The sequence below is a fragment of the Sinocyclocheilus grahami genome, unplaced genomic scaffold (genome assembly GCF_001515645.1).
Source record: "Sinocyclocheilus grahami isolate Dianchi unplaced genomic scaffold, SAMN03320097.WGS_v1.1 scaffold59.1, whole genome shotgun sequence".
In the NCBI taxonomy this organism is placed as follows: Eukaryota; Metazoa; Chordata; class Actinopteri; order Cypriniformes; family Cyprinidae; genus Sinocyclocheilus; species Sinocyclocheilus grahami.
In genome coordinates, this window is record NW_015505238.1 from 490,511 (window position 1) to 553,668 (window position 63,158).

The 63,158-nt window shown below is 37.6% G+C and overlaps 2 protein-coding genes across 3 annotated transcripts; both read right to left on the minus strand.

Annotated features, from left to right (window-relative positions):
* Positions 1-8,969: 8,969 nt before the first annotated feature.
* LOC107584374 (BMP and activin membrane-bound inhibitor homolog) lies at positions 8,970-13,750 on the minus strand. Its single transcript, XM_016270960.1, has 3 exons — positions 13,327-13,750; positions 11,202-11,483; positions 8,970-10,301 (listed from the first exon to the last, which is right to left on the minus strand). Exons 1-3 carry the CDS (start codon positions 13,400-13,402, stop codon positions 9,874-9,876), a joined length of 786 nt encoding a protein of 261 aa, XP_016126446.1. The 5' UTR covers positions 13,403-13,750; the 3' UTR covers positions 8,970-9,873.
* A 4,193-nt stretch (positions 13,751-17,943) lies between these two features.
* On the minus strand, positions 17,944-60,413 carry LOC107584375 (WW domain-containing adapter protein with coiled-coil). 2 transcript variants are annotated; one of them, XM_016270961.1, is made up of 13 exons: positions 60,176-60,413; positions 59,960-59,993; positions 58,975-59,161; positions 47,064-47,155; positions 40,938-41,053; positions 39,208-39,323; positions 32,905-33,156; positions 25,328-25,450; positions 22,920-23,071; positions 22,725-22,840; positions 21,446-21,680; positions 19,519-19,646; positions 17,944-19,418 (listed from the first exon to the last, which is right to left on the minus strand). In XM_016270961.1, exons 1-13 carry the CDS (start codon positions 60,214-60,216, stop codon positions 19,349-19,351), a joined length of 1,662 nt encoding a protein of 553 aa, XP_016126447.1. In that variant the 5' UTR covers positions 60,217-60,413; the 3' UTR covers positions 17,944-19,348. The 2 variants fall into 2 exon arrangements, with proteins under 2 accessions (XP_016126447.1, XP_016126448.1); XM_016270962.1 differs by having other exon boundaries at positions 22,920-23,068; positions 60,176-60,412.
* Positions 60,414-63,158: the final 2,745 nt, after the last annotated feature.

Here is a 63,158-nt window from a genome sequence, read left to right on the forward strand (position 1 = left end):
ATATAAATGATGCCAGCTCCCTGCTGCTGAGTGTGTAATTGGGTAGCAAGTGTAAATCCCTTACCATACTTCAGTAATAAGGCATGTGAAGACACAATCTATCAATGTGGGGTTTGGTTGGAATGATAGAACAAGGTGCTAAGTGAAATTTTGCTTATGGCTTTAAACAGGTTTTTTTCTTTGTGAAGCATTTTCTAATCAACATGGCTCTCAATCAATTAATTTCACTTCCACACCAATCTCATCCAACCAGGTATTTATGGACTTTGCTCAGTGCACTGGTGCACAGTCATTCTGGAATAGCAAGTCATGTTCTATGACTTTACACGGCCTTCTGCTGTAGTCACTGCTGTTCCTAAACGCTTCCTCATTCCAATAACACCACATACAGTTGACCTGGAAAATCTAACAGAAATTATATTTTACAAACGGACTCAAAATTCACTTCAGAGTTCTTCAGAACGACTAATTGTTTTTTACCGAATAATCCAAATAATTTAAGGTGGAACATGGGTTACAACATGAAAGGCAAGTAAGCAGCACAGGAACACAGGGAAAGAATGAAACCTTAAAGAAGAATAGACAGGAAAAGGATTAATTTTTTTACGAGTGTTCTCCCTTGGCTGCAACATGATAGTATAATAAGCTGGGTCATGCGAGCTGAGTCTGTTTCAAACACACACAACATAAGCTGTTTGATATCTGTTGTATTAATGACATTTGTCCTCACAATAAAAAAAAACAGTTTGGCCAAAATAGTAGTTATGAATAAATAAAACCATTTGTTTTGAATAAAAGTTAGCTAATGCAAGGAAATGCAAACAGATTTGTGTTTTTTGTTTCTTTGTGATTTCTTTGTGCAATACATTCAAAGGATTTTAAACTTTTCGTACCCTTTGGCAAACAGACCCTTTATAATTTATTTTATTAATAAAGCTGTCAGAATAAGCTTGTGTCCGATGTGGTCTCACCTCTAGCACCAAGTGTCATAGAGTGATATTTCATCATCTCCCATCAGCCTTTGTCTATAAAAGCCACTTTGAGCTCAGATACTGTGCTGAGATATATAGAGAGAGTGAGAGTGAGAGATATATATTTTTTACTTTCTTTATTAGATTATACTGTCTCTGTATGTTCACCCCTTAATGTAAAAATTTCATTTGGATTGTCTAGTAATGCTACATAATTGAAAAAAAATTTATCAACTATGGACAAAATTAACCATATTTACAAATACAGCGTTTACTAATAATATTAATAATAATACATACATGTATGTGTGTATTATTGAATTTATTGAATTTATTTTTTTGAAATTATTTTACAGCAGCAACTGAATCATTATTAAAATAATCTGAAAGAAATCAATGACAAAATATATCTGAAATATTTGGGGAAATTGTAATAATTTTATTTTGTACTTTATTTATCTTTATTAGACTCTAAACTTTCTATCTTTAGTATATGTTTTAAATATATGTTCATTGACCCCCAGTATGTTTATGGACCCCTAGCTGGTGTTTAGAACAATATAATACATCATATGATTAATTTTGTCTCCTAAATTATCATTTTGTGTGCTTTTTATGATAAACATATTTTTAAAACATAATTTTAATGTCAGCATGCAATAAAACATGTATGTACATGCACAATTTCATGTACATGTACACACACACACACACACACACACTGGAGAAAGTCTAATGTTCAGCAGACATTTGTAACGTTCCTTTAAATCACCCCAACAAAGACACATAGGTAAAAAATGTAGGAAAAATTAATCCTCTTCAAAAGCCCTTGTGCAGCAGTCTTTAAACTGTGTATGTGTGTGTGTGTGTGGTAGGGAGAAGGTGAAGTTATAAGTTTAACAGCAATAGCTGCACGAAGAGAACTCGTAAACATGTCACTAGGACCTTGACCTTGCAGTAAACAGCTCCACTCCCCATGGTACCTTTCTTTCAGTTCCTATCTCACTTCCTCTGCCTTTTTGGACTTACCTCACCCTATCCTTCTCCTTTTGAACCTCTGGCCCAAATTTGTCATCAGTATTTAAATGTTAGCAATTCTACATCACTGTGTTGTAAGCACAATAGAGCCGGAAGTTAAATGAATTACATTGTCTTGTTGTATTGTTGTGTGTCTGTCTGTGCTACATCATTTAGTTCAATTACTCATTCTCTTCCAGGGCATCTGCTCTGCTCCTCTTGAGCCCGACTCTGCTTTCAAACAATCTCTGTCATTTAACATTAGCCAGAGAACTGCCATAAAACATTTCAAAAGAATAATCACCAAGCATTTAACCCTTGAGTTTTGGACCGACTGTCATAATTCACTTCCCTCTCAGCAGATGATGCTCAACACGTGGTGGGAATGATGTCGTTTGCCAAAATAAACAAACAGATGAATTCATTTTGTCAGTCAGATTTATGACAAGATGAGATTTAGTGCTTAGTTGCTTAGTGATTCTTCTACCATGCACAATCTTATGTATTATATATATATATATATATATATATATATATACAATATTTCACCTTTATAATGCATTTAAAATAATAATAAAAAAAAACATGATTTTTAAGAAAAATAAATATTGCTCTATGAAACTGAAATTTCAACACCTGGTGAAAGGTGGAAAGAGTGATATGTTATTTTCTCTGATGACCAGATGACCACTTTTGATCATTTTATTGCATCCTTGCTGAACAAAAGTTTTCTTCTTTTTTTTCTTCCAAAAACACCAGTCATACTGACCGCAAACGTTTGAATGGTCATGTGTGTTTCATTTTTAATATTAGGTTTCTATGTGCTGTTTGAAGCTGAATTTTCAGTCTGAATACTCAAACACCTGGCGAAGGTGTTACGCTATCAATTTATTTTCAAAGCAGAGCTGAACACAATGATGTCCTTCTCAAAAGACATAATACTTCAGCAAACATGTCTCTCAGAAGTGGAGCTGTTGCCAGCAGACTCATTGTCATATAGGGCGCTCTGTAACCACACCCTTTAAATAATTGCTCAGGAGGTGTGGTTACAGGTGTGGCCCATGGCATTCTTCAGTTATCACCAGCCTGACTAAGAGATAATTGCCTTTACAACCTGTAATATACAGTTCTGGCAGAGTGCTTGGATAAGACGCACATGAAAGGTCACGTCCACGGGAACATGGGCTTTCATCTTGATCAAAACCAAGAGCTGGCACAGAATAAAATGCAGATACATACTCAGCTGCTGATGGAAGCCCTTTTTAGTTAAACCATTACATCTTACACTACTACCATTCAAACGTTTGTGGTTGGTAAGATTTTTGTAATGTTTCGAAAGAAGTCTCTTATGCTCACCAAGGCAACATTTATTCAATGAAAAATATAGTAAAAACTGTAATTTTGTGAATAATTTTTATATCTGTTTTCTAATCTAATGTATTTCAATATGTAATTTAGGTCACACTTTATTTTAAGGTCCAATTCTTGCCATTAACAAACCATTAACTATGACTTTTGTCTCAATAAACCCTTAATTTGCTGCTTATTGATAGTTAGTAAGGTAGTTGTTAAGTTTAGGTATTGGTTTAGATTAGGGATGTAGAATATGGTCATGCAGGATATGTGCTTTATAAGCACTAATAATCAGCCAATATGTTGCTAATAAGCAACTAGTTCATTGTGAGAATTGGTCCCTAAACTAAAGTGCTACCGTAATTTATTCCTGTGATGGCAAAGCTGAATTTTCAGCACATGATTTAATTTGCTGGTTTGGTTCTCAAGAAACACTTCTTATAAATGATCAGTGTTGAATCAGCACTGTTATGCTGCTTGAAGGGACAGTTCATCTAAAACTGAAAATTTGTCATAATTTACTCATCCTCATGTTGGTAAAAACCCTTTATTCTGTTCAACACAAAAAATATAAATATATACTTTATATTTTAAATAATGTTGGTAACCATTGACTTTCATGGCAATTTTCCCTATACTATGGAAGTCAATGGCTACCGGCAATTGTTTGGTTCCAAACATTTTTAAGAAGAAAGAAACTCTTACAGGTTCGGAACAACCTGAGGGTAAATGATAACTGAATTTTCATTTTTGCGTGAACTCTCCCTTTAAATATTTGTGGAAAACGTGATGATTTTTTTCAGGATTCTTTGATTAATATAAAGTTTAAAAGAATAGAATTGGACTAAAAATGTTTTGTATGAATGTCTTTGCTGTCTTGTTCGACCACATTAATGCACCCTTGCTATAATGATCAATAATACAAAAATATATTAATGGTTAACAAGCCTAGTCAATAGGCTTAGTCAATTTTCATGTTATTAACCTCTTGAAAAATGTGAAATCTGAAAGGCCAAAAGGAAGCGCTGGGGTGCATCAATGTCGGCGCTTTTCAGTGGCAGCGTAGCAAAGACACAAGACTGAGAGACACAGACTGCTCTTCTTTCAGTGCTGTAATCCAGGGCTCTGCACTCACAATACGCACATATTATATCTCTGCAGGCGGCCTCAGGCTACGGCTGCCAAATCAGGGTGTGTGTCACAGTTTAAAAAGAAGAGAAGAAAAAAAAAGATAAGAGGCTTTTCGGGCCAGGAGCCAATTCTGTCTGTGAAATCCATTATTAGTCTCGAGCATGCACGCAACCTTTAGCTTTTTTTTTTTTGGAACTCTTTCTTCCATTTTCACCTTTGTTTTGATGATTTTCCTTCCTCCCTCCCACTCAAATTCATTAGAGGACATTTCAACCATTTTGGCAGTGTGTCTACATCTATAAAGACACGACACACAGTATTGCCAAATCTTTACAACAGCCTGATTGAAGAAAACATCCTGACTTAAAATCCAGGTGAGGTCAGATCTTTGTGTTCAGAGTTAAACTAGAGCAAGGTGTTAGTTTCATTTACCCTCACAACGTGAGTGAAGATCATACGAGAAAGTTAAATTTGTGCAATCTCATCTATAGGGATTTCTGAAGCTTTTTCAAATGAAACAAAATAAGGATGAATGGTTGCTAACTACCAGCAACAAATCCACTCCCATCTGCTCCTGCTTCCACAAGCCAAAATCTCCCCCTTAAGCTTGACTGAGATAAACCTGGGTTCATTAGTCCAAAGACGCTGAGTGGGGTCACTGCCATCTTTGGAAGTCCTTTTGTAAAAAAAAAAAAAAAAAAAGTATAGGGATAGATAGAAAGATAGATAGATAGATAGATAGATAGAGATAAACATCTGCATTATTATTTTTAGATGTAAACCTAATCTTGACATTTGTGTAAATGTTTAGAGTTGAGAGGTAGATGAGGACATCGTTCCGGTTTGTGTTTTGTGAACTTCAAAGCGTGTCTCTCGGCTCTTTGCGTTGTTCAAATATTTAGGTTCTGTGTCCAGTACATGACTGTCACTTGACTTTCCATGATAACTGGTTTCTTCCAAGTTCTGCTTGCGTAAATAAGCAATGTGGGATGACATGTTGTGTTTGTTTGTTGGGAGTGGCCTGGTTTATTTCATTGGTAGAACTAATAAATAATCAAGCGAGGCAAGGAGAAGATCTTCGGTTGGATTTTTTTTTTATTTTTTAAAAAGCCAAACAATTCCAAAGACAAATAAAATGCATGCGTTTGACGGATGTACTTGATGTAATCAGATGAGCTATTAACTTGATTGGCTAATGACATACAGTAACTATCAGATTGTTTCTAACAATGGCTCGAGGCCACAAAATGATTTACATTTTAAAATCGAATATTATCTATGTAAAGGAACTATGTCCAGAGGCTACATGGGGAGGGGGCCTCAATAAAGCTGCACTGCTGAATAGGAAGAAAGCAATGGCAGTTTGAAGTCAATTCAAAACAAATTAAGCTTGTAAAGGAGACTCAGCCGGTGCCCTTGTTAAATTTGCATGTCAATACAAACAGCCAGACTGACTACTGCCACGGCAATGAGTGATGCAAACACATCTCATGCTGCTTTTATGTTTTTTTTGTTTTTTGACAAACTGTGTTACAGCATCTCATTCAAAACAACCTGTATTCACTGATTCTTCATTTAATAAAATGTAAATACAGCCAGATAACTGCAATTACTGAGAATAAATAAAGTTTTTAAAAAAATCAATAAGTGAGTAACATTTAAGTAAATTATTTGGGGACACATTTAAGTAAAGCACATTTCATCGCAGAAGCAGGTGATTGGCCAGAGTGAAGCTGAGAACACAATGCGATCATTAGCTCGTCCAAACTCTCAGGCTTTTGTTATCATTAACTGAGCACTAATAGTCCAGGGGGAGGCTAAGCTCACTAATGCTAGCGCCTGTTAAGTGGTCCGCCAGCTAATGGCATCTTCCTGGGGTCCTGATATACAGCAAGGTCAGCTAAGACACATGGGAGAGAGAAAGAGAGAGAACAGACGTGAGGGAAAGCTGCAGACAGGACAACACGCTTTAGTCAGAGACAGGATAATACTGGAAACACTTAAATTAATTAAGTTCAATGTATTATATTATCATGTCTTTATGGCTTTGTTATAGAGCTTTTTGAAGGAATGTGTTTTCAATCCTTTGTTTAAACTTGTTAATACTACAGTATTGCTTTCTTTTATAATGTAGCTTTCTGTAATGTTTTGAACTCATGTATTGTATAAACACTACAAATAAACTTGATTTGATATTTTTTAAACATTATTAATCTAGATCTTCAAAATCAAGGAAATATACTGAATTAAACTCAAGTTCTGTGATTCAGCAAATTAATTTTCAACCCACACATTTGGAACTGTTCATATACTGTGACCTCAAATTTTTTTTCTTAGAACTAAGTTCACTTTTCAAAGTCAATATTGCAATGCCTTTTAACTAAAATATTTCCAAGTGTTTCCAGGTGTCATTTTTCACATTAACTATGCACATGTGCCACTAATGTTTTACAACCAGAAAGGGTCACAATTTATTTGTCTTAATTTTTGAACATCATTTCGATTGTTGTACTTCTAACTTAAATTTCTTTTTGTGAAATGTTTTGCTTAAAACAGTGCTTGTACTTTGTTTCTTTCAAATACAGTTTATATTTTGTTATCTAATGCATTCAGACATTAAGTGTGTCTTAAGTCTCAAATCCAAAGAGATATTCTTTATAAAGGTTAAGAGTCAGCCACACCTACCTAAAACGGCTCGTTCTAACATGTCCCCACATATCTACGTCACGATGTGGGAAGATTTGCATTACGCCGCCCAAATGTTCACGCAAAGAAAGAAGGCGTAACTTTTATTCTCGCTGTAGTTTTGTTGCTGCTGCCGCCGTCGCCATGTCGTGAAGGCGCTGTGTGTTTCGTTGTGAAAGCGAAACTACTTTGTTTGGCCTTCCAAAAGAGGACAAGATCTGCTTCGTCATGCCTGGAGCTGATCCGTACTGGTCGCTGAGGAAATGCATCAACTTCGCGCTGTGGATAGCCGGATCGGCTTTCACCGTGGATGAAGCGGAGTCCAGCCCGGGGTCGTCACATGTGGTTGCCGCAAGCCCTTCAGCCGGCGCTCACTCAAGCCCGCCGTGTGTAATGCTGTTTTTTCATTGTGAAAGAAAAACTACTTTGTTTGACCTTCCAAAAGAGGACACGACTAGAAATCAGTGGTTAAGTTGTATTTACAACACTGCTCCAGAACAGTTCAACCCAAATATTCAGATGTGTGCAGTGCATTTTATGGAGGACTGTTTCCTGATCCTGGTAGAGTAGACTACAATGCCGTCTGTTCTGACTCACAGACTGTAAGTACGTTTTTTTATATATTTTAATATTTATATTTAAATTTGCCACTTATGATTCAAATGCGAGTTTTGAGCAGTGTAGAGTAGCACTTGTTGTTTGTCATTTCTCTGATCACAAATGCAGACATGGTTTTATGTTTACGCAGCGCGATGCAACGCAACGCGTAAAAAGACAGTATAAGTCATTATAATCTGTAATTATGTCCCCACTGGATGCAACAAATGCCTCGTTTATAATGGGTTTTAATGTTTTTATCTCGTTGCTTTGGCCGGACAGGGCATCATCACAATATGGTAAGGGGCGTAACATTTCCGTCACACGCTTGAGGTATTCGGCCAATCACAATGCACTGGATAGCTGGCCAATCACAGCACACCTCACTTTAAACCTTAACCTCAACCTTAAACCGCATAAACACATTTCATTACACCAAATACACAAAATAATGTTATTTTTAGCAACATCATATGACCCCTTTAACTACTCTCTGTGGCCACTATATATAAACCTACAGCACTTTTTGCCTTTGACAAATTAATTTTATGACATACAGAACTTTTAACCCTTATGCTGTGTTTTGTGGTCATTTTGACCTAGAGAAGATTTAATATTCCAAAAATGCTAATGCATTGGAACAAACCTAATGACATTGCTCACATATGGTATAACAACTTCCCCCCGAAAAGTATAATTTTTGACTGATAATTTATAATTGATTGATCACAGGCCTTGCTGATCTAGGTTTATGCATGTCGGTTTTTTAGTAAACATTGCCCACAAATAAAGCTTTTTTCACTCAAAACTGAAGTGCATAAGCTCATATCAATGAGGCCTACGATCAGTCAGTTCCAAAAATTATACAAAACCTGAGCTAACTGAAAGAAAATAAGTTGACAAAGAAACTGAATCCAAGATTTGGTGATAATATATCATAAGGATATTAACAAGCAATTTTTAAAAAGCCCAGAGCACCGTATTAGGTAAAGCATTTTCAGCACAAGGGTTAAAATATTTTCAGTACGTTATTTGTTTCTTATCCATCTTGAGGAGTCGATTTGACCAACAATCCTCTGAATAAGAGAGGGAGCTGTCAAATGGAGCCTATGCTGTACACGTCCACTGCAATGAACAATATCACAGAGGAATGTTAGCAATTGCTGCTTGTCTTAAGGACACTTTAGTGTGTAAAGCTGCAAGAATATTTTCAAAGTAGGTCAAAAAAGTTTCACAGTTCTCAAATCTGCCTGTGATTTGTGGATTGTAAAGTCAAGCCAGAGTGCATACAAGCGAATTACTGTGTTCAGCGAGTGCAGGCGAAGGACTCTGAACTCACAGCTTACCGACATTCCCTCACTTACTAAATAAATACTCGCTCTACCTCCAGTATTAATCCCAAGAGAGCAGCCGAGAGAGCCAGAGCGATGTAATGTGTCCCTTTTGGAGGGGTTTCAGAGATGACGCAGTCAGATGAAGGGCACTACTTTAGAACAAGGCCCCTGTGTCAGTTTCCCTGCTACTGACTGACCTTCCTTACTCAAACACACACACACACACAGAGAGAGAGAGCTTAATAGAGGTAAAAACACAATTACACAAACGTGTTTGATTAATGAAATCATAAGCAGAGGCATGTGATTTGTTACAGTCAAGATTGGTTCCTTTATTCATACAATTTGACTACAACCAATCTTATTTGTACCCTGGTGTCAGTGTAAAATTCTTCAAAAAAGCTGCTTCGAATGCAACTTTCCAACCATTCCACAGTCATCTAGTCCGTTTTATACAAATGTGCAAAATAAGACCGTCTTTACGAATCCTTCAGTCTTCAGTGTCATTCCAGGATCCACAGGACACGGCTCGGTGGGGAAAGGGTGGGGCTTGCAGTCCTTAGCTCCGCCCCTTTCATATTCACCACAGCCCCACAGTGACCGGCCGGCCAATCTAATTCAAGTAAAGTGCTCTTTTGAGAAAACACAAAGATTTGCGTCCTTGAAATTTCTTCGCTCTCCATGGAGACAATAAAATAACACGCCGAACGGGACGATAATAAAATTACGACAGCAAACTACACAGTTACCCTTTTGTGCCCTAACAAGGAAGCTCCGAGTACGAGTCATACGAACTCCAGCTTGCCATGTCCTGTGTACATCCCCCAGTGCACAAGAGATAGGAGACGTTCGCCTCCGCTTCCTCCTCCCGTGCACAACTCTGTCTGCCGCAGCTTATCGCAGCCCAGACAGCAGTTCTCATGTCCCGTTACCGGCACCATGCACTCCAAGTCCAACTTGGCCACATGGCCTTTCTTGGCGTGGTGGTGTCCATGAAAACTGTAATGCAGGCGAGACAGCATCTGTTGGCGCTGGGCCTGGAGACTCTTGTTTTCACTACGAAGCATTCGCAACGCCAGCATAATCAGCAGAACCAGGATAAGCCCACCCGCGATGGGAACCGCTATCACTGCCGCCCGAAACCACACCTCTTTAGCGGATGCTAACTCTTGCACCCTTGTGATCAGGTTCTGATTGGAGCTGTAGTATCGGTCTAGATAGAGAGAGAGAGCATGGTGAGAACAAAGTGAGATTTGGAGCTTAGGGAATGAAAAAACAGCAGGAGGTTGTTCCACTCTTTTTTAATATCTCAACGCACCTTTTTCATTAAACAGGATTATATTTATGTGCTTTGAGTTGTCTGTCAAAGGACGCTGTGAGAAGCACATTCCAGCACAGTGGGAACGTTTCATGATCCACGTGCAATAAAAAGTATGTGATCTGAATCCAAGTGCTAAAAGGTAAACTGCCAGTTACCCGCAAACTCGCGCTGCACTGGAAACCATTAAATATCAGCCTGCAGTTTGGAGCCGTGAGAACAGTAAAAGACAATGTGTGTGCACATGTATGTCTGATACTGAAGTATGTGTCACAAGGGTCCATGTTTGCACAGGATTGACGTCAGACATCAGTAAAGATAGTAACCTACTTCGATTAGATAAAAAAAAATATCAACGCATAAAAGGAATCACTGTGTCCTGTTCAATCCCAGACAGTCTGTACTAAAATAGGTTTATAAAACCTTTATAAAACTTATAAAGGTTAACAGGACAATTTACCCAAAAATGAAAATTTTGTGATCATTTATTTAATCATTTATTCACTCTCGTGTCGTTCCAACTGTCTTCTGTAGAACAAAAAGAAAATATTTTGAAGAAGGTTTCAACTGCTTTTGCCTATACAATGAAAAGACTCCACTGACTTTCATTGTAAGGACCAAAAAAATATATTTAAAAAAATATGTTTATGTTCCACAGAAGAAAGTCAGAATGGAATGACAAGTAAAATTTTTATTTTTGGGTGATCTATCTCTTTAAAACGTAAAACAAACAGCTAGCATACAATACAATCTACTCATACAGCTTTTGCTTTTAGTCAGATTTGTGTATCTTACCTGTCGAATCACCTCGAGGGTGCGTGAGGTCATGCAAACCTCTGTAGTTACACATATCATCATGACAACACTCTACAGGAGAGGAGCTTCCGCTAGAAACATCCACGTTTTTGCTGGAGCACACATCTGCTGAGTTTAATAGCGAATCTACACAGCCATGTGTTAGAGGTGAGTTCGTGTTTAGTGGGTCCAGGACCTTGGTGAAGCAAGCGTTGAGCTCCGATTTACACATGTATCCAGTGGCAACACAGTGCGGTGCATCACAGTAGCACCTGATCTCTCCTGCAAAACAGAAAAGTCAGAAAAGATCAAATATGTAATTAATTGATATCATTGACATTAATGCACCATCTCGGATATATTAAATCATAAAACAACTGTCCTGATGTGCTTCCAGGAAACTCTAAACTTTCCAAGGATTCATGACACTGATTCTGTTAACATTTTAAACCAGCACCAACAACTGCAACTGAAAATGTGCCTGGTGTTGCGTGGGAACGCTGAAATTCCCAACACATCCATTCCAACAGAAATTGAGCATTTTATTAGAGAATTAAACTGTGTTGTATTTTTAACGTTACTAAGATTTCAAGTACTGCGACTTAGTTAACTTTTTATTACCAGGATAGCATTCTTCACTTCACCAAAGAGGATGTTAGTGAAAATAAGCAACAAAAACTAAACTACTTAAATGTTATGCTAGAGGAAGGCAAAAAGAGAGGACTAGCAGCGCTGTGACTAGTGTTTGTGTCAGAACACTAATATGTGGCAATTTCTGTTCAACACTGTAACTGTGTCATGGCTTTTCATGCAAGGGATCCTTTTAGTCTGTCTTATAAAACAGGAACCGTGTAGCTTATAGTTAGTGGTTTGTTTGCCAAAGTCAATTTCTTTCAACTCAAATGGAAACTTGTAAAGGGGGCTGAGAGCAGGACTCCATCTTCAGTTAGCACGCAAACTCACTTGTGGTCAAACCTGGCATTAAGTCGGAGGGTAACTTTTAAAGGGACAGTTCACCCAAAAATGAAAATTCTTTAATTTACTCGCACTCCTGTTGTTTTGTAACTGTATGACGTTCTTTTATCTGAAGGAGACGTTGAGGACCGACAGCATCAGTCACGCTTCATTTTTATTGCATCTTTTATTAACACAATGAAGGCGAATGGTGACTGAAACTGTCACTCTAATTTTGTGCGCCAAAGAAAGTCATTCAGATTAAAAATGTGAAAGACGACACAAAGTATTGATAGTTTAACATTTCGCGCTTGTGTATTACGGTTATATTGTATTTCAGTGGTCAGTCAGTTCATCATTATTACCTACCGCCAAAGCTACCACTGCGCGTGGATGTGAAACAGAACACTAAACACACTCGACGACACGAACACAAATAAACACGGCCTTTGTGTTGTTGTAAGCTGCTTGTGTACACTGTCCAAATCTGGAGGTACATGCCATCTCATTAGTGTAAGAAATCGCTTGAGGTCTTCTTATCAGTTAGGCTAAATCGGTTTATTATGTATTATTTGATCTCTGATGGTGGTGCTTATTTAATAATGCATAGAAACGAACCATAGCACTCTGTTCTTGGCGAGTGTTGCAAATCAAAGTTTAACAAATGCCCAGAAAATTATATAGCGGTGTTTTGGAGCATAATAGCTGGTTTATAAAGCATTATTAAACGACCTTAGAACAGCCAAAATAGATTAAGCTGGTTTTTGGAACATGTTAGCGGGTCAATCAGACTTTAGCAACACATTTTAAACGGGAGCAGGCTTTAGATCATAAATAGATGTATGAAACGCTGGATTTGAAAATGGACGACTGAAGTCAAATGCAGATAAAGTTATAAAGGTCGTTAGTGCACAGTTGTAAGAATAAAATGAACATTTTTATAATGAATTGTTTACATATTAACAAGTTTACTTGTAACATTAATTACAATTGTAGCCACGCGTTGAGACGTTTTTTTCTTCCGCAAACAAGGCCAGCAAGTTAGTTGAGAAATGTATATATATATATATATATATATAAGGACTTTTTGTGTTTGAGCGCTGCAGTTTAATATGCTCTCAGTGTTAAGTATTGAGCGCTTTTAGAAACGACTACATAATCTCAGTCTTACCTTTCGTGAGAAGAACAGCCATCGCACAAAGTTCCAGCTGAAACCAGAGAGAAACAAGGCTAGAATGGCGATCCATTTACAACTGCTTTTCCTTGTCTTGATACCCCGTGGCAAGACCCTCCGAATGGTTTGAGGACTTGTTACATATGTCCTACATTGATTACTGCATTCCCAGGGATCCGTGAACTGCGCTGTATCCGAAAACAAACGGGCACAGAAAGGCTGTCTTGTTCCATCAGAGACCAACGCCGAGCTACAAAAACATTCCTTGTGCGTAACCAAACCAATCCGTCATACGTAAGAAACACGAATATAAACACAAATAAAACGGATTCGTGAAATAATACAAAGAAAAAATCCAAAAGAAATGAGATTTGGACAACTCTCGTCGATCGGAGCAGCGGCTCACTGGCCGGGGAAGTTTCACTGGATCACTTTTGGGAGCCGTGTGGCCACGCCCACATGAACGTTCATTGGTCTGCTTTGTTGGTTCATTTGCATACACTGTCCTATTGGCATTGGTATTGGCTCACACAGCGGTCATACAATTTGTCTTTCCGCCTACAGATGCTGGGACAGAATCGCGCGACGAGGCAGGTAGCAAGAAAAAAATAATAACATAATGGTTATTAAAATGGGAGCTGGTGTGGCTGATTACGAAACAGAAACCTAATATATTGTATACTCGAGAATAAATGATCCCTAACAAAATCTTAATGTTTGTCCCTGAGGATAGAATTAATAATGGATTTCCAAAAGTGATCCAGTGAAACTTCCCCGGCCGGTGAGCCGCTGCTCCGTGATCGAGGATAGCTGTCCAAATCTCAATTCTTTTGGATTTCTTTCTTTCTTTCTTTGTTTTGAGAAACGCGTTAAGCTATGTTTCAGTGCTTTGTCAGCCATATGACAGTGTTCCCCAGGCTGCTGGAGGTGGACACTGCAGGCCTGCACTAGAGAGTGGATGTAGGCGGGTCGGTTGGAGAAATTAGCAATCCAAAGAGGCACATGGCGCCAGCGAGACGACACAGACAGACAGTGACACTCAATTACCCCCCAGACAATCCCATGCAAAACACACAGAGCACAACGATCGATATCTCAACTGCCCTACCCGCCCTAATGTGTTGAGCACTTTGGTCAGGGCATGTGCTTCACAATTTAAGGCATTTTGGGCAACCTTGAACCATAAATAAACAAATATAATGTTCTACAAATATAACCAAGTCTATAGTGATGCAGTAGGCTATTTAGATAGAAATTTAGACCCACCCATCAAACAGTAGGCTATAATAAATAAAATTAAAATACTTTTTGCTGAAAAAATATCATATGTTGTTGATTTGAAAAGTCTGCGAGGTTACAGGCTAATACGGTTTATTTACCTAGGCTACATAACTTTTGTGCATTTAACTATTTTGTTGTGCAAATATTTTGTGTATCTCTCTCTCCCTATTTATTTATTTGAAAAGTGAAAAGGTTAAATAGTTAATCGACTTGAGTTTAAAAAAAAAAAAAATCATTTAGATGTCACCATTTTTGAGTTACAATTTGTGCCCTACGCCCTTTTCTTTGAATTCAAACTTTTTCTTTTAATTTCTCCTAATCATTCAAAACTGGGCGTTTACGGGTTTTAATCTATCAGCTTCACAACAGCGTTCATTTCAAAAATCGCCAGATCCCTTTGTTGGAAAGTTAAGATGTAATATGCTTTTATTTATTTCATTCATCATTTATTGAGGCAAGTTTAATGGATATAATAGGCTGGTTAACTAAATCAAAACAGATTTTGTACACACAAACATAGATAGATAGATAGATAGATAGATAGATAGATAGATAGATAGATAGATAGATAGATAGATAGATAGATAGATAGATAGATAGATAGATAGTGTGGTTTATTATAGCTAAAGGTAGTGACACCGGGAAGTGTCTGATGATGAGAGACAGACTGGGAGACGCTCACATCTGATAGACGGCCATCGATTCAGTGTCAAAGGCTAAAGACAAGCCATTCCGCTTCAGGGGACACATTCAGAGACCCACAGAAATGACCGGATTGACAGCAATTATCCTAATTGTTGGTAATTTCACAGAGGCGCCTGTTCAAACCCAGTCCTCCCTTCAAATGGCGAGATTCACACCTCAGCAGTAATTCACTCTAAAGACCAGTTTATTCTCCTAATTATGAGGAATCACAAGATGATGTGGAATAGAGTAATCATGATTTTCATAATAAGCCTATCAGTCTAAATGTTCTCAAGCACATTACAATTAATTTAGCAAATGGGACGTTTTTCGTAGAGTAGTTAAATCGGCCACCAACTTTTTTTTTTTAATTTTTACTTCTTTTAGGCAAACATGTTTATCCAACCTTGTGTCAAATAACAACTGATCATTAACATTTGAAACAACTGCATAGACGTCTTTCTGTTTGAATGATCAGGTGCTGCCCTCTTGTGTCCAATTGTGAAAATGTCCACTTTTTATGTCCATGTTCAGGGTTCCAAAGCAATCACTTACCAAAACATTAAAGATAATTGGTGAAGATTCTGTACTGACATTTGCTAGAACATGAAAGGATCATTTATGCATGATTACAGGGGCCACTTTATGCCAATTTGGCTCAGCTGATCTAGCAATTATCCTAATTGTTGGTAATTTCACAGAGGCGCCTGTTCAAACCCAGTCCTCCCTTCAAATGGCGAGATTCACACCTCAGCAGTAATTCACTCTAAAGACCAGTTTATTCTCCTAATTATGAGGAATCACAAGATGATGTGGAATACAGTAATCATGATTTTCATAATAAGCCTATCAGTCTAAATGTTCTCAAGCACATTACAATTAATTTAGCAAATGGGACGTTTTTCGTAGAGTAGTTAAATCGGCCACCAACTTTTTTTTTTTAATTTTTACTTCTTTTAGGCAAACATGTTTATCCAACCTTGTGTCAAATAACAACTGATCATTAACATTTGAAACAACTGCATAGACGTCTTTCTGTTTGAATGATCAGGTGCTGCCCTCTTGTGTCCAATTGTGAAAATGTCCACTTTTTATGTCCATGTTCAGGGTTCCAAAGCAATCACTTACCAAAACATTAAAGATAATTGGTGAAGATTCTGTACTGACATTTGCTAGAACATGAAAGGATCATTTATGCATGATTACAGGGGCCACTTTATGCCAATTTGGCTCAGCTGATCAACTCTGATAGGAATAGCCCAAGCCCTTAAACTATACAATTTGAAATAGCTCTACACTACACCGATAAAAAGAAATAAATGCCATTTGTGTTTTTCTCCCTTTACAGTTAAATTAAGTTTATTAGCACATGCTATTCTGCTTTTGTTCTTGAATGCCAGTAGAATAGCTAACAAACTACCGTCAGCGTATTTTTAGACGTTCACCAACCTTGTCATGCTTTAAAGAAGAGTTATAAATGTTTCTTAAATCATAAAACATTTGATGTTGAGTGACTCCGCATGCTAGCATAACATACTCTTCACATCTCAAGACCTCAAGCTGAGGCACAGCTTTGAACTGCTCTTAAATGATGGCACACATCATGCGGTTGACGTGCGATAGTCGAGAGGCATTTAAAGGCCATATCTGTTTCAACTCCTCATTTCTCTTTGACCAGTCCACTTCACAAAAAGCAGTATGACTTTTTTTTTTTAAGTAAATTTTCTGTTTTTGTATTCTGAAGTATATTGTCATTTTTTTTAATCCACGGGTAGACCTTTAGATGAAATATCTGGACAGACGTAGAACACAGGACAGGTAACTTCTGTCCAGATCTGATGTAGTTTAGAATGGAAAACCGAAGAAAATGGGTTTTATCGGGACAAAAAGACAGCAAATATTCACAAACCTGTAATCTGCAAACACTGCCCGCCCCCCAAAAGTATATATTAAAATCTTATACGTTTTATTTATATTTACTCTTTTATCTAGATAAATTAACAACTTAAAAAAAATTAATGTTAAATGCCACAAGCGAAGTGAGGCATCATAACATAATTGAGAGTATAAGTGTTATTCCTGTATTATTTATGTACTATTATAATATTAATATTTAGAATTACCTTTTTTATTTTACATTTTTAGTTCATTTTAATTTAGTTACAGGCTTGTTATATTTACTTGTGTTCTTAATATTTCTATTTAGCCTCGATTTATTTACATGTCAGTTTTAGTCATTTTAATATTTAAGTTTGTGCCTAGCAGCATTGCCAATTTTTGCAAGTCTTTCATATATTTTATTTCAATTAAACCATTTTTAAGTTTTAGTTGTCACTGTATGAACAATAAATATTCCTTTTGAGATCTGCTTTTAAAGTGCTATTAAATTATTTTTAAAGATGACATTTTAATAAGTCGTAGATGACAGAAAAAGTAATCTAAATGTGAAAATAGGGGTAAAGTACATGAACATTTAAAATATCCAATATCAACTGACAATCAACTGGTATACTTAATGTCCTCCAAATAGTGGACAACCTAGGTTTTATGCTAATTTTTGCCTAATTTAAATGTTTTGTAGTAAACTCAACATAGAAGAAACTAAGACATACTGACAGAATACTAACCAAAAAAAAAAGTACAACAAAATTTTAGTTTAGCATGTTTATTACAATACATACATTTCACATTTGACCTTCTGACCCCAGGTGACCCTGCCCTCACCAGGGTTGGTGATGTCCAGTCCTTGGCTCACCCTTGGTTTTCCAGTAGCACTACCCCCCCCCCCCCCCCCCCCCCCCATCAGGGTGCAAAGGAAAATGTGTGGTAATAATTTATGAATACAACATATCTGATAGACTAGTAATCACTGCAACTTTAATAAAACTTTAACTTCATTATTACTTAGCAACTGTACATAGGAATGAACTCTGGTTTTTAACACAAGTTGCCACAGCAACTTGTTCATTTTTTCCTTTTTCTTTTTTTAAAGTACAGTTTTCTTTTTTTAAAACAAAACAAGGGTACAGAAAAGAAATAAAAAGAAAAAAATAACCTGGAAAGATTAAGAGAAAAGAAAAAGGGGATTCTGGGTGATAACCAGTCTTCATCTCCTGCTAAAGGAGGTGAGGGAGGGGAACGACATGGGTTGAGCTGCAGGAATGATTCTCTTTCTCTCCTTTCATTCTTGCTCACATTCACTCCATCACGTAAGCAGGCACTGGTGTTGACCGTGGACATATCGCTGGGCCATTAGGGGCAGGTAGAAGACCACTGAACCATTGTGGACAAACATGATGTAAACCCCCTCAAAAGGCTTGGGGTGAGGGAATGAAACCATTATAGTGCAACCAGAGAAAGAAATAGGTAAACTAACCAATAAACCATGTAGCATTACTACAACTTTTCATATGTAGCGAGAGAAAAATGAACCGGTGGATACGTGTGCACAGTTGTGAGAAGAAAAAGAGTTGTGTACGTCATCGTCCTTGTTAAATGTCCCGGTCGACTATGTCCACCTTTTCCATGCAGGTCTGGTACATGCTCAAGGCAATGGTTCACAGATCGTATATCTGAAGAGCATTTGTTTTCTTTTTTTGTTGTTGTTGTTGTTGTTTTTTAATCATATCATTTAAAAATCTGCAGTCAAGTTTTCTACATATGGTGGCAATGAGGGCACTTGAGATCCCAGTCTGCCTTGGTGCTGATTAGTTTAACGTTTGGATGTCAAAAGCTTTGATAGGCATGGCTTCCCATGGCTTCATCTACAAAATATATTCACAACATGGAAATAACATCTACAAATAATCTACATGTACAGGGACGGGGCGAGGGCAACTCCTCCGAAAACCTCTCCGCCCCCCTCTCCCCTCCCACCCTCGGTCCAAAGCAAGACCTCGCTGCAGCTCGTTTAATTTAAGACTGGGCCCAGAGCAGAACGCAACAGAACTTTGGTTCTCCAGGGTTCCGCACGCACAAAATGGGTTTTGCCCACTCATTCACCTACCCCTCTTCTCCTCCTGTTTCAAGACCAACATCGCAAACCCACAGTTCCTCAAACCATGAAGGAATTTTGATTCTTCAACTTCTCAAGTTCTTTAATTTGTTGTCTCAAAAACAGTATCCTGTGGAGAAAAACAAAGGGAGAGTCAAGTTAGTATATTTGCGTGATAATGGGATTCACATGCACATGCTCTGGTATATGAGAAAGTGAAATGCGTTGACCTCTGCTCACGCAACGTGGCCTGGATCTCACACACTCGCACCAGTGAGCGCAGGTTCTTCAGCTCTGTGCAGTTCTCTGACATGTAGATGCTGCCCATGGTGTGAGCCTCTTCACGTAACCTTGAGGCCTGGAAGGGAGAGTGGTATGTGTATTGTTAGCAATGCAACAAAAACATCTGTATTTCGGGTAGCAGACAGGTGTATCCCAATTATTTGTGTTCAGCAGCCCAGTGCTTAATGAATACAGTCCAATGCTGTGTGTTGAGGCTGTATATGGTGCCAACTAGTGTTAATTTCGTTAATGAAAACTATGACGAAAAATGTTTTTTTGCTGATGAGCTTTTTTCCCATGACTAAGACAGGACAAAGACAAGATAAATCAGTATTTATATATGCCTATAATAAATCAGTACACTAGATGAGGTAAAATAAACCATGTACAAGTCCACATTCTATTGATTTGTGCTTGCTGGTGAAAGTGCAATACCTGAAATGCAAAAGTAAATTTCTCAAATGACAACAATCATTACTATTATAATTTTGAGCAAAAATTATTTGTATCAGTTTAACCACAATACAGCATGATGAAAATGTGACAATGATAAGATTTCATTGACTAAAATCTGACTAAAAAGCTCATACATTTTGTTGACTTAAACGTGACTAAACAAAATTAGGACAAGGTTGACTAAATATGATAACTAAAATGTACATTTGAGTAAGACTATGACCAAATTAAAAATGGCTGCCAAAATTAATACTGCTGTATGGTTTTCATTAACTAAAACTAGACTAAAATACTTCAGATTTTCTTTGACTAAAACTAGACTAAAATGTCGAGACTTAGTCAACTAAAACTTGACAAACTAAATAGGATAAGGTTGACTAAATATGATAACAACTAACAAGGACATTTAACACGGGACTAAGACTAAAATTGAAAATAGCTGACAAAATTAACACAAGTGCTAACCTTTTCCTGAAATGTCTTCTGAGACCCTATTAAGAGCCATTGAGTTATCAAATGGTCAGTACTAAGAGAACTAGAAACTCTTTTTAACTTTTTGAGCCATAAACGATAATAGTCGGTAATTTATTATAATTAATTTTTTTGGTTTTTGAAGTCTCTTATAGCCATCAAAGTAGCATTTATTTGATTAAAAATACAGTAAAACAAATATTACATATTAATACATATAAATATTACAATTTGATATTCTTTTTTTATATTTTAAAATGTCACTTATTCCTGTGACAGCAAAGCTGACTTTTCAACAGCCATTATTTCAGATCCTACAGAAATGATTCTAATATGCTGATTTGCTGCTCAAGAAAAAATATATATTTTTATCATCAATATTGAAAACAATGTTGCAGCTTCATATTTGTCAAACCTGTAATACTTTTTTGGTCCCACTTTATATTAAGTGGCCTTAACTACTATGTACTTACATAAAATAAGTACAATGTACTTATTGTGTTCATATTGTATTGCAAAACACTTCTGCATCTCCTTTTGCTTTTGCACTTTTGCTGGTGGGATACGGGTAAGGTTAGGGACAGGTTTGGTGGTAAGGGTAGGTTTAAGGGTGGGTTACGGTGTAAGGAATGGGTCAACAGTGTAATTATAAATGTAATTATAGAAATTGATTACAGATGTTATTACATACAGGTATTTAAAAATATATATAATTATGTACCAATGTACCAAATGATTAATGTAAACGTAAGTAGTTATAGCCACTTAATATAAAGTGTGGTATTTTTTTTCTTTTGTCAGGATTTTAATGAATAGAAAGTTCAAAAGAACAGTATTTATTTGAAATAGAAATCTTCATTTTAAAAGTCTGTCACTTTTGATCAACTTATTGCATCCTTGCTGAATAAAAGTATTAATTATTCACAAAAAAAACTTTTGTTTCCATACCTGTTTCTCCACGTGCTCCGCGGGCCACCCTTGCACATGTTTGATGAGGTTCTCATTGAAGTGTGCGGCCAGCGTGGGTGTAAAGGAACACGTTGCTCTGCCTGGAGCTGTGCTAGCAGGTACTGAGCCCGGGGGCATTGCTCCGCTGACTACACCTGGTCCTTGACCACCACCATTATTACTGCTGCTGTTACTGCCCATGTGGTTTGGACCTGGAGACGGACTTCTCTGACTGCTGCAAATCACAAACAGTGGATGGGTCAATGTCTTTCTGAAACAGCTACTTTTTATGTGCATCAGGTCTTTACAAATCCATTCATTTAGGGTGTGTTCACACTTGTAGTTCGGTTCTTTTGGTCCGGACCAAAAAGGAAAAGGATACATTTGGTCCTGGTCCACTTAGCGTTCACATTGGCATTTTTGCCAGAGAACCTAAAGACACCGAACCTAAAGGCATAGTGATACGTTCACAACCGGATTGGTCGGCTTGAATGACATATATATCGTGACAGAACTTACCAAACACCCCAAACAAAAGGTGCATTAGACTTAAAGCGGTGTTGCGGGTGTATAATATCAAAACACCCATTAACTGATCAGTCTGCTCAGCGCCGCTTTATGTCGAACACACCTAATGCCATCTGCTGGACTAAGCGTGCTCATTCTTGCTTGTACATATAATTTTATTTTCACCACCTGCAAACTCACAAGGAGCTCATAAAAGGCACTTTACCTCATCGTTGCTCCACGTTTGCCCTCTGCTCATTTTGTTTTGGTTACACAGTGTCGTCAAATGTTGCATAGCGTCGCATCTTGTCATTGCTTCCTGTTTTTGGTTTGTTTAGAAGAATTTGGTCCGTGTTGCGTTCATATTTCATTCGAACCGCACCAGAGTTCGTTTGGAAGCGGACTGAGACCCATCTTTTTAGCAGTCTCGGTCCGCTTGTTTGGTGCGCATCGGATGGCAGCGTCCACACTTAAACAAACCGCACTAACAAAGTAATCGCACCAGAGTTCCTTTTAATCGAACCAAAATGACAAGTGTAAACGCACCCATAATGTGATCCTAGAACATTAAAATCAGCAATATCCCAAACAGCCAGAAGATGGCAGTCAAACACCGCAAAACAAGCCACTTTGAGCTACAAATATGGCTGCTAAGGCATACATTGAGCAGTTCAGTACCCATAAGCCTACATTAAACTTATTTTGCACATTTGTTTTTTTTAGAAAGTTGATGAATCGGTTCAGTTATTTACAAATAAGGGTCTTAAGTTACCTCTGTCTCTGCAGCGTCCGTGGAGAGTTGCTGTTGTCGTGATGTTTGTCTGTGGGGAGGGACTGCTGGGACGATGGTGGAGGGAGAGAACTGGACTTAACGGTCATAGCGTTTATCTGAGAAAGATAGGGAGAATGTGTTACAAAGCCATACTTTCATTTGTGACATCTGTCATCTCATTTGACAGCAGTATACCTTGGTCTGTGAGGACACTGGCGTGGTGCTGAGGGGGGGTTTGAGGGAGGCTGTGTTGGTCTGCGGTGTGCTGATTCTAGGAGACACATACGACCGAGGAGAGGAAGCGTCTGACGTCAGAGACATCGGAGACTGGCTGGACTGCTGGGCTACTCCACAGGACAAAAAGAGAGAGAAGACAGAGATGAGGTGAAGGGATAGTGGCTAATCACAACAGGTTAACAAATGTGGTTCTGGCTCTGATTTCAATCTATAGTTGCTGTTGTTAACGTTAAATAAAACTCAAAACACAGAAATCAAGCTGAAATAAAATATATATTAGAAAATTAAAATATAAACTTTAGAAATGTTGCCTTGGCAACTAAATGAAAAGTTTAGTTGAACTAATATTTACTATAACTATCTATCTATCTGACACACTGAGGCCATTAACAGTCTAAGAAGCTCACTCTGACTTACTGTTCTCCTAAATACAGTGGTGGGCAAAATTATTAGAACACTGGTATTTTCACCAGCTAAGAAATGGTTTCAAGTCAGTTATTTCTATCTTTTGATGTAGTGTCAGTAGGAAATATCGGTTTACATTTCCAAAGATTCATTTTGCCATTAATTGTAATAATCCAGTGAGAGTTTTGTTTGTTCAAGGAGTCTGACAACAGCCAGAGCTCCACTCAGAGATCTGATCTCATCATCATCCAGTCTGTCTGGAATGACATGAAGAAACAGAACAAACTGAGACAGACTCAATCCAGAAGAACTGTGGCGACGTCTCCAAGATGCTTTAAGAGACCTACCTGCAAAGCTGCCTAAAAAACTATGCGCAAGTGAACCTAGGTACCTTAAGCTGCTATAAATGCAAAGGATGGTCACACCAAATATTGATTTAATTTAGTTAAGCTAATTGAAAAAGAAAATCTATTTATGACATTATTTTTGACAGCATCCTCATTTTACAGCATTTTTGAAGTGCCTAAAACTTTTAACAGTACTGTAGCTTTGCAGGTAGGGTTCTTGAAGCATCTTGGAGGTGTTGCCACAGATCTTCTGGATTTAGTCGGTCTCAGTTTGTTCGGTTTCTTCATAGAAACAAATCTGTTTCTATAAAAATGGGGGGGGGGGGGCCTTACATATATGCAAAGTTCTGAACACATTACTTCCATGTGCATTAGTAAGAAAAATTATGTTGATTATTTTTACACTATTTCTGCTATAGAGGACTATAGAATCACCAACTTCCTCAAAGCATAGAAACACTGTCTCCTAGTTTCTTCTAATTTATAAAACAATTTTATCCTTAGACTACATTATGCAATATTTTAAAACAAATGCCAGAATAGGTCTGATCCCATTTCTTATAAAATTCACACACTGTGCAAACAATATGAAGTGTCATTAGATAGACTTTATATTGCAGTATGCAAATTTATCCATGCAGCACAGTACTAAAAACTACCATAGCAAATCAAAGAACCAAAAAAGAAAAAATACACAGAAAAAAAGAAAGAGCTTCCTATTAATATCCTAGTAACTTTGCAGTGTTTCCCAATACTAATAATAATAATAATGAATTATTAAAACAAATTGTTTTGCTCTCTAAAAACACCAGTGTAAATGTAATTTGGACTGAGAAATTATCACAACTAAAGAGGTTAGAGTACACTTTAATGTCCAAGCACAAATCAATGCAGATTTTGTTTACTTTGGTGACTGAAAAAGGGTCGGAGTTCTTAATTTTGCTCTCAAAGTGTACAAAACTGGTGCATTTAACTTTAAAATGTACACATTTTTATTAAATCTTGATGATCTGGTGTTCACCGCACCACAGTCTCACAAAAATCCTATGGAAACACTGACTTGACATACTTGACAAAATAATTGAATTCTCTTTCAAGGATTACTATGCTTGAAAGGTCAACTACACAAATGTGTCAAAATGCCTGTCTTGCCAAGTATTTACGTAAAAGCTACTGGTTATGAAGATACAGCCTATCCATTTATTGTGAACATGCAAATAAACATGTAATTTAGATATGGCCAAATAACAGATGCTGCATGACATATACATATCATTTTTGAGGCCCACGTGGCCCACCATTATCTGCTCAGACAGCAGCAGCCAAGCCTGTGTGTGTGTGTGTGCTAAGCTACCAACCCCATCTGCTAACTCAAGGAAGCTGACTCAGAACCCCACAGCTGGCATGAGTCGATAACACAAGCAACACAACCTCATGCCAAAAACAAATCAAAACCATGAGCTCAAGTTACGAAGTTCAAGATCAGGTCACAAAACAGAGCAAACCTTAAAACCACGTGTCAAAGCCATAATTTGGATGGCATTGTAGCACAAAACACAGCAGGTTTGAAAGTAAAAGGTAGTACGAGAGAGATAGCAGAGTGTGTGTATGTACCTTGGCTGGACAGTTGAGTAGCCTGGGAGAGCAGAGTTGTGATGTTGAAGGCAGACGGACCAGCAGTCAGGATCTTATGGAGCATGGACTGCAGCGAAGCCTGAGTTACTGCAGCCGTGAGAACTACAGAGACACAGAAAACACACAGAATGAAGCAAGAAAGCAAGGACAAAAGGTGAAGACAGGAAGCAGTCAAAAAGAAAAAAACCTAACATTGAAATCAGAGTCTGCAGGAAAAACCCTTTCTTTACTAAATGCTTTGGTAACATTAAAGGTGCAATAGATGATTGTCTTCAGAAACATTTTTTGTTATGCTGGTTGAAAGTTTCTTCACATCCCAATGGCAATCATTAAGTCTAAATGTATTTATCTGTAGTTACATATTCTGTGGAAGGCGTAGGACCAAGAAATGTTCGTCCAATCAAATTTAATTGGCTTTCCTACCTGCCTGTCAGTGTCAACGTATGTATTAGCATATCTCTGTGCACTCGGTTCGTGCAGACAGAATACGTCATCAGCGCGTTCACGCACGCTGTGCAGACACATTTGTTGGCACATCGAGAATGGCAGACAAACATCAACAACCCGATCTTCCTTCCTGGTATTGTACTACTTTTAAAGTTTTCTCACTGGTGAATGACATGACGTAGCCCAGCGGTTCTTTCGGATGAATGTTGAACCGAGGTCATGACTCTCTGTGGTCATTAAAAATCCCATGACACTTCCCATAAAGAGTAGGGGTGTAACCCCGGTGTACTGGCCAAATTGCCCCTCTGGCCCTTGTCAATCATGGCCTCCTAATAATTGCCAACCACTTGATTGGCTCTATGACTTTCTCTCCTCTCCACCTGTAGCTGGTGTGTGGTGAGCGCACTGACACCGTTGTCCTGTGGCTGCCGTCGCATCATCCAAGTGGATGCTGCACACTGGTGGTGGTGGAGGAGAGACCCCCCCCCCCCCCCCACACATGATTGTAAAGCGCTTTGGGTGTACAACAATACAATACACAAAGCGCTATATAAATGCATCATTCATTCATCCATTCCCAATTCCAGTCATCACGCCCCCGCGCTCTGCATATTTAGCATGTCTCGCTTAGTTAACACACCCGATTCAGATAACCAGCTCGTTAGAAGTGAGCTACGTGCATGAACTGTGTTCCGATCGATATGATCCCTACACAGTGTTCATTGTTCCCTACTCCCTAAGCAGGGGAAATCCATTGAATTTTACTTATTTTCGGAACATTCGGTCTCAGTGCAAGTGTTCCACCAACATACTTATGTCACATCCCATTAAAAATTAGTCTGATTGGGGCTGAAATCACTCCATATGATATAAATATATAAAAGAAAGACCAATTGATTTGACTAGTCATTCAGATAATAAACTGATTAGTTGAGTTTGCACATCTCATTTACTTAAAATACTGGATCATTAAATAACAGATTATTTTACTACAGACTAGGATTGCAGTGATAGATGGTGCTACCGGTGTTAAGACGCAACACCGGTTATGTCACTTGCCCACCGCATAAGTGGGCAAGTGACATATATTTTTATAGTAATCAAAATCATTTAGTTCAGTAAAAGAACAGACACTACAATTAAAATCTGAATGCGGCTGCTCAATGCATTGTGCCGAACGACAGTCGCATCACAGATCAGATTATTTCTCCAGTGAGGAGAGTGAATTTGAGCTGACTGACAAGAAGAGTGAGGTGAGACAGACAAAACGATCGCGGATTATTTAGTTTCGAAACTAGATGCAAAAGCGCCTGCTTGGCAATATTTTGGATTTTGAAAAGCCTGTTGACTTTTGTCGTTTATCTAAGGTGATTTTGGAAGTTTTTCTAAACATTCGTTTCTCATTTAATTGGTTCCACATTGTTTGCTGATTCTTACTTTATTTTATTTGACATCAAGGTGTATGCCGTGCCTCCAAGCTTTCTTACTCGTTTTGCTAATAAACGTTCTACGTTTCTTATTTATTTGATTATATATTATACATGTTTACTTGTTTCAAGTTTTGTATACCTATTTAAACTATGTAAGTTATTTGTTATTTTATATTAGGCATAGCCTGCCCTATAGCATAGTGTATTTTTATTTGTTTTGTTAATAAAAGTTCTATGTTTCATATATAGGCTAAAGTGAGTTTTATGTTGTATTTTGTTGTTGCATTCAAGCAATTGACGCCTAACTGCTGCTAAATTCGGACAGCAAGGAAAAGAGGGAAAATTTGAACGCACTAAAAACAAACAATTGCCTTACTCCGAATTGCCGCTATTTGAAAGTGAAAGTAAAATGCGCACGCCGCTTTTACAAGCTATTTAAAAGCAAGGGAAAGCGAAGAAAAGAGGGAACGCCCCCGCCCCCGCCCCCGTGGTGTTGTCACACGCTGATTAACCGGTGGGAAAATTTCCTCACCGTCACAACCCTACTACAGACTTTTGATTAATTTAATGCATATTTTCAGGAAAAAAAGAAATATTAATATTAATCTTACCCTAAACTTTTCAATAGGGCTGTGCGATAGACAAAAAAAAAACCTATCGCGATTTCTCTGATCAATTTTGCGATTTCGATTTTAATCCCGATTTTGACACACAAACATGCTTTACAGTCATTAGTGCATTCAGTGTGAATTTGAAACATGTTTCCAAAAGAAAACCAATTAGAGCTTTATCAAAAAGCTGTAACATGTCTCTAGAACAGACATAAGGCAAAATAATCACTAAGTAAACGTCTCTAGAATAGACATATGGCAGAAAAAAAAAATCCTGTGTCCATTGGTCATAGAGCTCTTTGTGGCGTTGCCTCAGATGATGAACTTCACACGTACTTCGTCTGCAGTGCAAATACAGTATGTGTATGCGGTGCAGAAGCAGCACAGACTCATTTTGCTTTCGCAGAGGACGCGTTTGCAGTCCGCTCCTGATCCGCGGCTGTTTACCACAAACACATTTATCCATTATTTTGATCTCAAATCCAAATGTTGTTTCTGAAAATGCTTTTTCAGCATTGTGATTCTCTTTTATCACAGTACAGTAATACAATCTTTCATAGACATTCACATTTAAACTCAAATATAACTTTAACTACCACCACGAGTGCCATCTATTATTTGCCTTATCTAAAAGTGCACTTTTCCTTGTTTTAAATCTAGCCAAAAAGCCATGTGTTGACTGTTGACTGTGAAACAGTAGACTTTAATTATATGCATTTATGGTGTAATTCCTAAATTTCCATGTCAATCCATGTTAATTTTTACCGCGAATAATGTGCTGTCACTTTAATTCAGCGCGTGCAGCACAGCAGAAACAGATTCCGTGCGGTAACAATCGCAACATGACTGCTGCAGACGCACCGCTCCTGGAGCTAACTGCCGGACCGCAATCGCGTGCAGTGTGAACACTCTGATCCGTTCACATGGGCGCGGAAAAAATATGCACCACAGACGGAGTGTGTGAATCTGGCGTAACGTTTGTATGCCCGCCCGGTCTGTTCTGTTCTCGTGCTACATTTAGGCGCACTGCATTCTGATTGGTTCGGCTAGCATACTGCGGGAGGTCGGGGGCGCGGAAAATCGTGCTATAAAGCGATTTAGAAATCGCACAAGCTCAAATCGCCAGTGTATTTAAACTTTTTCAGTAGCATTTTTGTGTGTATGTTACAATCCTAGGTCAGACAATGCTGCAATCAACCTCAAGTGGAGTGATTTAGAACTTGTGCATCTTTAAAAGGAAAATCGGATGCAAAATTCACTTTTACATGGTGTTCGAACATAAATGTGTACACACAACTAGCCTATAATGATAAAAATTCCCCCAGTGCTTTTTTCCCCCAAAAATCATAAGCACTTTCTCAGATCAAGCCATTCACAGATTCTTGGCAGTGACGTAACTTTGCCCAGGCCCCTCCCACGATTGTTGACTGACACTGGTGTTTTATCACAGACTCGCCCTGAGTGAACTGTCAACAGTCCGCCATTGTTTCGACACCAGAGCAGATGTAGACAAGACTGTTTCCTAAGTGACTGAGGTGTTTTGTTGTTGGATGTAATAATGAACATGGCAGTCGTCATTTACTCTCGACATCTGAGCCGCTGAAGACGCAGTGGATTACTTTTGTTTTTGAAGGGAGCACGCCCCCCCGATCTACAAAAATGCGTTTATGTTTGCGCAAATCATTTTACACCAAACTGCTTTGTAAACGAGGGTCAGTACACCGGGCATGAGTGTCGTTCTATTTATGACATACTGACACAAAGTTCAAATGATCTGCAACGGTCCTTTTATCGCATCCACTACACTGTAAAAAGTAATCACTGAATCTACTTAAGAAAAGCGAGTAAACATAACTGATTTTTACAAATTTGTTGAATTTACTTAATTACACTGTGTTATGTGAACTTTCAGGTGGATGCAATAGTTAAACTAAACAACTTTAGTAAACAGTACTTAAGAGCATCTAGTTTGTTGGATTAAATCCCACTATGTGCTCTAATAACTCTAGACCAGTAGGTGGCGGAAGTGCACCAATAGGTGGCGGAAGGTTGGTTTAAACAAAACATCACCAGAAGACGACAACGAACTGAACTTCAGAGTCAGCTCGTGTTTGAAATGTGGCCGCAAGATTAGGTAAGTTTTTGGTGATCTACTTATAAACTATATTGTCACAGTGTGTGCTATCGTTTTTGAGGAAAAGAAAAGGCAGATTTTATTAGTTTTTACTGACGAGCAATACTGTAACCGTCAGTTAGCGTACTAACTTTAGCTAGCCAGTGGTTTACAAGCTAGATTACAAGCATCCATCTTCCTCTTTACTGCTAGTTATAACATGAAATAAACGTGAGTAAGAATCATAAAGTATGTTGAGCGATACAGTACAACTTAATGAAATTTATCATGTCTTATGTAATCCGTTTTTCAGCATTTAATGTTCGAACAAATGTCATGAAAACAAGTTATCATCACAACCACTGTTTAAATGTTTATATTTCAGAAAATCATTTGGAGTAGAAAATAGTTTTTAAATGTGCGTCAATGCCCAGCACTAATTAAAACCATTTTCTTGTCATATTCTATGGGCTCTTTTTTGGGGACTTAAACTCATGCAGTGGAAGTTCTAAATCCTCCCCAAGATATGCCTGCTCTTTGGACTTGGATTTATGCTATGAAATTATAGTATCCTCCAGTACTGAAGGACACCTTTGATTTCATTCAATGGCTGAACCTAGAATGCAATTTCTGAAAAATCTTCTGATGTAGAAAGATGTCATTGTGGTGTGATGGAGCATTTTTCAGTGTAATTGTTCATGATTGATTTAGAAAATGGTAAATCTAGATTTACAAGGTGTCATAAAAGGGATGTTGATGTTTTTTTTTATTTTATTTATTTCCTGAGTGCAGTATGTGCAATTTTTTACAGTGTTAAATTGTTGATTTGATAGCATGCCTAAAAAATAATGACTTGAAGTAATATTGTTTTAAACAAATAAATGCCCTATTGTTGTGCTAACAACCTGTTTTCTGTCTTTGCATTAACAACTAAGTTTTGAGTACAGCTTACTTGAGAAATTTAAGGCAATCTGTTTCCACACATTTGTCTAGTAATGTGAACAAAGCAGACTTGTTAAGAGAACTGTTTTGTTTGAGTTCTGTGCACTAAGCTTAACTTACATCTCTAAGTTGGCTGAACTTGTCAAATTGAGTTAGCAACACTCAAGTTTTCTGGTAACCTCTACATATACACAAGTTACCTATACAAAGTTACAGTAAGTTTTATTAACTCAAAAATGATAAACTAATTTGCTTGAGGCAATCAAAATCAAAATTTGAGGCAAAATCAAAATTTGAGGCAATCAGTTTCCACAGGTTTTCCTAGCAAGTTCAACTAATGACTTTTTACAGTGTACACTACATTAAGGTTGCCTTTGTAGAGGGTTTATAAAAGTGTTCGTTAATGACTAATAAGTCATTTACAAATACATTTTAAATAGTTTTTGAGCAGTTATAACTGCATGAATAAGAATGGAGGGGTCGGGTGAGCAGTAACTCTATATCGTTTAAAGGATAAGCACCGAAACGGGTCGCAGTGAACAGAGCTGTTTTTGACAAGGTAAAAACGGTGTTGTTTTACACTACCATTGAGAAATTTTAACCAAAGTATGTCATTTTTTTTCCCCATTAAGACTAGTGCTGGGCGGTATGACCAAAAATTTATATCATGGTATTTTTCAAAATTATACCGGTTTCACGGTGCATGAAAAAATTTCATGTACCGTCATTAACCATATTTTCTACTGATTGAGAGAGGAAATACTGCAGTATATTGACTTAGAATTCCCTATTTTACTGTCATGATGAGTGAATATTGTCAAAAAATACCACACTAAATAGTGACTGAACACGACCCCTTTTAATACATGTTAACCAGGAGTCACTCATCTATAATCGCGGCATCGTCTGATAAAATCAACATGCATCTACACTAAAGATGTTGAATTTATCAGATGTGGTTGTGGTTGTTTTGGCTATATTACTTTTTTGTCTCATGAAGCGCACTCTGCCTGCGTCTGAGTAACAAACTAAAAAAAAAACAACAAACAAAAAAGTGCATGTGATATTAACAGACGAACTACGCTCATATTTATAATTCCAAACAATCAGTAAGCGTATTTTAAAAATTCATATCATAACAAAAATAAACACCGGTATTCGGTATGAACCGGTATATCACACAGCACTAATTAAGACCCTAAAGAATCATAGCGACTTGTGGAAAATGGGCATTCGATGTCCCCTTTAAGACAACATTCATGATCTACTTGAAACTCGAACACCTTTAAAGGGTTAGTTCACCCAAAAATGAAAATTCTGTCATTAATTACTCACCCTCGTGGTGTTCGAAACCCGTAAGACCTTCGTTCATCTTCGGAACACAATTTAAGATATTTTTGATGAAATCTGAGGGCTCTCTGACCCTCCCATAGACAGCAAGGTAACTACCCCGTTCCGAAGATGAACGAAGGTCTTACGGGTTTCGAACACCACGAGGGTGAGTAATTAATGACAGAATTTTCATTTTTGGTTGAACTAACCTTTTAAGCAAAGCACTTCACCACAGCCTAAACAAGAGGAAACGTTCCCTGCAACTAGTTTGAATACAATATTAATGCATGATGCAGCAGCCCTAGCACTGGATCATTCAAACTTTTGAATTTCACCGTTTACACACATCTGCCATTTGCAGTGGTGCAAGACCAGACCAGCCAAAATCCATTCAGACATTCTGGATGGTACATCTCATCACCCTGGTTCTGTCTAGGAGAATCAGTTTGCAACTATGCATCAACTAAAATAAAGCTGCAAACGGAATGCTTGCTAACACCACATTGAAGTTATAGTGGTGTAGTAAAGTTCAGAGGTGGTAACTGCCATTACCGCAGAAGAGCAAGCAAGGATATAACCTCAGGATCCTCAAATGCGACTGTCCCTGTAATGTTTTGGATAAAAACATCTGGTAACCATGGTCCACAACTGATTCTATTCACTAAGATTCAAAACACTTACCTTCATTGATCTTGGCCATGTCTACACTGGCGTTGTTAAGCTGCAGGGCCGTTTGCAGAGCGGGGAGGAGCTGACGTAAGAGGGAGGGGTCTTGGAGAAGAGTGGGCGGGGCCGGAGACTGCATCACCGGAGAAACTGGAACTGTAGAGCCTGAGGCGGTGCTGGCAGAGTTGGCCACACTTAAGCCAGACACAGCAGCAGAGGAAGAGGAGGGTGTGAGTGAGGAAGGCTTCTCTGTGGCAATCGAAGACTCTGTTTATAGGGGTGAAAAAGTCAATGAAAAAAAATCACTAAGAGAGTTTAACAATGTTTAGTGACAGTAGTGGGGGGGGAAAAACAGCTTATTGAAAGTGTCTCAGCAACAATTTCAGATTTTGCCTAAAGAATCATCCAAATCATCTACAGCCAAAATTTCACCTGAAAAAATCTCAAAGATCTTACAGAGACAGTCTGTTCAAAAACTGGAAATGAGAGCATGTTCATATATGACATACATTCAGAATAAGCAGAGCTTCACTTTAGCACCTAGAGTGAAACACATGAGTGTACAACGAATTTTCATTGTTTAATAGCTCCTGCAGACGTCAGGATCTAAAAATAGCCCACAATTCCCAAGGCTGGCAACGTGGAGAGACACTACTGAACATTTCTTAACAGGTGCCCTAAGAGCAAGTGCGCTGAGCAGCTAGAACAACAATTTAGAGACCGCGTGTACAGTTCCTCATCATGAAAACACAGCATGCGTGGTACTTAAAGATATAAAATCAGGCCATTACAGGCTTATCTCAGCAAATCAGATTTTTTGTTCTGTGATGCATAATTCATATTGAAATATTTTTAATTAGAGAAACAATCTCTATATTTTTTAACACGGCTGTTAGTTTTTATAGAGACAAAGGGACATTCTTTTCTCATAAAATACACAATTTCAGTACAACCACTTAATTCCTTGTAGAGGTGTAACCATCCATAGATATGGATCAATACACCGATTAAATGTCTAATGATACGATGCCACACGTAAAATATTGATATCTGTAATATAAATAGGCACCTTATTTTGACACTGTCCACATTTTCACCAATGTCCGTCTATGTATCACCGCCAATGCGTGCATTCTCGTTTAAACTCACGTGTCGGGACGATAAGACTGCCTGAAGGGCGAGCATAAAAAACGCTCTGGACAGTTGACGGAATTGTCGAGTGCTTGTGAGTTTTCAGCGTGCAGTGACACGCGCACACATCCAAAGCACACGCATACAGATAGGACGCATCGACAGTGCGCCAATACCTAATTGAGCTCTCTTCCGCTCTTCGGTCTATGTCTTAACGTAAACAATTGAGAAAGAAAACAGACGAGTATCAGTATTTTGGATCCATGCTTTCCTTCTTAAAGTGAAAGTAGACTAACAGAAAACTTCTGTCAAAGAAAAATCTCACTGATTTTGACTGAACAACTTTTATAAGGATTAATCAATATTTAATCTATACAGTGAAGACTATGCAGTGTTATTTTACATTTGATTATTTCATTTCTATACCTGAAAATTTCTTTTTTCAACCGTAATTTTATGAAGCTACGAGATTACTTTGTGCGCAAAGGGAAAAAAAAAACTTTATTCAACAATTAGTCTCCTCCGCGTCACCCTGGCGCCATTTTGAAGAGTATCAACTGAACATAACCAGCGTATGCTATTCTGTGTCAGCTGCATCACACGGATACATTGTTTTGAATTGTACTGGTCATTTTTTTTGTCATTTTGACAGTCTGGCCATAACATATTTCCTTAAGGGAAACCATCCACACTATTACACCACCTTTCACAAAACCTCTTCTTCAAGCACTTCTCCCCATTCACAACACTGTGTGCATTAAACGTTGAATGATTACAATTCTAGACAGAAAAACAGCAAAATTATGGACTGCCCTCAGGGTTCCCACATTTTTTAACAAATTAATTGCTTTCCAGTCATTTGTAATTATTAGATAATGACTTAAGAATCACTCAAATCCCTTCAACAATTCACTAATCAATCATTCCCACCAGTCTGTGTTCTGGTTTGGCTCATTCAATGGAAAGAAAGACTCAAAACCAAGTAGGACTGTCAAAATGGCTGAAAAACTAAATTATATTCCAATTTAAAATGCAAAATTTCAGTTATGGTGAAGAATAAGTTTTGGCTTCTCTTCTGAGGCCACAAGAGGGCACATCGAGCAAAATATTACTAATGCACGTTTATTCAAAGCATAAGATAACGACTCTGTGAAAAAAGTGCATAATGTTTATAATCCAATTATAATTAAGTTGCTTAAACAACTATAAACAAAACAGCATCATGTATGTATGCATAGTTTAATACAAAGGGCGGAAAGCCAATCACACAGAGTACATTTTTCATTTAAAAACATGAGTTGCAGTGGGATGGGGGGAAAAACCCGCCATATATACGTTATTTTCAAAGTTAAACTTGCATTAATTTTACATGGCTTTCTAAACATGCGGCTCCTTTGTGCGAGATGCGAGTGCAACAGTAATAGATGTCCCTCTAGAAAATGTGTTCTGTGTGAACAGCATGGTTTCAGTTTTGATGTGAACTAGATCTTCTCCGCATTGATGTTCTTTTTTCCACAATATTTTTAATAAACAATGCAGCAGCACCGCATCTAGTGGCTTCAACTGGATAGGCTAAGAAAAACATTATAATGCAATGACACTTACATTGTCATCGCATCTCGTGCGCCACTGATAAAGCGCATCCTTTACACACATCTAAAATTCGAATGCAACGTTTTGCATTCGAATGTGGATTTTTATTTGAAATTCGATGAATATTTGAAATTTAAAAAATTTTTGGACAACCCTAATACTAAGGCACACAAAATCATACATTTTGGCTTGGCAATTTTTACTTCACCAAGAGTGATATCTAAGGGTGTACTCACACTAGGCGTTTTGAACCGTGCCAGAGCGCGTTTGACCCCCAGAGCGCGTTTGACCCCCAGAGCGCGCTTGACCCCCAAAGCGCGGTTCGTTTCACTAGTGTGATCGCCCTGTGCCGCATGTAGTGTGAGCGCTAAACGTGCCGGAGCATGGAACAGATACTATTTTGTGCACTACTGTCATCATTACGACCGCAAACATATGCTATTACTACTACTACACTACACTTTTCAATTAATTTAATTCAATTCAAAGTATATTTACATTTATAATGGGTCTGGTTCTCACCTTATTGATGAATTGGAATTGTAGTCTGTGATTTAAAGCTGCAAAATCTGTCATTAACGTCAGCTGCCTCCATAATAATTCTCTGATACTTACAAGTGAAAATTAAGGCACGGCATAAATTACAAATTTATTAGATAGAATATTAGCGAAAGTGGGTTTCTCCGTTATCTCGCACATGACGTAAGCGTGCTCCGGCCCGGAAAGTTTGGTGCAAGTGTGAGTGCAGGCCAGTGGGAGTGGGGAGGGGGTATAATCGCACTCGGGTTCAGTTCAAGGCAACCGTGCCTAGTGTGAGTACAGTACACCCTAAGTGATGAAATACTTCAGAACAGAGCATACCAACAAAATATATTTAATATATACATTTTCATGACTCGAGGAAGTAAAAAAAAAATTCCAGGCCTGGAAAAATTATTTTAAAACTCCCTGATATTCTGAGGTTTTCCGTGACAGTGGAAAACCTGTGCCTTAAACCCTTCGACTGCCTTGATACTGTCAAGCATTGAAAACTGTACTCAAAGAGAAGTAAACTGCTGTGATGACTGGAAAATAAATGAAGAAAAATAGAAGCATGCAGAACAGGAGTGTTTAAAGAGCCTTAACACGTCATGCTGCATAAGGCAAAGACTTGCTACTGCCTCCTACCAGCATGGACAAGCAGACCCCGACACTGCTTACATGGGTGGTGTGGATAAGCAGAAGTTTGATACATAAAAACATTCCAAAAGCTCTAAATGTTATCATTCTATAAATACAAAACCAGTCTGTGATGGTCTGTGAAAAAAAAGGCTATGTGGCTCGATTAAACAGTATGTCAGTAATGACTCTGCAATTGCAAACCAAGTGACATGATGAACTTTTCCTCTCACTAATATGTGACCCTGGACCACAAAACCAGTCATAAGGGTCAATTTCTCGAAATTGAGATTTATACATCTGTAAACTGAATACATAAGCTTTCCATTGATGTACGGTTAGTTAGGATAGGACAATATTTAGCCGAGATACAACTATTTAAAAAATCTGGAATCTGAGGGTGCAAAAAAATCAAAATATTGAGAAAATCGCCTTTAAAGTTGTCCAAACTAAGTTCTTATCAATGCATATTACTAATCAAAAAATAAGATAATATATTTACAGTAGGAAATTTACAAAACTTCATGGAACATGATCTTTACTTAATATGCTAATCATTTTTGGCATAAAAGAAAAATCAATAATTTTGACCCCTATAATGTATTTTTGGCTATTGCTACAAATATTCCCCAGCGACTTAAGACTGGTTTTGTGGTCCGGGGTCACATATAGATCACAAATGTGTCCAGAATCATCTGCTACAGGAATATTTGTAACGCTGTGTGTCTACCTAAAAAATAGATTCTTTTCTAGTTTTTAAACTTTTTCAGGCTGGGAAAATCACATTATCTGTATTTGGTTAGCCATGACAGGTCAACTAAAGTATAACTAAGGATCTACAGCTTGCAGAAGTCAATTTCACAGCATCCCAGCCTGGTTAAAAAGAGGCCATGAAATGGAAAATCAATGTATCTGATATTTTTAATGAACACCGTGTCTACATCAGACGCGAGCGGCAAAATACAGTAGAACCCATTATAATCAGTGACGCTGTCTACACTGGATGCAGCGCAAAGCGATACATAGGGATGGGTATCATTTACATTTTATCGAGACTGATACAGATACTGCTTATTGATACCATTTAGTGCAAAAAGATGTGTGAAAAGTTGTTGAAGATTTCAAGTTATTTTATTACTGCTGAATTTTAGCAACTGTATTAAAGTTCTTCAGTCAAGAGCAACAAGTTATTTTTCTCCGTTTTATTTTATTAACATTAAAGGAATAGTTCATCCAATAATTAATATTGCCATCATTTACTCACTCTCAAGTTGTTTTAAACCTGAATGAGTTTCTTTCTTCTGTTGAACATAAAAGTTATTTTGAAGAATGTGGGAAACCAAACAGTTGCTGGTCCCCAGTGACTTTCATATTTCTTTTTCCTACTATCAAAGTCAGTGGGGACCAGCAACTGTTTGGTTACCCACATTCTTCAAAATATCTTCTTTTGTGTTCAGCACAAGAAAGAAATTAATACAGGTTTGGTACATAGTGAGTAAATAATGACAATTGTAATTTTTGGGTGAACTATCCTTTTAATGACAATCGGCAGCATGTTTAGTACTGTTGCTTTAAGAGCTGCACACATCTGTTTTTACTGTTTACTTTCACTTTAGATATAAATTAAATTAACTAACTGTGTGTATATGTAAACCTTGTGTGTTTTTGAGAGTATAAGTGCAATCAGTCACTAACTAAGATAACCAAGTAACCGGGTGCTGTTTGACCGGCCTTTTAGTGTATGCACGCTACAGGTGTACGTGCTCTAATTAAAGCACACGTCAGAACAGCACGCAAATGAAACGTTTAACTGGCAAGGTTTTAAAGCACACACAAATAATGTACTTTTGTAATTGCGAATAAGTGCAGTGTCTCATGAGAGTAACTAGCACTGAATCAACATTTGATGTGAATGTGTTGCGCAAGTTGCAGTCCCATCCCTAGCGACACGACAAATTTCCGACAAAACATGATGCCTTGTTCTATTTATGATGTACTGACACAAAGTCAAAATGATTTGCAACGGTCGCTTTGTCATGTGAAGTCGAGAGCAAGAGATGCCTCGTCATATTTTCTGCATTTAGCTTTTGAATGACCAGCACCTGCCTGGGTCTGTGTGACTTCATCTATGGCTTTTCTCTTCCCTTTCACAAACTGATCCATCTCCCATTCTAAGTTACGCCCTTTGGCTGTTTACGGTTTTATTTATTTTCTTTTTCTGCTGATGGCCCATGCCCTCCCTGCAATACTCGTACACCCCCCCCCCTGGCGGGCGCGCCCCACACTTTGAGAACCACTGCCTTAAGACTACCATGATCAAGAGAATGCTGGTCCTAATGATGCTTTATACCTTAAGATTACCCCAATAAACTGGACTGCACTCACTTAACCTTTACACAGCTAAATAATGTGTGTTTTCAGGCGTTGATAACTTACTAGTGCTGGAGAAGCTGGCGGGCGCAGCTTGCATGGCTTCACGTCTGTAGTCCCTGTCTTTAGGAAAACTGTTGACCACTGTAGCCATCTTGGTTACCTCCTTCTGCTTTTGCTCTCTGAAACAGGAAGGCGTTCACAAATGGTACTGGCATTCACAAGACAACAAAACCACATCAGCTTTACACACATAATTAGCACAGCAGAAAAAAAGCTTCAAAAAGAGTCTAGCTGTCTCAACTTTAAGCAAGTCACTCGATAAGTTGAATTAGGCCTATTTTATTTTGCATTTGGAGCACAATTTAATTTCAGTGCACAGATTAATGGTTCCAGCTTTCGTTATGTATCATTAACTATCTCGTGATATGACAGTGTGATTATCAAATCACAAAGACTGCGATTTCATTACATATGCATTCAAAGTGTAGCACTGCACTGTGTGAGCAACTCGTGACCCTGTGTTTTCAGTGTCTCAGAACAGCTTGGTTTGTAGTCAATGCTGTTCCATCTCTGCATGTTCAGTGAGTTTGTGGTCACTTAACATACATTTGGGAATGCAACATGATTAGGGTGAGCATAAGTGCCATTTATACGGGACACGTCCTGGCCAGGATTTTTATATTGCCTAAAACATCCAAAGCAGTTTGACCAATAACATGCCGGTATTGTACATAAGTGACCAATCGAGGCGCACGAGAAGGTGATATCTAGGGAACAATCAAAGCGATGCAAATACGCACACGTGTTTGTTCGTTCGACTTGAAGCGTCGCTGCACACTGATCATTGTATGACACCAAAGTACTGCGTGAGAGACTCGAATGCATAAGGAGCCGTCTGCTCTGCTCTCAATAGCTCTTGTGAATGTCATACAACGATGGATCTGCACAGTGCAAACAGCCAAAACCTGGATATTTAAGGTAATATAGAAATCCTGGCAAGGATGCTTCCCGTAAAAATGGCCCGTACGTCACCCTAAACATGATTTCAAAAAATTTATGAGAAGTACTTATAAACCAGCTGTTGTCAACAAAATAAACTTTAAGGGTTTTTTAAGAGCTTGTTTTCTTCCAAAATAAAAGTTTGATGGTTTGAAAAACAAGAGTAGTAGTAGTTATTTATTTGTATTGCCATGTCAGAATCTAAGGCTATCTCAAAAAATGAGAAGGAATAATAGTCGCACTTATATATTGCAATATTTTTTTAAATCAAAATATGATAAAAATGTTGTAACCTAAAATAAATCAAATGTTTTTACATTTTTGCGAACTTATTTTACAGTGAAATACTAGAATAATAATTTCTCATATGATTAATATTTTTATTTAAAAATACTAACAATTCTGATAAGTTAATATTTTATAGTAATTGTAAAATAAATCACAAATTTGGTCAATTTGTGCAGTTCATCAAACAAGCACAGCAAATGTGGAGCTTTGAAAGGTCATAAATGGTCTTTGATGAAAGCTCACTGTCAGTGTGAAAGCTCAACCCGTGATGCAGTTTCCATCGCACTACTGCTTCGCTAAAGTGCTGCAAGATGTGTGAAACAGGCCTAAGATTGCAAAATACTATTTCTGCAGAAAGCAAGAAGATGCTAAAAAGAATTTTCCTCTTATTGCTGGGAATGTTTCTTCTGTGGAAACACACTAGATTAAACTTTCCACCTGCATTGATCACTATAATTAAGTACAATTTGAGTCTGAGCCCAGGGGTGAAAGCATGTGTTTAATACCTCTCCAGCCACTCTTTGGGTTTCTCCCACTGAGACACCTCAGTCCTGCAGTTGTAGTAGTACTTCTTCCCTGAAGAACTGATGTGTTCAGACCAATCATCTGCCGGCTCATATGGCTGAATAAAAGGAAAACAACAGGTGTGAGCAACAGGAACGCTGGCATCATTTAAAGAGACAGGAGCTGTTAAAGGCATGAGAGAGGAAGAGGTAGAGGAAGGAAGATAAAAAGGAGAGGGGTAGGGCAACAACAAAAGGAAAGACCTGAAAGGGAGAAAAAAAGGAAGACAATCCAGGTGTTTGTTTTTCTTTTGACATAAGGAAAGGCTACACATAGCAACAGCATGAGGAAGTTAAAATGTAGAATAAGACTTGGAAGAAAAGAGAAGGAATGGGAGCATTAGAGAGACAGACAGATGGAGCGGGCAAGGGAGAGAGAGAGAAAGCTGAATCCTGATGCAAGCGTGTGTAATATTTGATGAGGTGAATCTCTGCGCATCACCCCTGCAGGATGCTTCTTTAATCTGCCTGAGTCCACCCTCCTCCTACTAGCAGTCTGACTGTCAAAGCGTCACACCACCACACCAAACAGTACTGATCATTAAAGCTGAAGTGTACAATTTCTGTAACGCTAGCATCACCATCCGGCATTGCAAAAATAATGACCATTTTCTTGGACGCTTCCTTTGTCAGCCAAAGGGTCACAGTACGGTTGGTTAGCATGGCCTAGTTAACTCCTAAAATCTTTCTCTCTTTGATAGTCATTCAAAATAAGACATGTAGTCTGACTTAATTTTTGTTAGCAACGCATTTATCAAGGTCCTGTACCAAAATGTTAATGGGTATTTCTATCCAGTTGTTACAGACTGTTAAATCAGCTGGAACAAACGCAGAGTCCCAGCCCAAACTAACAGCAACAGACAGACGGACAGATTGATAAAGTATAACAAGTATAAATTGTGACTAAACATGACCCATTAAAGGGGTCATATGATACGATTTAAATTGTTCCTTTCTCTTTGAAGTGTTACAAGCTCTTGGTGCATAAAGAAGATCTGTAAAGTTGCAAAGACTAAAGTCTCAAATCCAAAGAGATATTCTTTATAAAAGTTAAGAGTCAACCACGCCTACCTAAAACGGCTCGTTCTAACACGCCCCCACGTCTACGTCACGATGTGGGAAGATTTGCATAACGCCGCCCAAATGTTCACGCAAAAAAAGAAGGCATGACTTTTATTCTCGCTGTAGTATTGTTGCTGCCGCCATGTTGCAAAGGCGCTGTGTGTTTCGTTGTGAAAGGGAAACTACTTTGTTTGGTCTTCCAAAAGAGGACAATATCCACTTCGTCATGCCTAGAGCTGATCCATGCTGGTCGCTGAGGAAATACACGGCTTTCACTGTGGACGAAGTGGAGTCCAGCCCGGGGTCGTCACGTGTGCTTGCCGCAAGCACGCTGGCCGCACCGTTCTCAAGCCCGCCCGCTGCCGCTCACTCTAGACCACTGGCCTCCGCTCACACAAGCCCGCCATGTTTTCGTTGTTAAAGCGAAACTACTTTGTTTGGCCTTTCAAAAGAGGACACAACTAGAAATCAGTGGTTAAGTTGTATTTACAACACTGTTCCAGAACAGTTCAACCCAAATATTCAGATGTGTACAGCACATTTTATGGAGGACTGTTTCCTGATCCTGGGAGAGTAGACTACAATGCTGGCTGTTTTGACTCTCAGACTGCAAGTAAGTTTTTTTTATATTTAAAGGATTTGCCACTGATGATTCAAATGCGAGTTTTGAGCAGTGTAGAGTAGCACTTGTTGTTTGTTATTTCTCCGATCTCAAATGCAGACATGGTTTTAGGTTTACGCGGCACGATGCAATGCGTAAAAAGACAGTGTAAGTCATTATAATCCGTAATTATGTCCCCACTGGATTTAACAAATGCCTGGTTTATAATGAGTTTTAATGTTTTTGTCTCGTCGCTCCGGCCTGACAGGGCATCACAGTATGGTAAGGGGCGTAACATTTCCGTCACATGCTTGAGGTATTCGGCCAATCACAATGCACTGGATAGCTGGCCAATCAGAGCACACCTCGCTTTTCAGACCGATGAGCTTTGTAAAAATCGACGCGTTTCAGAAAGGCGGGGCATAGAGGAGAAACAATGTACGGTATGTGGAAAATAATGTTTTTTTACCTTACCTTAAACCGCATAAACACATTTCATTATACCAAATACACAAAATAATGTTATTTTTAGCAACATCATATGACCCCTTTAATACTACATGTTAACCAGGATTCACTGTCGCTATACCTCTTAAAGAGATAGTTCACCCAAAAATGAAAACGACGAAAATTCTGTCATTAATTACTCACCATCATGTTGTTGCAAACCTGTTAAGGCCTTCGTTCATCTTCGGAACACAAATTAAGATATTTTTGATGCATTCCGATAGCTCTTTGACCCTCCCATAGACAGCAAGGATCCTTACGCGATCAAGGCTCAGAAACGTAGCAAGGAGATTGTTAAAATAATCCATGTGACATCAGTGGTTCAACCATAATTTTATGAAGCTACGAGAATACTTTGTGCGCAAAGAAAACAAAAATAACGACTTTATTCAACAATTTGTCTCCTCCGCGTCACCCTATATTGCCATTTTGGAGACTATCACATACATAAACAACGTATGCAACGAATGTACGCAGATACATTGTTTACGTTCAGATCAAAGAGTAAACAACGAATCCGCATACGGTGCTGCTGACACGGAACAGCATACATTGTTTACGTATGTGATACTCTCAAAAATGGCACTAGAGAGCTCTCGTAATGCATAAAAAATATCTTAAAGGAGACATATTATGCCCCTTTTTACAACATGCAATATAAGTCTCCGGTGTCCCCAGAATGTGTCTGTGAAGTTTCAGCTCAAAATGTCCCACAGATCATTTATTATATAATTTTGAAAATGCCTATTTTGAGTGGAAGCAGAAACACGCAGTTTTTCGTACCCATCTCTTTAAACGCAAATGAGCTACTGCTCCCACCCCCTTATCCAGAATAAAGCTGCGCCATTACAGATTGTACCTGCTAAAAAACATCTGTTTTGGTTCGAATTATCATGTTTATTGCGCTGAAATCATGCGTTTTAAACCATATTAGTTTAAACTTCGGTTTTCTGAGTGCACACATCTGTAGCACACCGACAGAAAGTGGCTGTCACAGCATGTGAGTACTAAACTAAGTTCTCATTCACACACAAGTTTACATTAAAAACACACGAATTACAAAAACAGTCGGTTATGTCTGTGAAGGTACTGGGAACAGCTGGGAAATAAATGGCATGTTTATTTTAGATCTGTGTGGCAGCAGCAATATACAATAAATAAATCCACTGCTGTCTTGTCTCCTCTAAGGCCGGGGACTCTAAATGGTGTTCTGTGCTCATCTGTGCAGCAAAAGACAGAACAGTTAGCATGTTTTGCTCAAACTTTCACCATGGCATTAGAACTGGTACACCATTGTTGCTAGCGAAATCAAAATGACGGCGCCGTGGGTGGAAACGTAAGATTAAGGAGTGGTAATATTATAATGAGATCCCTTTGCAATGCCACTAGGGGAGCGAAATCGGACATGCTCGTTTTCTCAGACGCTTGCAGAAAAAGGCTTACCAAAAGTTAAAGTATTAAAGTTACTCGGTTAATCTTTTTCACGTTTCCTTGGTTGGTAGTAGGGATGTAACGGTATGAAAATTTCTTATCACGATTATAGTGACCAAAATGATCACGGTTATCAGTATTATCACGGTATTGTTAAAATGTGCTGTAAATGTTCAAAAAGTACTGACACACAAATAATTTCACCAAGTTTTACATTTAAAATCAACAAACAACAAATAAAATGAGTTTTTGTTTGCATAACTAAAACAATAACATTGCCAATGATGTCCGGATTTTAAATGACAACATGACTGACAACAGTTTATCTAATAGCATGTTCAAATATCTAATGTAAATGTCAAATATCTAATGTAATAAAACTGTGTTTTATGCTTCAGGGCTCCAGACTCATTCTTCCCACTGGTCGCTCTTTTGCGACTAACTTTCTCAGTTGGTCACACCAGCACATGATTTGGTCGCAATATTTGTTTTTAGGGATTAATCAATGCATGCTGATGAACTTTTATCAGAGTTTATAGCTATATGAAAACGAAAGTGGTTAACATTCAACCCCTTCTTTTTCATCAGTATTATTTGTGATTTAAATTTTGTGAACGGGAGTTTTCCGGCATGTTATAAGCCGGGCTTTTGGTGCTTTCACTTTCGAATTTGCGATCTTGGTGTCACGTTTTACAAGAAAAGATAATTGTCTGATTTGCTTACATACATCTATAAATATTTCACTTTTTAAGACTAAAACAAAAGATGGATTCATTGTTATTCTTAATTAAAAAGCATAACAATAAAACAGTAAGATACAAAGACAAACTAGCTTACAAAACGCTTAACAAAAACGAATAAGATGAGGCATGGCATACTGACACGTACAATGTCACAAAAATATTTTAAAACTTTTTTTTTTAAATCATCGGTTTCCACAACTTTTGACAACTACGAACTGATTTAAACACTGCTAATTAGAAATATTTCTTGAGCATCAAATCAGCATATTGGAATGATTTCTGAAGAATCATATGACACTGAAGTAACGGCTTTCGAGTAATGGCTGCTGAAAATTCATGCCGTCAGAGAAATAAATTACATTAATATAATTTTTTATTATGCAGCATGGGTGAGCATAAGAGGCTTCAAAAACATTTTAAAAATCTTACTGAGCACAAGCTTTTGAATGGTAGTCAATCTCTTAAATGTGACTCACAGAATACAATAATGTTCATTGCAGAACTATGTTCACTTCACTGCACACTAAACTATGTCCTTGAAGACACCACAATTTAGTAGTACATATTTCAAAACATGAAGAAATTCACCTCTGTATGCCTGCCGACAGCTAGTTCTCGCCTTCATCATAATTATAAGGTTTAATACAAAACATAAAACCTTGGGAAAGGTAATTGAGCAGATGAAAAGGCTTTGATGAATGGGTTCATAAAGTAGGTGGAGCATCTCACCATCTTCAGTGTGTGGAAGAGATTTTACACAGCATATCCAAAGTGACCCCATAACATACAGAATGAAAGGCCAATTTAAACCAACAGAGGCTCAAGGACAGTGATAAAATTTGGTTTCTGTGCCATTTCAATACTAAAAGATAAAAATTTTATGCTGGCTCACCAAAATTATGTGGATTTATAAAAAGTAGCTTATGGCACATATATTAGATCCATTCATCAAGTTTGTTGAAATGAGCTAGATACTTTCCAACATATTTCACAAAATTACCACTCATATGACTATGGCTTGGCAGTCCATTTTTAGATTTTAGAAATGGAATTCAATCCAATTTGGCTTTATTGCTGAGCAAAACCCTGTTTTAAATGATTTGCAATGCTGTAACTATTTTTAAAATCACAATTTGACTGAAATCAAACCATATGACGTCAATGTTTCAATGCCTTAAATGAATGATGTAATGCTGCAAATGCTCTCCTTTCTGTGTTCTGGTAAAGGTAAGATGTGCCTTGCATCTCCCAAAAGAGCTCATATTATCTACAGTAAGGGGACAGATGGTCTGCACACAGGAGGGTTGCCACACAACCAGACAACACATTTAACAGCAAAGCCAAGTTTCAGCCAGGGATATTTTGTTAGATCCAAATAATGGCCTATAAAATAACATACCACTTATTAGAAGTCTGAAATAGTTTAGCAGATCTGCCAGGATAAATGTTTTCTATTTTGACTGTAATGGTGCTAAATTAAAGCATCTTAATTGCTACTTCCAGTAAGGCAGTTATTCAAGATGATTTATGCAAAACTAATAGCACAAATAGCTATTATGTTATCATAAAATGGTCTGATTTATTCAATAAACATTCATTCAATAACAGGCTGTTTGTGCCAAAGGGGCAAATGGTTACTGCTATATATGAACAACCTCTTGTTGTGTGTGTGCTGATCGCTACCTCATTTCAAGGTGCAGACAAGTTAGAGGCTGTGGGACTTACCGTGTCTGATGATTTGTTGGGATTTGAATGAGAGTTGGAGCTGTGCAGAGAGCTGTGGTTATGGGAGTTCTCTTGAGGGGATATACTGGTCCCTGAAAAATGAAAAATATTGAATATAAACATATAAACCAGTTTTGTGTATTTTTAGAATGTCGTGGAAAAGTTTATTTCAGTAATTCAACTCAAATTGTGAAACTCGTGTATTAAATAAATTCAATGCACACAGACTGAAGTAGTTTAAGTCTTTGGTTCTTTTAATTGTGATCATTTTGGCTCACATTTAACAAAAACCCACCAATTCACTATCTCAACAAATTAGAATACTTCATAAGACCAATAAAAAAAACATTTGTAGTGAATTGTTGGCCTTCTGGAAAGTATGTTTATTTACTGTACATGTACTCAATACTTGGTAGGGGCTCCTTTTGCTTTAATTACTGCCTCAATTCGGCGCGGCATGGAGGTGATCAGTTTGTGGCACTGCTGAGGTGGTATGGAAGCCCAGGTTTCTTTGACAGTGGCCTTCAGCTCATCTGCATTTTTTGGTCTCTTGTTTCTCATTTTCCTCTTGACAATACCCCATAGATTCTCTATGGGGTTCAGGTATTGTGAGTTTGCTGGCCAGTCAAGCACACCTGCTATTTTCATGCTGGAAAATGAAATCAGCATCTTCAAAAAGCTGGTCAGCAGAAGGAAGCATGAAGTGCTCCAAAATTTCTTGGTAAACGGGTGCAGTGACGTTGGTTTTCAAAAAACACAATGGACCAACACCAGCAGATGACATTGCACCCCAAATCATCACAGACTGTGGAAACTTAACACTGGACTTCAAGCAACTTGGGCTATGAGCTTCTCCACCCTTCCTCCAGACTCTAGGACCTTGGTTTCCAAATGAAATACAAGACTTGCTCTCATCTGAAAAGAGGACTTTGGACTACTGGGCAACAGTCCAGTTCTTCTTCTCCTTAGCCCAGGTAAGACGCCTCTGACGTCGTCTGTGTGAGGTGGCTCTTCATGCCTTGACCCAAGCCTCAGTCCATTCCTTGTGAAGTTCACTCAAATTCTTGAATCGATTTTGCTTGACAATCCCCATAAGGCTGCGGTTCTCTCGGTTGGTTATGCATCTTTTTCTTCCACACTTTTTCCTTCCACTCAACTTTCTGTTAACATGCTTGGATACAGCACTCTGTGAACAGCCAGCTTCTTTGACAATGAATGTTTGTGGCTTACCCTCCTTGTGAAGGGTGTCAATGACTGTCTTCTGGACAACTGTCAGATCAGCAGTCTTCCCCATGATTATGTAGCCTAGTGAACCAAACTGAGAGACCATTTTGAAGGCTCAGGAAATCTTTGCAGGTGTTTTTGAGTTGATTAGCTGATTGGCATGTCACCATATTCTAATTTGTTGGGATAGTGAATTGGTGGGTTTTTGTTAAATGTGAGCCAAAATCATCACAATTAAAAGAACCAAAGACTTAAACTACTTCAGTCTGTGTGCATTGAATTGATTTAATACACGAGTTTCACAATTTGAGTTGAATTACTGAAATTAACTTTTCCACGACATTCTAATTTATTGAGATGCACCTATATACGTGTCTAAACGAGTTATCACATCTGGTTGATTAAAACATCTCTACTAGAGCATTCCACTGCGACCTGCATAACTTTAAAGCTTCATAAACAATGCCCCCATAATTCATTGCAGTTTCCACTTCCTGCTAAATCAAGTATATATGACGCTTACAGCACTTGAGCTTTTTATGGCTGAATGATGCCGAGACATGAACACTTCTGGGTTTTTCTATCTGTTCCTGGCATACTTTGATTCATTAGAGTCATTTCAGTTTGATCTGCACCAACTCGATTACACGGACAATACAAGCTCTCAAAGACTCATCTGGCAAGTGTTCATATAGCATGATTTCAATGTCAAAAAAAAAAAGAGATGCCGAATGTACTGTGACAGACATATTGTGAAGTGATGGGGGTGAGAGAAAATCAAATGATCTTTAGCACTTGGATGAATTGTATCATCAAATGAGTGTTACAGCACTGTTTAAATATCCAACGAGGTCAACTCTTTATAACGCACTCAGAAGAGTGCAAACTAAAAGGTCTGACCGGTTTCTGAAGTAAAAATAGTGAAATAGGAGTGTTTTCAGATGAATTACAAGTGTTCAGTGATATTACTCATTTTGACAAAAACCTAATAATCAGCAGAGCTGGGGAAAGATGAAGAACAGCATAGTGATTTTATAATACACCAGACTCTTAACGATATATCCAGCACACTCAAATCAGTAACTATCCACGAAAGATCACTCGTGGTAAACAAACACATGCTAGGCTTTAACTGATGACCAATTTGATGAGAATCAGACTATTACGATACTGCAGCATTTAGGTGAGACACACAGCCTGCTGGCTGCCAGATTACTCTAGGAGCAATATGTCTTTGATGATCTAACAGTACACTAATAACTTTAGATAATGTTTCATCGCTTTTTTTGTTTGTTTTTAAAGATTTATAGGTAATTAACTTTAATCACTTCAAGTAGGAAAGACAGGACCTGTTTATACCTGGTCACTTCATGCTTTTTCTCGAATCGGATAGCCATCTGATTTGGTAAAACAGCTCCATTTACACTTGGCCACATAAATGTGTTCTTAAATTCCTGTGCTATATGCAAATTCAACAGAATTCACTTCAATGAAATCAACAGATATGCGCTACATTTAAAAAAAAAAAAATTTCCTCAACAGGAGAGAGTGCAGCATCAGCACTGGAAAGATAAGTTAGTCTTACTACTTTTAATGAATGATTCTGTTGAGCGTCTGTGATTTACCTTCAGTTTAATTTGTGGCAGTTTGCGCATCAGCTTGCTAAAGAAAAACTCACCGAGTATGTGTGTTACATTAGCGCTGCAATATCTGGCTATGATATGTCATATAGCCTATAACATGCTCTCACACATTTATTATTTTAACATGTTGGTAGGCGTAAAATTCACACATGTGGTTTCAACAACCAGATGCTTTTAAACTTGTCCAGTTTTGTTTGGAATGGGTCTCAGAAATGCACATTGATAGTAGTAGTAGCTTGAATTAGGATGCAGATGTAAATTTTTGTTCTTTATCAAAATCAGTAGCATCTGTAAAAATTGTAGCATCCTCATTTTTATATGGTGAAATTTAAATCTAAAGTTTTTTTTTTTTTTTTTAAGCATTGGTCTTCCATAGTAGCATATATTTAGATAATGATAAACCGTTAAAACCACACATATAGCACACCTCAATACCATGGTAAAACTACATTGTTTTTAGGTATTTATATGTATAGCAGTAGTCTAAAAACATTTAGTATAAATGCACATATGCTATAGCTTAATCACAGAACAAAAATACTATAATTACAGGGCTCGCAAAATTTCAAAATACCTGGTAGCCCTTTGGGCAGGTACTCTTGAGATTTTGGTAGCCCGAAAATTTATTTAACTAGCCCAAATAAAAAAAAAAAAGACCTTTTTTTTTTTAATATAGAAAATCAGATAAGAGTTTAAATCAAAAACATTTTCAATACACAAATATCAACAAATATGAAGGAAGGAATTTTAATTCACTATTTACAGGGTATCTGCAGAAAATGAACACTGTATGAGTGGGGTTGGACAACGTCTATGGTAACATACAGTACTGAGCCTTAAAATTACATGATTTACAGTTCAGATACAGGTTTTCACAAAAAAATCTTATACAACAGCATTTCAGCCTTTAGACCATTTTTATGAAAAGGGATAAATCAAGCATATAAATTACTGTCAATTTAAAATGTATAAATATTACTGTCTTAGAAGTTAATGTGCCTTCTAAAAATCTAAACAATTTTCTCATTTACAACTCTGTGTTTGCTGCGTAAAAACATGAGTTGATATTTGCATTGATCCGACCATAAACACCAAGAAAGGCTTGTTGGAAATGCAAATTCATTCTCTGCCACGAGGTAGCGCTTTAGGAGCTCTGAAATATTGCGGTTTCCCCGGTAACGGCTGTACATAAAGCAGCTCCGCGCTCATAAACGCTGCTTTATCAGGAATTATAGGTCAAATGAAATAAAAATGCCAATGACACATTTCTGAGGACCGTCGGTTCCCTTCAGATACATTCAAATAAAGACATCAGCACCGCGTTTTGACTTGAAAAGTGCAGCGCTCATATTTATTCAATGACATCATTGTCTTTTGAAGTTTAATCCAGCCGTATGGCGACTCTTGTCTTTCCATCCCCAACTGTAAGACCTCTTGAAATTATAATTAAGCCATTTCTTATACCATTTAATGCATTTAAAACTTTATGGCCTTAAGTTTGGTACTACTCACTTTAGGAGTTTTTAAAGACCCACGGTGAGATCGGCATTTTAGATAGCCCGTCGGGCAGAGTGGTGATACATTTTGGTAGTCCGACTGGAAAACACAATAGCCCCGGGACGTCGGGCTAGCAATTTTGCGAGCCCTGAATTATATTCCATTACTCCTAAAATAATCTTATACAACAGCATTTCAGCCTTTAGACCATTTTTATGAAAAGGGATAAATCAAGCATATAAATTACTGCCAATTTAAAATGTATAAATATTACTGTCTTAGAAGTTAATGTGCCTTCTAAAAATCTAAACAATTTTCTCATTTACAACTCTGTGTTTGCTGCGTAAAAACATGAGTTGATATTTGCATTGATCCGACCATAAACACCAAGAAAGGCTTGTTGGAAATGCAAATTCATTCTCTGCCACGAGGTAGCGCTTTAGGAGCTCTGAAATATTGCGGTTTCCCCGGTAACGGCTGTACATAAAGCAGCTCCGCGCTCATAAACGCTGCTTTATCAGGAATTATAGGTCAAATGAAATAAAAATGCCAATGACACATTTCTGAGGACCGTCGGTTCCCTTCAGATACATTCAAATAAAGACATCAGCACCGCGTTTTGACTTGAAAAGTGCAGCGCTCATATTTATTCAATGACATCATTGTCTTTTGAAGTTTAATCCAGCCGTATGGCGACTCTTGTCTTTCCATCCCCAACTGTAAGACCTCTTGAAATTATAATTAAGCCATTTCTTATACCATTTAATGCATTTAAAACTTTATGGCCTTAAGTTTGGTACTACTCACTTTAGGAGTTTTTAAAGACCCACGGTGAGATCGGCATTTTAGATAGCCCGTCGGGCAGAGTGGTGATACATTTTGGTAGTCCGACTGGAAAACACAATAGCCCCGGGACGTCGGGCTAGCAATTTTGCGAGCCCTGAATTATATTCCATTACTCCTAAAATAAAATTTTATATAAATATCCCTCATTTCTGACAATACCATGGTGCAGTTCCTACAGTAAATCCACGGTAACTGATGGCAATTTGTAGATTGAAAAGCCTTCTGACTCTATTCAGTTGTGCACAGTGTTTCTGCTGTTTGTCAACGTTGTTTTATCTGGCTTTAAACTATTTTAAATCACCGAGTCATTTGTGTTCATCGCCAAATTCAAGCACTTCACACTGGATCTCACAGCACTGTTTACCACTCGCATGAGAGACTCATCAGCGAGTTTACGCATCCGCGCAGATAAAACAGTTCGTGTGGCGCCTTTAGCAGTTTTGTTCCGCTTTTGGTGCATAAACATTATATCGAACATTTATCAAACTCTTCAAATCATTTTATCGAGGAAAATTATATAGCGATAATTATCGTTATTGATTTATCGCCCAGCCCTATGTACACCTGGTCTTTTCATGGATAAATGGATAGCTCGCCGATCAGAGAAAATGCATTAAGTGACCAGGTGTAAATAGGCCCCTTAGTGTTTCAATGTACAAGAAAAGTCAAGAAAAATCACACAGCAAGCCCTACGTGACCTGCAATCTCCCCTGCCAAACCCTCACCAGGACATTTTAGCTGCGCTCTTACTACATACAGACAGCCCTTAGGGTACAGACAGCCCTCACTTCCTCGGAGAAGCTGTGTCTGATGTGTTCCAGGAATAAGAGTGTAAAGTCACTATGAACATGGAAAATCAACTGAACTGATGTACTGTCTCGATATACATGAAATCAAAATGTGCATTTTTGGGGTTTTTAGTCCATTCACGCTAGCTTTGAGTTCATGTACTCCTTAATAGGGCTGGGCAAAAAAAAATATATTTTTCGATTAATCGTGTTTTTTAAAATGACGTCAATTCGATATCGATTCCCAAAAGCCGCGAATAGATCTTTTCTTGTATTTCAGGAAACATTTAAAACAAGATCTGATTAATGTGAATCTTATCATTAGTCTTCTCCACTAGATGTCACCCTCTTATTTACCTTGCGCAATGTTACAACAGAAAGCCTGTCATTCATTCCATGCTTATAGCGGAGATACTGTTGACAAGAACCAAGAACAAAGCAATGTGCGCGATTTGCAAAGCTCAGGTAAACTTCTATAGTAATACTACAAATCTGCGGAAGCATTTGACATCACTCCTAAGCCACCATGATTTCCGCAATGAATGAATGGCACGATGCACGGTTTTGTTTACTAAAGCGCGGACAACGCTTGCGGAGTTTTCAGCTTCTGCCGTCTCACTATATGATAGTATGAACACACAAATATCATCTCCAGCTGCTCTGAGAGTCACTTCATTAGTATTTTACCGTTTAATTTGATAAAACTACCGTCATATCACATACACGGCAGCTGCAAGTTCCTAATGGCAACCTGTCAAAATAAAAGTTTAGTTTAACGTGAAGAAACTGTCAGAAATATATTACTATTTAGCAGGCTTAAGACTCAATGTAACAACAATGCTACTACTAACAACAAATATTTATGCATCTTTATTTTTAAAGGAATAATCACAATTGTTTTCTTTTTAATTTTAACAGTAAACCTCTGTTGTGCAGCACTTTGCGTGCTCAAAAATAAAAGGGTTTAAATTTTCATTTGATTAGGATAAATTAAATTAATGTTTTATGCATTCATCTGATTATTTTATAGGGCCCTATTATTGTTTAAAAAAAGGACCCTATACAAAAAAAGAATAGGTTTAAAAAATTTGTAAACTGATGTTTACTGTTTATTTTTTAGAAATATCAATAGCATTTGTATTAAAACTATATTCACTGAATGTAATTAAAAAAAAATCGAGAATCGAAACAAATCGAATCGAGAGCTTGCAAATCGAAATCTAATCGGGACATCTGAATCGATACCCAGCCCTACTCCTTAACATGGACACAGAATGCCTTTTGAAGATACATGCACAAAAAAGAACAGTCTCCCTGATCCAGAAACAACAAAAACTATGTATGACTCGCTACACTTTTTTGTCCAATCAAATACTCTTTAGAAACAGACTGTCCCTCCCCTAAATAACACCTGCAGCTGATGAGCATGCAATACACCTTGAACCACTGCTTTCCTTTTCATCCAGAATTTTAAAAAAGTGAGAGGAGCTATTTGACACGTACACACTCAAAAACAAATCTTTGGAGCGGTAGAACAAGTCTGAACTAGCTACAGTTTACATTAACCTTTATGGAGGAACCAGAAAACCTTGTTTTGTGACTGCTTTAGGTGTACATGACAAAAGTTTAAGAATATTCATCATCTTGCTTCCTTGTAGTTTTGATCAAATTAATCAGAATGTAATGATGCATTCAATTAAGCATTTTTATGTAGGTTATTCATACTGGTTAACTTACATCAACAAATCACATTCAGCTAAAACTCCATTCCATCCACTGGGCTGGATTTTAATCTAACCAATATCAATTTGTAGATCTCAAGATCAATCCGTTAAGCTGTTTTCAGCTGTTGTGTGTATAAAACACTAAACATTATTTGTCGAGCACCTCCCATACAATAATTGGAAAAGCTCTGTGATTTGTTACTTTTAATAAGAAACAGACTCAGCTTTCAAATTCTGCCTATTTTATCACCTAATTCAAACAAATTAACAAATATTTTGACTTTCTTTAATGTAACATGACTAAACATGCATCATTTCTCATGTCTCTGTGTTCCAACCACAAAAAGACATCAACAAAAAATCCTGTGGACAAGTCACGTAATGCTACATTTTCATCAGAAAAGTAATTCAATGTCCATACCTCATTAGCTCGAAAAATAATGCTACAGACACATACATATATATATATATAGTCATATGAAAAAAGTCACATTTCAGTGACATATGAACACAATGTTGATGTGGTCAGACCCTGAGAATGTTTCAAAGAAACAAGGAAACCACAGCTTTGTATCTCACCACTGGAAGAACAAAAAGAAAAAGATCACAAATAAAAACCCAGCATGGTCAGAAACACACAAAACCGAAGTCTTTATTAAACATTACTCTCGTCATTCAGGGACCTGACACAACAGAAATACATATACATATACATATATATATATATATACACACACTATATTGTATATTAATTACATTTTTGCCCATGGGTTAGGCCTCAAAAATGATTAATGTAAAATGTATGTTTGATTAAACCCGTCAACAACTATTTGAAAGCCACTGTTTAAATTATTATTTCAACAATAAACTGGAGAAGAAAATTATATCATTAGAAAGGTGATACAAAAACTTTGTGCAATGTTAATGTTTGTATACAATGTTTTGAGTTATTTTAGTGTTGAATGTTGCACATAAAATTACATAGCAATTAAATGTAATAATTTGGGCTCTGTTGTCGATTTTAACTTAACATTATTATTGTGTAATTTATAGCATTAGATGAAAGAGATTTTCCTTAAGAAAATGTACATGTACCTGAAACATCCAAATGAATCTATATTCAATTGAATCAAGGGCAAAACTGAACTGACTCGAAAGAACAATATATTCAAGCTAGAGACATGGCTCAGCTGCTTTTAGCATTTATGCTTATTGCAAATGCATATATAACATCAAACTAATTAATTATGCTGTCAGCATACTTCTATTCAAGTTCTCCTTTTTAACCGCTTCGAATGGCTCTTTAACAAGATGCAAGACTTGACCTACACAAATATGAATGATGGATGCAAAGCTTTTACACCACAAAGATTCATAAGATGTAGTACTAAAAAATAATGAAAACCTTCTATAATGGCACACAGAGCCAGGCAGCAAATCAAGTAGATTCATCACTTTTGAAGAATGAAACCCAAAAGTCTTTGAAAATCTTCAAAACAGAGAATAACATTCTCCTAACTAATGCAACTTCCCTTGTACAACATCTACATTTTAAATAGGCTAGAATCCCTAGTTCAGGGAGATCTGAAGCAGTGAACACGTTCCACAACTGTCTGATTCATTTCAACGTATGCTGCTGTCACCGTTCAGTTAGATGATGCATTTATTTGGCAGCAATCTCATTTTCTACTCGTTATCTAAATAAGAGTAGCAAATCAGCATGTAGTGATTAGATTCAACTGCCTTTATATGTAGCAGCAGTATCTGGTTAAGACGTCTTGTGATGCAAGTAGATAAAAACTAATAGCTTGACTGAAAAGGAATGACAATGTTTTATCTGAAGTGCCTATATCAGGCAGGACTAAAAGCTGGTTCACACAAGGCACGATAACTATAAAGATAATGTTAATAATAAAGGACACATATGACACAATAGACATGTTTCCATCACCCTGTTTTTATGCACATTTTAAAGTATCGCATCAGAAACAAGTGATGGAAATGCCAAATTTCGAATAAAAATCCCTTAATTTGCAAAAAAGTTTTTACGCTCACTTAAGGTGGATTTTGACTTCTGCAAAAAAGGGTTAATGCTAATTATGGGAGATGAAAATGCATTTGCCGAGTAAATTCCCCAATGAGCATAAAAAAAAAAAAGAAAAGTAATGTGACTTTGCGCGATGGGACGGCAAAACCTGACTAACCAGCAGACCGATCTTGTTCCACAGCATGTGAAATGTTGTTATGGTCATTTTGAAACGCACAAGCACAAGTCTGTTAAAGTATTTCTGTATAATTGCCTCCCAGAACTGTTACACAACTGCGCTCCCAAACAGCAGGCATCCACCATCGAAAGCAATGGCCGCAATTTATTTTGCTTCGTCTGCTCAATCTGAGGTGCAAGTCATTTATTATATATGAAAATTATTATATTCAGTGGCTTCTCCTACTTTTCTTAATGATATATAATGCCAGTTTACCAGGAATTGATTTTCTCTTTGACTCATTGGATGGAAGCTGTGCTTATTCGCAAATGTTTTATGCAATATTTAAATTTGGCGCACAAGTTAAATTCACAACTTTGGATGGAAACCCGGCTAATAACAAATTTCAAAATTATTTGTTAACAATTGATGAACAATGAATACAGCCAACCAGAGTCCATCTGACTTTGACAAGCTCAAATATTTAAAGCAGCAGATAACATAACTGCAGTGCTCGTTTATAATATACAGAATGTTAGTGTTTGTTGGTGTGGACACTAATATAGTTATCTTACTTTGTGTGAATTTGCCTTAACTCAATCTGTGATTTTCAATATTAAGAAATCAACAATATTAACTGTTGAAGCAGCAGAAGAAACGTATGTAAAAATAATTAAGAATTAGAAAATGTGGCATGAAATAGTTTTAAAAAATATTTAAATAATGGCAGTGAAACTCAACTAAACTGCATTTGCCAGCCTGACATTACATCATTAGATCAACCAAAATCATAAGTTTGAAACAGGGCTCTCTCTTCATCCAGCCAATGGCAGACAGTGTTTTAAGGAAACCTTTGGTTAAATTTAGTGACAGAGTTAACCTTAATTTTACTGAAACCTTGTAAAATAAGACTAAGGCTTCTTCTGCCCATTCTCATACATTAGTTTGTTGATGTTAACATCTTAACATTTGGTAAAAATATGAGGTAGTGTGGGTAAATCGTATTACCATATTTTCTATTTATGGCTAATTTTACTGCAAAATCAATCTTACAAGCATGGCCTATAAAGTGTTCAAAGACTCTAAGCTTGAGTTTTACAAGGATAAAGAACCCAAAACATAAAAAAGCGAAACATAAAAAAGACACTTCGAAAATGTGTTTTTTGTCCATAAAACAAACATCGATGTTCACCAAAAGTATTTGGTTCCCAGCAAATTATTTCAAAATACCATCTTGTGTGCTCTGCTGAAGAAGAAAAAAAACCATACAGGTTTGGAACAACTTCAGGGTGAGTAAACCAGAATTTTAATTTTTGGATCATATGTCTAAATATTTAACAAACTAAATCATTCTAGCCAAATGGAAAAAATATGTCCTTACAATGCTGCCGATACCAATAACATTCGGCAGATCTTGCTACAGAAGCAAAAAGAATTCTGAAGGACAACATAATATTTTAATGATATGGAAATTCTCAATCTAGCACAATTTCTGATTTCAGAAGCTTGTGGTCTTTCAAGCCTGCTCATCTTTTCTGAACGATAAAACAGTCTTCAGATGTGGAAAGCAAAAATGTTCCTGAAAAAAAATACTGAATACTGAAAAAAAAAACTCATGCTTGTACCTGATCTGATAAAAAAAAAAATAGAAGCTGAACATGAAGAGAGATAGAAGCACACTCTGCTCACAGACCAAGCATTACATTTTCCTCTCTGAAATGGCATAATTCATAAGGTTGGATTACAGGGTGCTTGAAGCTGGTGCCACTACCGGAAGTGTGATTTCATTGATGTGATGTCTTTTTACCCTAAAGACAGCAATCTGATCACTTTATACAGAATTTATCTGACTAGCATTTACATAGAAACACTTATGGACTAATTAAGGCCGTGGTAAGATGTGTTATCGACCTAGGCATCAGTATCAGCCTCAGATCTGTGCCTCTTATCAAATGATCAATATGACTCCAGTTCTCCCCTCTTACCTCCTTCTCTGTCTCTCCCCCGGTGTGGATTGGTGGCTTTTGCTCTGCCATGGCCAGTGCCGTCCATGTGTTTGTTTTCTGGGCTGTCTGATCGCCGCAGCATCTTGCACGGTGGAGTGGCGTCGTTACTGTCACGCATCTTCTCATGTCGGTGATCAGGGTGACTCTTGGATGAGTACTTAAGAGTCTGTCAAAACATGACATTCCTACATTGAACTCTGCTGCACAATTACTCTTTCACACATGCAGTGTACATGAGAGCTGGTTTAAAGCTGGTCTACAATGGGCATTAGCTACCTGACCAGCTCATTTATTGCTGATCTAAGATGATATACCGGCTGCTGACCAGCTAGCAATCATCTAACATGTTCCAAAACACGACAATACTTCATAGCACGATCATGTTTGTCATTACATACTTTGTACATTACCTCAAGACTAAACTGAGCACATGAAAGCCTATAAGCATTACAGTTCTACATATAATTAAACATCTCTTGATGTTCTAGATTTTAATTTGAATCGTTTTATTGGGATTTGGTTGCACTCTCTAGCAACTATCAAGACGGCTGTTTATAAACAACCTCGTACCACTAAATTTGTATTTACGTATACAACCGTTTCTTTAAAGTAGCATATTTGAAACACTGAATTGATTATTTTTAACATCATTATGTTGGTAATTTCGAAGTAAATCGTTGTGGCACACAGGCCTGTGATGTAAGTTAGCCGCTAGCGAGCTAACGTTAGCCTGTTAAAGTCGCTAGCGCTCTGAGGGCATTTAAAACATGATCAATTCGACGGGCAGGCGACTTATGACAGCACAAATTTATGTTTACAGTGAAATGTAAATTTGTGTGTCATTTTAAACCGAACCTGGTGATAATGAGGCACTTTTCGCTGTGTTTTACACACAGAGGCCTAACTTGCTTCAAAAGCCTGCACTAGATTTACCCCATTTTAATCTTATTTGTTTCAGATCTACCTGATAGGGCTGAGAATCCCTTCGGTCGGTGCACCTACAAAATAAAACAAGAAAAAGAGACAGAGGAACAGTTAAAAACCATCTGAACGGATAGTGGCAGAAATTGCAACAGCTGAATCGGCTTCCTTAAGTTTCTACTTATTTTGGTTTGGCTAAAAATGGCGGATTGTCAAAGCGGAGAAGGAGAAAATCGGAGTATAAAATAGAGCTCTTTACCCATCGCCGAGTCTCGGTTGTTTCCTTGCATACATTACCATCAATGCCGTGTTAGTGTGTATGAAGTAGATGTGAAAGATGGGCGACTTATTTTATATTTGGAGTGGGCTATCGACGACCCGATCGCGTATATTATTTCAATAGTTCTGGCTATTGGAGTCGCTCTTTGCCTCTGCTAGAGCGCCCTCGGTCCATCTCCCACTCACACATACACCGAAACTCTGCCCCTATCTACAGAGCAGCGAAACTCAGCCTTCCTCACACACCTCAATCCGGGTTATTCCGGGGCTCGCTTCGGCTCGACTCGGCCACTGTCGGGTCATTCCGGCCACTTGTTTGAATTGGTCTGAAGTAGTGCATGAAGTAGGAATCTTTGTGAATGTTGGCAGTTTTTTTTTCTTTTTTGAATAAAAATACATTGTGCTTGACGTACTCACAGAAAAGTCTGATTTACGATTCTCACTTCGCGCTTTACTCCAGCTGTTGAGAAATATTGCGTTTCAGAGGTTGGAATTTAAATCCAATCATCTACTGACATCTACTGGACATGTGGAGCCAGTGCATGTGCATGTCACTGAGACGAATGCAGAAAGGGCCTGATGCAGTAGTATGACTCACTAGCTGTGTCCCAAACTGAAGTGCGTGGACTCCGGAGTGCGCATTTGAAGTGCGATTGCGTCACAGCGGCGTGACGAAGGCTGTCCCAAACTGAAGTTTTTTTTTATTTTTTATTTTTTATTCAAGGAACAATAACACACAGTATGTTATCAAGAAAACAACATTAAAATAAGAAAAGAAAAATATAGAAGGACAAATTACAACAAACAAAAAACCAGGGGGGGGGGTATAAAACTTCAAAACAAAGATACAAGATATACATACATACATAAACTTGTACGTATATATAAAATCAAATAAATATATTGTAAAGTTCACAAACTTTCAAAGTTCTTACAGCTTTCTTATTCACAGAGTCTCTGATACTGTCAATATATATAAATATTTCAGTCAACAAAACCATAAAATTGTGTTTTTTATTGGTAAATTCACACATATGAATGTGAAATTTGGTCAATAGAATAAGTAAATTAATTAAGTAAAAGTACTGTTCCTCTTGGTCAGGATAGTCAGTAAAGCCAAAGAGTACATTTTCCCATTGGAGTGAAGAAGGTCTTAAACTCTGAATATTTTCGCTAATACATTTTTGGACCTTACACCATAGTGTAACCGAGTATGTACAGTACCAAAATAAGTGCAAGGCAGTTTCCTCATACTCATTACAAAAAATACAATTTACATTTATTCCTTTTACATTTTTTTGTAAATAATGATTTGCTGGATAAAATCTATGAATAAGCTTATAAGAAACTTTTCTGTGGTAACAACCACACTTTTCTCCAGCAAATCCATTTTGACCCAAAAAGAGACCCAATGAGACAAAACATAAGGAACAGTAACAATTTCTCTTTGGAAATTGTATATTCTAGTATATTCTAATATACTTAAGGTATTGAGAGTAAAAGTAAAGTTATACAGTATTGTTCTGAAAAATAATTAGTTACGATGGTTTTGCATTAATATTACTGCTGCACTACTGTGTATGTTGCATTTAACTTCTGAATATGTTCAAGGTTATTACATTTAAAGTTGCCTACTAAATATACTGTTGGTGTCACGAATTCGGTCCATGCACTTCCGTTTATTCACCACCAGTGGTCACCCTTTCCATTACATTGACTCTCGCACAACACAAACTGTTGCATAGCACCCCAGACTACATATCCCATCATTCATTGCACGGTTTGCACACTGCACTGATTGCACTCATTGCACACAGCTGTTTCTTATCACCTCACTCACTATATAACACCCACTCAAACCACCATTTTCTGCTGAGTATTGTTTAGCCTGTACCCCTTTCCGAGTCGCTGTGTTTTCCTTGTTTTGCCTTGCCTGTTTTCCTGGATTTTCCCCTCTCGTCTTGCCCCTGTGATTCTGTCTGCAGATCGGTGACCTACGCTAGCCCTAGGACTATTCTTGTGTTTTTGCCTGCCATATACCTGTTTGCCATTGTTCGACCCTGCCTGTTATACCACGTCTCTTTAATAAAAGCTTGCAGATGGATCCACACGTCTCGTCAGCCCCGTTACAGTTGGGTAGTTTAATCTACAAAAATGCATCGTGTTGTAAAACACCATATTTTTGTAGTGTTGCTGTCTTGTGAGGGGGAAAAAAGAAAAGAAAACTTAGTACTTCATATTTGTACGAGTATACTTAACGAATGTTCCTCCTTACAGTCCACCTCTGATTATTTTGAAAATTAAAGTATCAACATTTTGTCAGAATATTAACACATTTTTGCTAACTAAATCAGAGGCTGCATCTGAAGGACTCGGAGCGGTCAAACAGCACTGTTCAGCTGTGACAGCTGCCGCTGAACATTGAGCTGTACTATGCTCTATTTTTTTTTTATATCAGTTTTACTTTTATGCTTAACTGCCTAAAACATCCGGGTTACAAACCTGTCTACATATGATCACCATGGTCAAGACAATAAACTATATAAAATCGCACCTTTGTAAGATATCAGTCAGCATTTGAACTGCTATGTGTGTGTATTTTGTAGTTTTTCATATGTATCATTACATTATTCAAGTAAGCTCCAAGCCTATTCCAAAGCCAATTCCTGCATTTAAAGTTGTAATTCGACAAAGGACGCAGCAACCCAGTGTAACTTACCTGGCCTCAGTCTTAGCTAAGCCTGAGGTACATCACTGTCAAGTCAAGTCAAGTCACCTTTATTTATATAGCGCTTTTAACAATACAGATTGTGACAAAGCAACTGAACAGCATTAATTAGGAAAATAGTGTCAATAATGCAAAATGACAATAGTAAACACAAATTTTTCAGTTAAAGACAGTTCATCATTGAATTCAGTGATGTCAACATCCAGCTCAGTTCAGTTTAAATAATATCTTTGCA

What these genes read in the sequence shown, in the direction of transcription:
- LOC107584375 (XM_016270961.1), bottom strand. Translation starts at nt 60,216, where the DNA reads ATGGTAATGTATGCAAGGAAACAACCGAGACTCGGCGATGG. An exon ending in CAACCGAGACTCGGCGATGG is followed by an intron (nt 59,994 to 60,175) that starts GTAAAGAGCTCT and finishes TTTATTTTGTAG; the next exon opens with GTGCACCGACCGAAGGGATT. An exon ending in GGGATTCTCAGCCCTATCAG is followed by an intron (nt 59,162 to 59,959) that starts GTAGATCTGAAA and finishes ATGTTTTGACAG; the next exon opens with ACTCTTAAGTACTCATCCAA.
- LOC107584374 (XM_016270960.1), bottom strand. Translation starts at nt 13,402, where the DNA reads ATGGATCGCCATTCTAGCCTTGTTTCTCTCTGGTTTCAGCTGGAACTT. An exon ending in GGCTGTTCTTCTCACGAAAG is followed by an intron (nt 11,484 to 13,326) that starts GTAAGACTGAGA and finishes TCTGTTTTGCAG; the next exon opens with GAGAGATCAGGTGCTACTGT. An exon ending in CCCTCGAGGTGATTCGACAG is followed by an intron (nt 10,302 to 11,201) that starts GTAAGATACACA and finishes CTCTCTATCTAG; the next exon opens with ACCGATACTACAGCTCCAAT.